This window comes from Hevea brasiliensis, chromosome 3 (assembly GCF_030052815.1).
Source record: "Hevea brasiliensis isolate MT/VB/25A 57/8 chromosome 3, ASM3005281v1, whole genome shotgun sequence".
In the NCBI taxonomy this organism is placed as follows: domain Eukaryota; kingdom Viridiplantae; phylum Streptophyta; class Magnoliopsida; order Malpighiales; family Euphorbiaceae; genus Hevea; species Hevea brasiliensis.
Genome location: NC_079495.1, coordinates 15,227,201 through 15,299,289, shown reverse-complemented (window position 1 = coordinate 15,299,289; position 72,089 = coordinate 15,227,201). Strand labels below are relative to the sequence as shown.

Sequence of the window (72,089 nt, the reverse complement as noted above, 5' to 3'; positions counted from 1 at the left end):
AAAATTTTCCCTATTGTCTTAAGTTTATTCTCCTTTTTGAATCACTCCAATTGGAGTTTTGTAGCTCAAGTTATAGCCAAAATCTGATTCTTGTTCATCTTTGTAGAATTTATTTCTGGCAGATTTATTGATCCAACTTCGTTCAGCAATTTGATCAAGTTAAGTCCATAATTTGGTCTAATTTTCTTCATATGAAATGTTCTACTATGTCTTAGGTTTCCATCGGTTCAAGAATCACCTAAATCGGAGTTTTTTAGAGAGAGTTATAGCCATTAAAACTTTACTGTTCATGTGGTAAATCTGCAGTTTTGCAGATTCAGTGAGTCAACTCTTCTCACTAATTTGATTGGGTTAATGGCATAATTTGAGTTGGTGTTCTCATGAAAGTCTTAGGTCTATATCTCATCTAACCACTGGTAAAGTTTCAGGTTATTTTGACCTGCCTAGCTCGAGTTATGACCCAAACATGATTACTATTCATGTGTACTATTCATACTGCAGATTTTCAAGTTTGGTCAGTTTGTTCACTAGGTTTTGGTCACTTTTTGGGCATGCTTCCTAAATGAAAATTGTGTCATTTAGTGCCTATTTTCAGTCCCAATTGGTCCCATAACAATTGGACTTGTAAAATTTCATTTTTGATCCCTCAAAGTTGACTTTTGGTCATGGTGCATACCCAATTCGAATTTGGCTTTTAATTTAACACTCCTAACACACTTCTTTAGGTCACAATTGACCATTTCTTTCCTTAAACTATGTCAAAGACATCATTTAGCACTTCTTCACATTTTTTTGTCTCTAAACCCTAATGTTCAAAACCCTAATTCATGTCATTTGTTGCATTTAGCTAATTAAACACTTATAAACATGCTCCCTTAACTCAATTAAGCTTCCTAACATGTTTAGTTCAAACAAATTTATACTTTGTCCAACCAAACCCCAGCTGTCCAAAATTCTATATAATCCCTCAACAAATTTTCTTTCCATTTTAAGTTTATTTACAAGCTCAATAAGTTAGAAATGTAAGAATCAAACTCAAATTATCAAATTTGATTACTAACCTTTTATGTAGAATTTCTTTTTCTTCAAAACTTCTTCCTTTCTTTTTCTTTTTGTTGTCAAGCTCCTTCCCAAGTGACTAGAACAAGTTTTTGTGAAGCAAGTATGGGAGAAGTTAAGGTTTAATGTGGGTTTCAAAGCTTGAAGACAACTTTAATGGAGGAATTTCCATGGAGATGAGAGGGAGAGGGAAAGTGACGTTTTGAAGAAGACCTTTATCTCTTTTTTTTTTTCTTTCTTTTCTTTTTGTTTTTATGTCTTATGAAAGACCACAATTCATTTTAATTAATTTATAAATTATGGGATTTATGGCATCATGCATGATGTCATTCATGATGTCATATCCCTACACCTTTTTAACTTTTTCATTTTCTCTTTTTTTTTTATTAGTTTTTTAATTTAATTCTCGATCCTGAAGTTTTTTTTTCTCAGATTTTATTTAACAGTTAGGTCAGGATTCAGCTCTCTGGGTTAATTGACCAAATTGCCCCTTGGCGGTTCATCCCGGTTTGCAATTAATTTCATATTTCTTCTAGCTCCCTGACCTAATTATTTGACTGGCTTAACAGTTTTTTTTCATGATTTTCTCTTTTCCACTGTGTTCATAAGGGTCCTAAGGACTGCAACGTCACATTTTACGGTTCAAAATTTGAGTTTAAAATGACTTCGCAGTCCTTCCCGAGACGGTCACCCATCGCTGTGACTCTCGGCTCGTTTAACCTCTTATGTTATGTTTTTCTTATTTATACTTAACTAATTGAACATTACTAATTATTTGTGTTTATGGCTTCTCTAGTCGTCTTAAGTGTGGTTCTAATCCCTTTAATTATCCGAACCGACACCAGTTATCGGAACAGTGAAATATACTAGGCTATACAAATAGGGGTATTACAATTCTCCCCCCCTTAAAATAAATTTCGTCTCAAAATTTTACCTGGTATTAATCTCTGAACAGCTGTGGGTGCTGTCTTAAGTAGCCTCCTGGCCCGAATAATGGTTCCACAGCACTTTTACTAACGGTATCTGCTTGTTCTGTAGCTGTTTCACCTCATAAGCCAGAATCTCTATTTGTTCTTCTTCATAGGTGAGGTCTGGATTCACTTCAATTTCCTCTACTGGTAGTACATGAGATGGGTCTGATCGATACCTCCTCAACATAGATACATGGAAGACATTATGTATCTTCTCCAACTCTGGAGGTAGTGCCAACCGATATACCAAAGGACCCACTCTTTCTAGAACCTCATATGGCCCAATGAAACAATGACTCAGTTTCCCCTTTCTGCCGAATCTCATAATTCTCTTCCAAGGAGAAACTTTGAGGAATACTTTTTTACCTACTGCATACTCAATATCCCTTCTTTTCAAATCGATGTAGAACTTCTGACGGTCTGATGCAGTCTTAAGTCGATCTCTGATCACCCTGATTTTCTCTTCAGTTTGCTGAACAATTTCGAGTGTAATCATCTTTCTCTCATCCACGTCATCCCAACACAACGGGGTTCTACATTTTCTGCCATACAAAGCTTCATATGGAGGCATCCCAATGCTTGATTGATAGCTGTTGTTGTAAGCAAACTCAATTAAAGGCAAGTGTGTGTCCCAACTGCCCTCAAACTTAATCACACAAGCCCGTAGCATATCCTCCAAGATCTGAATTACCCTCTCAGACTGGCCACTTGTCTGTGGGCGGAATGCAGTACTGAAGTTCAATCTAGTTCCTAGGGCTCTCTGAAGACTACCCCAGAATCTAGAAGTGAACCTAGGATCTCTGTCTGATATGATGAATACTGGCACTCCATGCAGTCTCACAATCTCATCAATGTACAACTTGGCCAATCTTTCTAAACTGTAGTCCATCCGAACTGGCAGAAAATGAGCAGATTTAGTCAGTCTATCAACAATGACTCAAACTGCATCATGACTCTTCTGTGTCCTCGGAAGTCCCATCACAAAATCCATCGTTATTCTCTCCCATTTCCACTCTGGTACTGGTAGTGGATGTAACAACCCAGCAGGTACTTGATGCTCTGCCTTTACTTGCTGACAAGTTAGGCATTTAGAAATAAACTCTGTCACATCTCTTTTCATACCCATCCATCAGTAATGCTCCTTTAGCCCCCTATACATTTTTGTGCCACCAGGGTGCATGGCAAAAGGAGACTCATGTGCTTCCTTCAAAATGATCTTCCTCAATTCAACATCATTAGGAACACACGTTCTACCCTGGTGTAGCAATAGACCATCATCTTTGATTGAGAATTCTGGTTTCTTGCCCTGTCGGACTTCTTCCATCAGCTTCTGATACTTCTGATCATTCTGAGTAGCTATTCTAATCTGATCAATCAACACTGGCTGTACATGCCTTGCAACTGTTGTCTGTCCATCATCATTAATCTCTAAACTGGCATGTAATGATCTTAACTCATGTACCAAAGACAAAGGAGTAACTCGTAGACTTGCCATAGTCTTGCGACTTAAGGCATCAGCCACAACATTAGCTTTCCCTGGCTGATAGTCTATCATACAATCACAGTCTTTTATCAACTCTAACCATCTCCTCTGTCTCAAATTCAACTCCTTCTGGGTGCTCAAATAATTTAAACTCTTATGATCTGTGTAGATGTAACATTTTTCTCCATACAAATAGTGTCTCCAGATCTTAAGAGCAAACACTATAGCTGCAAGCTCCAAGTCATGTGTCGGATAATTCCTCTCATGCGGTTTTAGCTAGCGTGATGCATAGGCAATGATATTTTGATCTTGCATCAATACACAGCCTAACCCATTGTGAGAAGCATCACTATAAACTGTATATTCTTTACCCGGTGTAGGTAAAGTCAGGACTGGAGCTTCAGTCAAACATCTTTTCAATTCATCAAAACTCTGTTGGCATTTATCCGTCCACTGAAATTTCACATCTTTTCTAAGCAGTTTGGTCAATGGAGATGCCAACATGGAGAATCCCTTCACAAATCTATGGTAGTATCCAACTAAATCCAGAAAACTACGAATTTCTGTGACATTTCTGGGTAGCCTCCAATTAAGGACAGCTTCAATCTTGCTAGGATCTACCTTGATGCCCTCTTCTGATACTACATGCCCCAAAAAAGATATTTCTTTTAGCCAAAATTCACACTTCTACAATTTAGCATATAGTTGTTTCTCCCTCAAAGTTTGCAGTACAATCCGCAGATGTCTATCATGCTCTTCTGCACTCCTCGAATGGACCAATATATCATCAATGAATACCACAACAAACTGGTCGAGGTATGGTCTGAAGATAGTGTTCATCAGATCCATAAAAGTAGTCGGAGCATTAGTTAACCTGAATGGCATGACCAAGAACTCATAATGGCCATAGCGGGTTCTGAAGGCAGTTTTAGGAATACTCTGCTCTTGTACTTTCAGCTGATAATAACCTGATCTCAGGTCAATTTTGGAGAACACAGCTGCACCCCTCAACTGATCAAACAAGTCATCAATGCGGGGCAATGGATATCTATTCTTTATTGTCACCTTATTCAACTGTCGATAATCAATACACAAGCGGAGAGTGCCATCCTTCTTCTTAACAAACAACACTGGCGCTCCCCAAGGTGACACACTAGGGCGGATAAAGCCCTTGTCAAGCAATTCTTGCAATTGCACTTTCAACTCTTTCAATTCTGCTAGTGCCATTCTATATGGTGTTATGGAGATTAGGTCCACACCAGGCATAACATCAATTTCAAACTGCACCTCTCTTTCTGGAGGTAATCCTGGCAACTCATCAGGAAATACATCCGGAAAGTCACATACAATAGGGATGTCCTTCAGTGCTGGACTCCCCACTTGGGTGTCTATTACATGTGCCAAGTATGCTTCACACCCCTTTCTGATCATTCTTCTGGCTAGTGCAGCCGAAATGATGTAATGCCTCTCCCCATGTATTACCACATCACCGTATAAAGGGAGACCAAAAGTGGTATCTTGATCTCTGATCCAATCATGGCGTGATGCCTGGCTAACCAATCCATGCCCAAGATGATATCATACTCTCTGAAGGGCATTTCAATCAAATCTGACAGGAAAACATGTCCTTGGATCACCAAAGGACAGTCTCTATAAATTCTGTTGACCCGGACCTCTTGTCCTAACGGACTAGTTACTAGCACTTCAAAACCCATTTGCACACATGGAATAGCAAGTGAACTGACTATGCTAGCACTAACATATGAATGGGTTAAACCCGGATCAAATAATACAAATACTTCTTGATCAGAGATAGAGAATGTACCAGCTACCACATCGGAAGTCTCAGCCTCTTCTCGCTATCTCATTGTGTAGACTCTAGCTGAAGCACTTCCTTGTGCTGATTGACCAACTGTGCCCTGACTGCCTGAAGCAGTGCCTCTACCTCTGCCTCTTCCTCACATCGATCGTGAACCTCTGGGAGCAGTACTCTGAATAGATCCCTCGGCAGTAGTAGGAGCTGGACCATATCTCAAAGACGGAGCACTAGTGCAATCTCTTGCTAAATGACCCTTGCCTCCATAGTTAAAGCTGGCTCCAGTGGCCCAATAGCATTCCCCCTCATGAATCTTGCCACAAGTCTCACAGGGGCGGGCAGAATGTGAACCCCTGCTCGACTGCTGACCAGACCTAGGGGGTCTCTGTCCAGAAAATCTACCCCTACCAAATCTTCCACCTCGACCCCTGCTGGGTCCACTAAACTTCTTTTTCTTTCCAGAGGTACCACCAGAACTCGGCTCTACTGACTTTTCCCCTTTGTCTTTCTCTGATTTCTTAGCTTTCTCTGATTTTTCTTTCACTGGGGTCGCTTCTGATTCTATTCTCTCCAACTCAAGTGCTTGAGACATGAGCTTTGAGAAATTGCTGTATCGAAATCTCATAACTTGCATCCTTATGTTGGGCTTCAAACCCGTCTCAAATCTCTTGCATCTTGCCTTACTGGTAGTAAGGAGACTCCCCGCATAGTGACTCAGGGGGAAGAACTCCCTCTCATACTCTGCCACTGATCGATTTCCTTGTTTCAAACTAAAAAATTCTTGCAACTTCTGATCAACATATGCATCCGAATGTATTTACATGCGAACTCTCGATGAAGTCATCCTGTGTCAAGATCGTGGTTCGACCAAGCCGTGGGGATAGTCTTCCACCAATCATACGCATCCTTGCGATGGCGACACAGAATACTCAAACTTTAGTTCATCTTGGCAATGCAGCTTCTTAAATACTCTGTCCATTCTTTCGAGCCATTGCTCTGCCTCTAAAGGGTCCACTGTACCCTTAAATTCTGCAGCCCCATACTTCAATAATTTATCATACTGTCTGGCTGGAGGCAGTGGTTGTGCCACAGGTGGTTGGGGTGGAGCTTGAACAGGCATACCCCCAGCCATTTGTTGAAACATTGCCGCCATCTACTGTGTCAACTGTGCAAGAAACTACGGCATTTGTGGGGCTGGTGCGACTGACCCACTGACATTTGGTAAAGCTGGGGCTTCCCCTTGTGCCTCAGCTTCAACAGACTGCTCAACTGAGCGATCCCCTTCTTCCATTTCAGTTTGAAGTTAGGGTATCTCCTGAACAAGTAACACAAGGAGATTTCCATCTGTTAGTTCATATTCATGACATAATGCACTGTATGTAACAATTATGGACATTAAGCAGTTGTACTTAATAAGGAAAAGATACAAATTCTCAAGTTAAAACGTACTTCAAAAATTTTGCTCTGATACCACTAAAACATGTCACACCTTACCCCTCTGTAAGGCACAACATGATCCCGTATAATACCTAATGAACTACCGAACTTCACCTACCGATAACTCATTAAGTACCCTACAAGGAATTTTAAAACAATTTTCTTACTTTTAACAAGTGGTGAGCATTTACTAATAAGTATTTAAAACATTTAATTGAAACTAAAAACTAGTTAAAACTGTTGGCCACTTTTATTTTTATGCAAATTTTATAAAAATTTTGACAGAGTTCCGTTTATATTTTGAGAAAACAGTTCTTCAAATACCTGTAAAAAAGTACTTCCAAAAATTTTCTCAACAACTACTTCAATTTCATAATCAAACTCAATCAATTTCAACAACTCCACAATCATTTCAATCAATTTCTCAAGTTTAAAATTCAATAATCCTCAAGGTACTGTCAATCAATTTCATACATTCGTATTTCTTTAAAGATAAACAATTTATATATACATCATACAAAAATTTACATTAAGAAAATCCAAACTAAAATTTATTACGATTTTTATATAGATTTTGTACAAGCTGCTCAAGACCCATTTTCACATGTCCATACATTTCTGTGCATTACATACATCAAAATAAATATTAACAATCAGGGTATAAATTATACCCGATAGCTTCAAAGCAGGAAGATCCTCAATCCTTAGTAGCTCAGTCTGCTGCTCCTCTAGTCTCTATATCTGAGACAGCAATAAAAGCTATCGCTGAGTACTAGGACTCAGTGGTGCACAACATACTAAAATAATCTTTATGCAGAACTTAAATCACATTTATTCGAAAATTTGACTGAACATGAGAATTAAATACAAATCATGCATTATGAGATTTTAATCCCAAACAATTTCATTTTGAAGTATCAAATCACATTTCATAAAACTCACAGTTAGATCATGCCATTCGAAACAAATAGAATCTCAATAGCCAGAGACTAAAGAGAAATCACATCACAAGGCTAGCTAGCTCAAATATATGGATATCCATTCACATCCTCTTCTACTGGCACACCTCAACACTTCTCCAGAGAAGGAATCAAAATTCGAAACTAATTACCCCCACTAGTCATGCTAGTGAGGTGTTCAAATATATGGTCATGACACTGTGATTTCAAAACTTATCTTAACAATTTGCTAAATATTGTCATTTCAAATATATACAATAACTTTCATAATTTAAATCAAAACATCATAAATAAGGTCACAATAAACTTTCAACAATTCAAAGCAAAAGTAAAATGCATGTTTCATTCACTTTATCAATGAATTTTAAAACACAGTGATGTTGTGCACAAACCTCAAGCGAGTCCCTTCTTGGCCTTGATTCTGTTCCTCGGGTTCTTTTCCGGTATTCTTTTCAATTGAAACACATAATTTTACAGTGTTTCAGTACTATAACTTAACATAAATCCAAAAATAAATTTAACTTCACTTTTACCTAGCTCTAACGTGCTAAATTCGACGTTCTTAAAATTTTGTGTTTTGGGTTACTATTCACTATACTATTCAAGTCAAATTGTTGACTTTCTAAGGCTTAATAGGTATGGGAACTCCAACTTCACCCACATACCACATTTTGGTCACTAAATTTGTTGATTTTGGTCATTTTCTCAAAACTTAGGTCTTTTAGGCAAAATTACCAATTTTCAGTTTTGGAGTCCTAAGTTGCACTGTTTCATTGGTCCTTTTACTGTTGGAATTTGGCAAAACTTTCTTCATAGAAAATGTTCCCTATTGTCTTAAGTTTATACTTCTTTTTGAATCACTCCAATTGGAGTTTTGTAACTCAAATTATAGCCAAAATAGAGTTATTGTTCATGCTGCAGAATTTATTTCTGGCAGATTTATTGATCCAACTTCGTTCAACAATTTGATCAAGTTAAGTCCATAATTTGGTCTAATTTTCTTCATATGAAATGTTTTAATATGTCTTAGGTTTCCATCAGTTCAAGAATCACCTAAATCGGAGTTTTTTAGAGAGAGTTATAGCCATTGAAACTTTACTGTTCATGTGGTAAATCTGCAGTTTTGCAGATTCAGTGAGTCAAATTTGCTCACTAATTTGATTGGGTTAATGGCATAATTTGAGGTGGTGTTCTTCATGAAAGTTTTAGGTCTATATCTCATATAACTACTGGTAAAATTTCAGGTCATGTTGACCTGCCTAGCTCTAGTTATGACCCAAACATGATTACTGTTCATGTGTACTGTTCATACTGTAGATTTTCAAGTTTGGTCAGTTTGTTCACTAGGTTTTGGTCACTTTTTGGGCATGCTTCCTAAATGAAAATTTTTTCATTTAGTGCCTATTTTCAGTCCCAATTGGTCCCATAACAATTGGACTTGTAAAATTTTATTTTTGGTCCCTCAAAGTTGACTTTTGGTCATGGTGCATACCCAATCCGAATTTGGCTTTTAATTTAACACTCCTAACACACCTCTTTAGGTCACAATTGACCATTTCTTTTCTTAAACTATGTCAAAGACATCATTTAGCACTTCCTCACATTTTTGGTCTCTAAACCCTAATGTTCAAAATCATAATTCATGTCATTTGTTGCATTTAGCTAATTAAACACTTATAAACATGCTCCCTTAACTCAATTAAGCTTCCTAACATGTTTAGTTCAAACAAATTTATACTTTGTCCAACCAAACCCCAGCTGTCCAAAATTCTATATAATCCCTCAACAAATTTTCTTTCCATTTTAAGTTTATTTACAAGCTCAATAAGTTAGAAATGTAAGAATCAAACTCAAATTATCAAATTTGATTACTAACTTTTTATGTAGAATTTCTTTTTCTTCAAAACTTCTTCCTTTCTTTTTCTTCTTATTATCAAGCTCCTTCCCAAGTGACTAGAACAAGTTTTTGTGAAGCAAGTATGGGAGAAGTTGAGGTTTAGTGAGGGTTTCAAAGCTTGAAGACAACTTTAATGGAGGAATTTCCATGGAGATGAGAGGGAGAGGGAAAGTGACGTTTTGAAGAAGACCTTTATCTCTTTTTTTTTTCTTTCTTTTCTTTTTGTTTTTATGTCTTATGAAAGACCACAATTCATTTTAATTAATTTATAAATTATGGGATTTATGGCATCATGCATGATGTCATGTATGATGTCATATCCCTACACCTTTTTAACTTTTTCATTTTCTCTTTTTTATTTTTTTTATTTTTTTAGTAGTTCTTTAATTTAATTCTAGATCCCGAAGTTTTCTTTTCTCCGATTTTATTTGACAGTTAGGTCAGGAGTCAGCTCTCGGGGTCAATTGACCAAATTACCCCTCGACGGTTCATCCCGGTTTGCAATTAATTCCATATTTCTTTCGACTCCCTGACCTAATTATTTGACTGGCTTAACAGTCCTTTTTCGTGATTTTCTCTTTTCCACTGTGTTCATAAGGGTCCTAAGGACTGCAGTGTCACATTTTACGGTTCGAAATTTGAGTTTAAAATGACTTCGCAGTCCTTCCCGAGACGGTCACCCATCACTGTGACTCTCCGCTCGTTTAACCCCTTATGTTCTGTTTTTCTTATTTATACTTAACTAATTGAACATTACTAATTATTTGTGTTTATAGCTTCTCTAGTCGTCTTAAGTGTGGTTCTAATCCCCTTAATTGTCCGGACCGACACCGGTCACAGGAACAGTGAAATATACCAGGCTATACAAATAGGGGTGTTACAGTGATGGCACTTCTATCTCTCCCAATCAATTTGGCTTCATGCCTGGTCATTCAACTATGGAAGCGATCTTTCTCATTAGAAGCTTAATGAAGAAATATAGAGATGTGAAGAAAGATCTACACATGATTTTTATCGATTTAGAGAAGGCTTATGATAGTGTTCCAAGAGATGTCATATGGAGAGTGTTAGAAGAAAATAGGATATCTATTAGGTACATACAAACGTTGAAAGATATGTATAAATGAGCAACTATTATTGTGCGCACAGTGGTAGGGGACACAAGAGATTTTCCTATCTCAGTTGGATTACACCAAGATTCAGCTATGAGCCCTTACCTTCTTATATTAGTTCTAGATGAATTGATGAAACATATACAAGAGAGTATCCCTTGGTGCACGATATTTGCGGATAATATAATTCTGATAAATGAGACGTGAGAAGGAATCAATAGAAAGCTAAAACTTTGGAGAAGTACTCTAGAGTCAAAGAGTTTTAAATTAAGTAGAACGTAAATAGAATACATGCATTACAAGTTCAGTGAAAGCCGAACTGGGTATAGGAAATGAGTTAGTTTGGATGGAGTAGTATTGCCCAAAAGTAATCACTTTAAATATTTCGGCTCAATCTTTCAAGTAGATTAGGAATGTGAGGAGGATGTTAGTCATAGGATTAAAGCTAAATTGTTGAATAATAACTAAAGTAATGTATATTAAAAATTATATTTTATATGTTTTATATATAATGTTTCAATTGACTAACGTAATATAACTTATTAATTTTATTTTTTTATAATTTTTTAAATCAACTTTAATTGAAAGTACAATACAATTATATTTATAAATAACTAAATTTAATTATTTATTGAAAATAATATATAATGATAATATTATATTATCAAAGAAATTAAAAGAAAATGATATAAAAAAGTTTTAGATCATGAGTTTATATAACGAGTAAATCAATGTTCAACATATGTTAAGATAAAAACTAGTATATAAAAACAGAAAGAGATGGAGGAATATTAGGATTTTCAAAATAACCAATTATAATTTATTATAGTGACAAGACTGCATTTAATTGGTTATTAAAAATTAATTTATTTTAAATTTTTATTATCTAAATTAATTTCAAAGTTCATATATATTTAAAATTTTTAGTATCATATAAATTTAAAATATTTAGTTATATTTATACATAAACTCTATTTTATTATAAATTTAAACAAAAATAAAAAAAAATATACTGGAAAAGTTTCTTTTTGAACAAAATGGAAATATTTAACTAGAACGGAAATCTTTTTTTTTTTAATTGATTCATTTTTATAAAAAAATTAACTAAAAAAAATTAAACTTCTACTTTTTTTTTTTAACTTGATGACCTTTATTCTATAAATTAATAAAATAAAATAATATATAATTCTATTTATTATTTATAAAATTAATAAATTAATTTTATTTCATTAATTAATTTGTAATATATATATATATATATATATATTAATTTAGATTTATAATAATGAATATATAGTTAAATTTAATTGGTTATTAAAAATTAATTTATTTTAAATAAAATAAGAATATTTTAAAATAAAAAATAAAAAACTTCAAATTAATATGTTGAAGAGGACTATATTTAAAAAAATATTTAAAACTTCAAAAAATTAAAAAACTCTCAAATTTATATTTGAAGTGGTTCAATATCCAGCGATTGAAATTAACTCAGATACCATGTTAACAAAATGAATAACACATAACTCCACCTCAAAAAGACACCTTGTGGGAGGAAGGCCGTCCGAGCCATGCATAAATCACTTGCGCCTAATAGCACGTGCGTGTCTTCATGTTGATAAAGTATTTAATTATGAAAAAAGATAAATATTACCTTTTACATTCAATTTATAATTTCATTATATTTATGAAAAAAGATAAATACTTCATGTTGATAAAGTATTTATAACAAAAATTAACAAAGCTTATCTTCAAAAAGATTTTTATGCTCCTCATAATCATGAGAAAAAACTTTGGTTTTTCCAAAACTTCATTGATCAAAGGTAGGAAATCCAAGAGAAATTTTATGCATTCCTTCATGGGAATCAAACGCATATTTTCTTCTTTGATTGGTTTGAAAATTATACTTCTGAAAATCATCTGAAATATCCTTTTGCTTCTAAAACCTTAAACTCACTTTCTGAAACAACTTCCTGGCAAACTTCAAAAGGTGAATGGATTCAATCTGTCCATCCACCTCTCTGAGAACTTCAAATCAAACACCTTAAAACTACCCTTACAACTTCCCCTTTCAAACTTAAGAGTAAGAAAAACACTGAGAGAGATTTGAAAATATCATCCAGCAGAGCAATTGGACCAATAGTCATCTTCATACTATTGGAAAACAGTTAAATGATCTTCAAAAGCAGATTTAGCACCCAACTACCATCATCTCCTTCACAGAAACAAAAATGAAAGCTCCAGCCTTTAAGCCTTTTGAAGTTTTAAAAAGCTCTCTCGCTAGCCTTCAACAAAAGAACAAAGAAGAATTTCTTCAAGCTATTCAGGATTGCCTGAACCAACTTCTATCAACTTCTTTAAAGTCCAATGTCGTCATTCCAGACACTCCTGAAGCCTCTGTCAATGTAATGGAACAACCCTCTGACGAAGAGAATGCCTTCTAAGAAGAAGCTCTTCTAAGAGTATATGAAGTTCATTGGCAGAATCCTTAACAGCTTTACTATCCACGAGCCACTGCTCCAGATATCAATCTGGAAGATAAGCCGAGTGCCCTCTCCTAAAACCGCTACAATGCTTCTTTTGTCTATGAATGGAACATAGATGGAATGTTAGAATGCAATGTTCTCAACATTTTTCAACAAATGACGGTGGCTGCAAATGCCTATTGAACCCAGATAAGCACCACTGATCAGGCTATTGCAGAACTTCTCATAGCAGGATTCTCAGGTCAACTGAAAGGATGGTGAGATTATTATCTCACTCCCCAGTAGAAGCTTGAGATTCTAAATTCTGTTGAACTTGATGAAGATCAAGATCCAATACTTGATGAAAATGGCAGACCAATTCAAAATGTTGTTGCCACCCTCATCTTAGCTTTGACACTTCACTTTGTCGGAAATACTTCGCATCTCAAAGACAAGAGTGCCGAGCTTCTTTCAAATCTTTGGTGCAAAAAGCTTAGTGACTTTAAGTGGTATAAGGATACTTTGCTTACCAGAGTTATGCTTCGGGAAGACTCTAATCTACCATTTTGGAAGGAGAAATTCCTTACTGGCCTCCCCCCTCTCTTTGGTGAAAAGGTTCGAAATAAGATCAAGGAACAGAACAATGAAAAATTTCCTTATGATCAGCTCACTTATGGAGAACTCGTCAGCTTCAGCTAGAGAGAAGGCTTGAAGATTTGCCAAGATTTTAAGCTACAGAAACAACTCAAATGGGAGCTCCATAAAACCAAAAAGGAACTTGGAACCTTCTACCAACAATTCGATATTTCTTAACAAAAGCCATCTTCCTCTTCAACTTTCAAACCATGCACAGACTGTCAAACTAGAAGACACCATAAGTACAAAAAACACTTCTGCAAACATAAAACCACTTACTACCAAAACAGACCTTCCAAAGGAAAGTCTTACAATAGAAAGTACCAAAAACCTTCTCAAAAGCCCTATGATCCCAACTCTACTTCCAGAAAAGATGTTACTTGCTATAGATGTGGCAAGAAAGGTCACATTGTAAAATATTGCAAGCTCAACAGGAGAATCCAAGAGCTCCAACTTGAAGAAGAAACTTTGAATAAACTTAAAGCCCTTTTGCTTGAGTCCTCTGATTCTGAAGAAACTGCTTCAATTTCTTTAAAAGATAATCAGGCCCTCCAGCTTGATGAAGTCCTCTCCATCTCTTCTACTTCTCATGAATCCAAAAAGCAATTGAATATGCTTGCAAGAGATCAAAGGTTTATGCTTGATATTATTCAACACATCCAAGACCCTTAACTTCAGAAAGAATATCTCACTAAGCTTCAACACTCTTTTGAAGCATCATCTTCTGAAACCCCTTCTACCCTTGTGCCATCTAAAGCTAATAACCCATATGACCTCACAACCATCTTACAAAAGGCCAAACTTCCAAAACAAAAATCTCTACTTCCACCATTCAAGAACTTCAGACTGAAATCAAAACCATCAAGTCTGAACTCAAGCAACTCCAAACCAAACAGAAGGAAAACTCTATTGTCATTCAACTTCTTCTTAAGAAATTTCCTGAAGAAGAAGAAGACGATCTAGAACCTAAAACTGAAACACCATAACTAGCCAATCTACAAGATGTTCCAGATAATTTTCTTTCAATTTTAAAATAAGTCACTTCCCAAAAATATTTGGTCAAAATAACTTTAAAAATTTCTGATGATTTTCTATTAGATACTGTTGCTCTCTTTGATACAGGTGCTGACCTTAATTGTATCAAGGAAGAAATAATTCCAAAAGGATTTCGAGAAACAACTACTGAAGAGCTCAAGGCCGCCGACAACTCTTATCTCAAAATTGATTCAAAAACTGATGCATACGTTTTGAACAACGGTTTGAAAATTAAAACTTTATTTTTGCTTGTGCATAATATTCATCATACGGTCATACCTGGCACTCTATTCATAAATCTTATTACTCCTTATGCTGTTAATTATGATCATATTTCTGCTAAACTTAAAGAAAAAAAGATTGTTTTCCCTTTTATTGAAAAACCCCAAACTCGTAACTTCCATATTATTAAAGCATGCTCTGTTTATGAAAATCAACTCAATTGTCTGATTTTGTCAAAAGAAATAGATCTTCAAAACCAAAGAAAAACTGTTTCAATCCAAAGGATTCAAAATTAACTTCAACATCCTGTTTTAAAGAAAAGGATTTCTCTTTTTCAACGACAAATAGAAAATATTGTTTGTTCTGATTTTTCGAATGCTTTTTGGGAAAGAAACAACATGTTGTTGATCTCCCCTACGAAAATGATTTTCAAGAATCTCAAATTCCTACTAAAGCTCGATCAATTCAAATGAATAAAGAACTTGAAGACCACTGTAGAAACGAAATTAAAGATTTGCTTTCTAAAAAGTTAATTTATGCTTCTAGGTCCCCCTGGAGTTGTGCTGCTTTCTATGTTAACAAATCTTCCGAATTTGAAAGAGGAGTCCCTCGACTTGCTATTAACTATAAGCCTATTAACAAAGCTTTGAAATGGATTCGTTACCCGATTCCAAATAAAAAAGATTTTCTTCAAAAACTTTTTGCTGCAAAAATCTTTTCAAAGTTTGATATTAAATCTAGCTTTTGGCAAACACAGATAGCTCCCAAAGATCATTACAAAATTGCTTTTACCATCCCGTTCGGCTATGAATGGAATGTAATGCCATTTGGTTTGAAAAATGCCCCATCTGAATTTCAACGCATCATGAATGACATTTTTAATCCATACTCTGCATTTTTCATTGTTTACATTGATGATGTCTTAATCTTTTCATCTTCTATTGAGCAACATTTCAAGCATCTAAGAACTTTTATCCTTGTTGCCAAAAGAAATGGATTAGTAGTTTCTAAGTCCAAAATTAGTCTTTTCCAGACTAGGATTAGGTTATTAGGACACTACATTTCCAATGGTACAATCTCACCAATAGAAAGGTCACTTGCTTTCACTGATAAATTTCCTGACAAGATTATTGAGAAAACTCAATTTCAAAGATTTCTAGGATGTTTAAACTATGTCTTAGGTTTCTTTCCAAACTTAAATAAACTGCTTTAACCACTTCTTGAAAGACTCAAAAAGAATCCTAAGCCTTGGACACAGGAATACACTTTCCTTGTTCAGAAAATTAAAACCCAAATAAAGCAAATTCCTTGCTTACATCTTGCTGATCCATTTGCTTTTAAAATTATTCAAACTGATGCCTCTGGTCTTGGATATGGAGGAATTCTAAAGCAACTTAAAAATAACAAAGAAGTTATAGTTCAATATGTTTCTGGACATTGGGATGAAACCCAGAAAAATTATTTCACTATTAAAAAAGAAATTTTGTCTATAGTCATCTGTATTCAAAAATTTCAAAGTGATTTGCGTAATCAAAAATTTTTGCTTCGAATTGACTACAAATCTGCAAAAGAGGTTTTGAAAAAGGATGTTCAAAACATTGCTTCAAACAAATCTTTGCTCGTTGGAAAGCTATTTTAAGTATTTTTGACTTTGATATCGAATATATTAGAGGAGATATGAATTCTATCCCTGACTTCCTAACTCGTGAATTCTTACAGACTCCTCACAATGATCCCAAGAAAGAAGACTGAAGAATCAACAAAAGAAAAAGCTTCAGCTTCTACCTCAAAGAAAACTTCACCCAAACCCTAAGCTTCTTCTCAATAACTTACGCTAAGCCAACCTAAGATGACTTCCCAAAGCCCTATTGTCTCATGGAATGCTTTATTCCAGAAAGAAATAGATCAACTTGACCAACCTTCAACTTTCCAAACTCCTCTAGAACAACTTTCTCCAAATGACTTGCAAGTTTGTCTTGCAGGCCTCATTAATCACCCACAACTTTGCCAGTCCCTCAATGATTCGCTCCCAGAAGGACAACCCAAAAAACTTTTAACTCAAGCATGCTCTCAAGAAGCTGAGAGAGAGAGATTATTGTTCAAAATAAAAAAAAAACTCTCTCTCAAAAACAACTTTCACAAACTGTTTCTACTCCTAAACTTGTTCCTTCAACAGATTTGACTTTAAAATCAAACGAACCGTGGTTTTACAAAACTTTTCTCAAAACTTTAATTCAACATTTAACTGGATTTTAAAATATTCTTATCAAAATATTTTAACTATTAAGGATGGATTTTATGATTCTAACCCTCGTTTACGTGCAGCTAAGTTCTTTGGTTCTTGGCATTACAAGCCGTGGGATAAGCCTAAAGATCCAGCTTACTACAAAAGTATCTTGATTGAAACTGGGTCGGTCAAAATTAAACACTTCCCAGAAAACTCCCCTGTCCCAAATTATTCCACCTGCACTATACTCAAAGTTATCCACCCTGCCAATTGGAGATAAGACTTATCTGCCTCAAAGAAATTTCAAGCTAGATTTGGCCAAAGCCTCCCTTCTGCTACAACTTTCACATACTGGGATTACCACCAAGCATGGATAAATGCTTTCCTAATCCAAAACCCCAGCAACTATCACACTTGGCTATTTTTCTTCCGGACTGTCTTCAAATTTCACTTTCCTAGATGGTTCACCCAATGGTGGAGCTGGATGGGAGCCATCCTTGAAATATTGCCCTCTGAAATCAATCAAGGTTATACAACTTTCAAGGCTCGCTATAAGCCTACAACTGAAGAAGACATATTTCATCCCCTCATACTATTTGCTTCAAAGTTCTTTGTGCCATGGGTTCTTTCATGGGACTATGGTTACAAAACTGATCAACTTCTCCAAGTGCCAGTTCTAATTCGCAAGTTCAAAATTAGATGGTGGTCCAAATTTCAAAAACATCAAAAGGCCTCCTTAGAAGCTGTGGAACAATGGCTACTCAAACAGCCTAAGGAACAATGACAACTTCCTTCAACTTCTGCCCAAAACCCTATGACTTTTTTGGCCCAAAAATTAAATGCTCAAGCCTTCTTGGCCCAGGCCAAGTCTGAAGAAGAATATTTTATTATCATGCAACAACTGCTGAGTAACAGGCTCTCCACTTCATCTTTTAAGTTTTTCCTTTCAAGTTTTTCTTTTGGATACCTCTCCCTTTCCCCTATTCTATCTCCTTGTAAGTGTCCGGTATCAAAGCTTCAATAAAACTATCTTCTTACAATCTTTATTTGTTTTATTTTTTACATCTATATCTGTGGCTGGTTCTACCGCCCATATTTTTATGCTTTTATAACTTGTTGTTTTATTCTCTATATTTATATCTGTGGCTGGTTCTACTGCCCATATTTTTATACTATTATAACTTGTTGATTTATTACATCTTCATTTTCATTTTACTACATCTTCTTATTATTTATCACTTTTTCTTCTTCTTCTTCTTCTTCTTCTTCTTTATATTAATTCTATCTTTGTTGGATATCCCTTCGATTCTGCGTCGCATTTGATATATATATATATATATATATATATATATATATATATATATATATATATATATATATATATATATATATATATATATTTATAGTAATTTAGATTTATAATAATGAATATATAGTTAAATTTAATTGGTTATTAAAAATTAATTTATTTTAAATAAAATAAGAATATTTTAAAATAAAAAATAAAAAACTTCAAATTAATATGTTGAAGAGGACTATATTTAAAAAAATATTTAAAACTTCAAAAAATTAAAAAATTCTCAAAGTTATATTTGAAGTGGTTCAATATCGAGTGATTGAAATTAACTCATATACCATGTTAACAAAATGAATAACACATAACTCCACCTCAAAAAGACACCTTGTGGGAGGAAGGCCGTCCGAGCCATGCATAAATCACTTGCGCCCAATAGCACGTGTCTTCATGTTGATAAAGTATTTAATTATGAAAAAAGATAAAAATTGTCTTTTACATTCAATTTATGATTTCATTATATTTTGCTTGAATTATATGAAAATATTTAAATAAATTATATTTTTTATGCAAATATTGAATATGTTTAATTATATAAAAAATAAAAAAGCAAAAGAAAATAAAAAAAAGAAGTAAAAGAAGGATAAATAAAAAAAGAAAAAAAAGGCCAAAGAGTTAAAGGAAAAAAGTGCAAGAGAAAATGTGCAAAATTCTATAAAGCAAGCTCATATGAAAATTAATTTAAATTATCTTCCTTCTAATCCCAGGTTAAAAAAAAAATTATCATCCTAATTATTGGGATAAAATTAGAAGATTTTACTTGCAAAAAGGTCTATATCAACCTTATGAATGATTTTCCACAGAGAAGAATTGTACATATTAAATTTGCTTTTGACGCACATTCAAATCATGCTCATAAAGATTACTGAACTTATCTAATCACAACAATTGATTGTATTTGATTTCTTCTACATAAATGCTTAGCTTTTGTGGCAATAATGAATCTAAGAATTCAAACAACTAAGGTAATTTTCTTATGCTTTTATGGTTTCTTGTTGATCATAACATATAAAGCAATTAACAAGGTTGTTTTAGAAAAATGCTTGTGACAATCTTAAGCCTATTGCTCATGATATCTAAATGGGCATTATCCATGTTGCTTCTATTGAAACCATCAAGTTTATCATTGATGATTGTTTAGATGAGTTGTTTGCTATTCTAATTCATGAGTCATGAGATATATCAATCAAAAAGCAAATGGTTGTTATTTTTATGATATGTGGATGTGAAAGAGTGTTTAATTGAACACTTTTTTGGTATTATTTTTATGTTAATGACACCTCTGCTTTGTCACTTACACTACAATTGAAGCATTTTTCTTAAAGTATGGATTAAGTTTATCATGTCTACGATGACATGATAGGATTATGATGAATTCATTTGCATATTATATATATTACTTTGCTCACTAATTATAAGTAGCACTTTGTCACAACTCAAATTTCATAGATCGGACTCACATAGGACTAGGATTGGCACAAGGCCTCTAAAACTCTTAATAAGTCTTATTATTCATAAGGTTTCTAACTAAGGCCAAATTCAAGACTCAAACTCATAATACAAAATAAAATAAAATATTATGGGAAGTCCAACTCAACCTAAATACACTTTATATCAATTTGAAAGCTCAGCTCAATCTTAATATTCACTAAATATGATATAAATAAATGTTACATTGGAGTTCTAAAGATAAAATTAGATAGAAATACAACTTATAACTAAACAATACAGTACATTGCAGATAAAAATGCAGGTTATACTTAAATTGAAAGTATTTATCTTATTACTTGGGGAAAAATATTTGAACAAGAATGAATATTCGACTTAATGAATACAACTATTGAATGAAATTATAATTTCTATAACTACTTAAGTCTAATTTGATCTTAGCATTATAATGCAATATCAACAAACAAGTCATAGCAATTCTATGTGCAAAAAGATAATTTGGAGTCATGCACACCTCATCACACACATATATACATATAAAATACATTCACTTACATTATGCATACACCCATATAGAAGAGCCTAACTCAACCCTAAAGTTCACATGATCAAATAAAACATAAAAAGTGGGGAGCCAAGCCTATTCCATTAACTGAATCCATAATTATATACTTAGCTGACGGAGAGCTCCCCTTAACCAGATAAATATGATATACTTAACTAGAGCAAGCTACGGCATCCAAGTATATATATTTATTGATGAGTTCTGCTAAGCTTTGGCCATTCTATTCTACGCGAGGGAGCCCAACTTAATTCCAGTAGCATAGCATATGTAGGGGAGCCTAGTTCCACCTTGCCATAAACATACAAGCAAGGCCAGCTCCAATTTTTCATACAGAGGTCCTGTTTGGCATTTGTTGTTGGAACTATCAGTTGAAAAAATTACGTTTTCTTTTTTAATATGTTAATTAGTTAGTATTAAAAAATAATATAAAATTAAATTTGATAAATTTTAATTATAAGAATATTAATATAATTTTTTTTAATTATTTTTTTTAATAAATGATATTTTTTTTAAGAGAGTTTTTTCAGCTTAATGCCAAACACCAAACAGGTGCACAGTGGTTTTTAAGAGCATGAGACACAAAACGCAGCGTTTTAGGATAATTAAGGCAACGTGGATCTGTCAAAACGCTGCGTGTAATATCTCTGAGCGAGGCCGCGCTGCGAAGGCACCATCCTTCTCCATTGTTGTCCAACTTTCGTCTGGAAACTACAAGCTCGAATTTTTCCAATTTCCTCTCCCAATTTTTCATTTTGTAAAACTGAAAGTTGATCAAGGGGTTAACTTTTAGCAAAAATGGAGCCACAAGAAACGTTAATATGGAAAGCAGAGTCGCCAGAATCACCGGAATCCATGGTTTCGGTGAGTATAGGGAAAGCCATAACCACTCTACTGGGCGCTCGCTCCAGGAAGCTCCACGATGCCATTTCTCGCCTTTCTCCTGATTCTAACAAAAGGCCTTCTCTCGGTACTTCTCTATAGATGCACATACATGTGAGGACTTGTTTGTTTTTGCTGAATTGTAACAATTGATTTTTGAATGGGGTTTTTGAAGGGTCCTTGGAGGATTCCCTATGGTTTCTGCACAAGTTCGTTAAAGACGGTGCTGAGAGAGACCAGAAATTGGATGATATTCTCATTCCCATCATTCAACATGTACTACTCACATCAATTCCTTTTCCCTTTGATTATTTGATGCAAAAAGCTTAATTGGTCTCTTGCAAATGTTTCATTTCTTCTGTTTTAATGTAATTAATTTTTTTTTTTTAATATACTAGTCTTTGAGGAGCAAAGACTCAAAGCATGGTGGGCAAGCTTTGATACTTATAAACTGGCTCTTTCAAGATGAATTTCTTTTCCAAGCTGTTGCTAGGAGTCTTGCTGACATTTTAGCGAGAAAAGATGATCGTTATATAGCTCTTGGTTGGTGTATTCTTATTCGCAGTCTTGTAGAGTATGAGAATTTTATGGATAAGCATCCAGTAAACGGTAAAGAGTTAGAGATAGTTTCTCCTTATTCTCTTCCTGCATTTACCTTTTGTTGCTGCCATTCATTTCTGTTTCCATGAAGATTGATGTTATTGTGTATGTGTGTTTTCCCTCCCTTATGGCAGGAATAAGAGACAATTACAATGCTTTATTGAAGATACTTTGCTCGTATATCCCTTTTTTGTCACATATAGTATCCAAGGGAAGGTAGATAAGTCTTTTTATGTTGATTAATTGTGTTGATTTCTACTGGTCTTTTGATGAGTTTGGTGCAAATTTGTGGATAATTGTGTACTGATTGCATTAATTGGCGCAATGTGAATTTGTTCATTACTATTAATAATGTTTAGGCTGCTATTTTTATGCTAGTTTTCTTTGGTTGAGTTGGCTGTGAGCAATGTTGTCCATGTATATGGTTGCAGCTCAAACTGAGTAGTTGTAGGATATGCGTATGACTGGATATCATAGATTCATTTGGTTTATTGTTATAAGAATTTTTGCATCAACTTGTTAATGCTTAGAACCTTTTATAATGCAAATCTATATTATGTTTGTTTAAATGCTGAATTCACTAGCCTAGTGGCATTAAGAGTTTTGGAGTTGATTTGTTTTGGAGAAATAACTAGTAATGACTATGATTAAACTATTCTCTTCATTTTTCTTTGCTAGTTGAAAAAAGGATGCACTAAATATTTAGACTTTAGAGAACGATATTTCTCAAAATTTTTCAATGCTAGGCGGGAAACATTCTTACAGCTAATCTTTTGAGTTGTTTGCATATACATGATGGTAATGCTTCTGCTAATGTGATTGCTTTTGAACTGAAGTGTGTATTTTTAGGTTGAATTTGGCTTGGTACTGAATGATTGGCAATAGCTATAAACTTATAATGCCATTTTTTTTAGTCATCTAACTTCCTGACTTTTCAGGATGTGTTGCAAGTTGTTCACCTGAATGTATATGTCATGTTGAAATTCAATATCCAGATAGTTTTCTTCCCCCCTTTCTCCTCTCATCTTTGATCATTGTGCTTTGTAGCACTTTGCAGGATGGATTTGAGTTACCGTCTCGCCTTTCAATGTCTGCTGCTGATTGTATTTTATCTATTAGTGAAGCATTAACAAAGAAGAATAAGGTTTTGAGCAAAAATCAAAAGCTGTTGAATTCAAATGCATCTAACCAGCCTATTAGTCTTGTATCAGCTGCTATTGGAGAGAAGAAAGAAAAACCATCTCGTGAACTTTCAGAAGACTCAAACTTTGACATGGCATACTTGCTTTGGAAGAGGATACAAGAACTTGCTACTCTATTACAGAGACTTCTTGCTGTATGTTCTATACTTAGTTATTTTGTTTGAGTTCCTAGCTGATTCTTGTTTATATATTGTTCAGTATGAACCTTTAATTGGTGTGCTGAACTTCTGTTACATTTTTTTTTTCTTTATGACTGCTCTCTTGTCATGGTGGTTGTTTATGCAATTATATGATGCTAAATTTTTTCAAGTCTGCTAGAATAATTTGCTGTGTTTTTGGCTCTTTCATCTGAAAATTTTACTGTGATATGATGTTTAGTTCATCGCTACTTTTGCATTTATTAAGTTAAACCTCCAACCTTTTGATGGAACATATTAGACCATTGAAATTTAGAGTTATTTTTCTTGAACTGAATTGAGTAAGGTTACTTTATGATATTAGATTAGCCTTTTACATTGTATGCCTATCCTTTTTTTCTATAGGCATGCTTTTCTTTTGCCATAATAATTCATAATTAAATCTTAGTACATTTTAAATGACTTTTTCTTTTTTAATTTACTAATAGCAATTACTTATTTGATGCTTTTGGCATGTAAAGTGGAGCAGAAAGAGTCGGCCTTTACATGCTAAAGGGGTGGAGCAAGTGCTTAAATGGTTGCAGGAAATAAAAGGGCACTATGGTTACTTTCAGGATGAGGCAGGTCCTAAACCAGCTGTGTGCTTTTTATGATTTCATGCACCTAGTTACATTATTTAAGTCTAATTTTTTATGCATTATGATGTATTTGTCTGTAATATTAAAGACAGATGCAAACTTTCCCAAAACTGGAGCCTTGCTACTTTCTTCTTGTTGGAAGCACTACAGCATTTTATTGCATTTGGAAGATCATAAATTTTCTCAGCATTGCAATGAATTGTTGGACCAGTACATATCTGGCATTCAGGTTATTTTTACTAAATCTTTGTTTTGGCAATTTTATGAGTTCGCTCGAGAAAGACTTTATGTTTAGATGACATGAGGAAGGCTATGAGGATACATTTTCCACCATAACAAGAGGATATGTTATATATAGTTGATGATGGCAGATTGATGCATTGCACATAAGTACACATGTTTCCTTGTAATTATTTTGCTGGCATAGTCGATTGATCAATTGTGTGTACATCACATAGATGTTATAAGTAGACTATAGATTGCTCTTTTAGAAGAGGTTTTTAACTACTTGAATGCATATATTGTAACTTCAAAATCAATTTTAGCATTCCAAATAATTTGGATTAATTGAGAATGGTATTGCGTTTGTAGGATAGCGTCTCTTATGCTATATTATTTCTCACTCTCCTTCAATCATCTTTGGCATCATTTTGTTAACTAATTAAATTTTTTAGGACTATCAAATTCTCATTTGACCAGAAGAATTCAATTGAATTTTGTGAATAAAAAAGAGATGGAATCCATTTATATCCTGCCTTGCATGTATGGATCTTGATGGTCTTGTACTCTGATGAACTTTTGGTCTGCATTTGGTATGGGATGAGAAGAACAATAAATTATGCTATTGACATGGGGGGTAGTGGTAGTGAAAAAGGCATACTGTTAATTTGGAATTGTCTAGGACTATTGCTGAGAACGCCATTAATATGTGTTGTTGCTAGAATGCTTGAAAAATAAGTGTCTTGTCATCATTCTTTTGGCTCCAGTATAGAAATAAACTCTTGAGATATCGCTGGCATTTCCCTGTCTTTTTCTTGGGTCTGTTTTCTGTGCATGTGTGTGTACCAGTGCGCCCTTCTCTATTGTCCGTCCAAATACTCTCTTCTGTTTTCAATTGCTTGTCTTTTTTTTCCTCCTAGTGACAGGGCCATTAAATTGCTGATGAAAATGAAAAAAAAAAAAAAAAATAATGTGCATGCAGTATTATACAGACAACCATCCTGAGGGTCATACAGAGAACAAGGATGCTGGTATGGAGACTAGAAAATTTTTCCTCAACTGTCTATGCCTTCTTTTGGGACGTTTGGACAGAAAGAAATTTGAAAGCACAATGTCAGAATATGGAATGCAGATATCACGTATTCTTTTATCTCAGGTATATATCCTTGAGTTCACAAACAAACATTTGATAATCATATTGTTACATAGGAGCACTGGGCAATTGTATGGTTTATGCAAGTAATTATGTCGTACTTCTGCTGGATGTTCTGTCCAATACAAAATTGTTGGGCTAAATAGCATTTTTCCTTCTTGTTATTTACAGAATTCTTTTCATTTCTTTTCTTTTCTTTTTTTTTTTTCTCCCATTTAATAATCTTGTATTTATACTTATTGTTTCTTTTCTTCCTTTTTTCATTGTTCACTTTTTGGAGTGAAGCTGCACTATGCTGATGAAGATGTGATAGCTGGAGCTGTTTGCATATTTAAGGAAGCCATATTTAAACCAAATTATTATTCTGGAGATGGCCTCACTGAAAGTAGACAGATGGATATGGTGTTACCTTTGTTGCTTAACCTTCTAGATGAGCGTGATGGCATTGCTAAAGCAGTTGTTGTTCTTATAGCAGAATATTGCTCCATGTACTCTTCTATTATATTCACTTTCGTCACTGGTAGTATGAATGTATTTCTATATTCTATATTATGGGGCTCATATTTGACTTGAATAGTAAATGGTTCACCAGGACCTCAAACAGTAATTGTCTGAAACAAGTTCTGGAGCGCCTTGCTTCTGGAAATGCTTTGCAGAGAAGGAATGCTATTGATGTTGTATCACAAGTGTTGTGCATGTCATTGGACTCCACAGGCAAACTTTCCCATTTGGCATGGTATAATAATACTGTTTAAATGCTATATCATTAAGTAATTTTCTTTACTTTCACATTTTTTGCTTTTTTTAACAATTTTTTAATATTACTATTGCAGGCAAGATATAGCAAACAACTTGCTAGAGCGCTTTAGCGATGAAGATATTACAATTCGTCAACAAGCATCTAAATTGATTTCAATGATAGGTTGGTGCAAACAGTATAAACTTTCTCATTTTCTGCTTCTTCAAATTAGAGTTCTTTAAGTAGTATCCATGGACACAGATAGTTTAGAGGAGAAAGTTGAGCTATTTGGGTTTTGGAGGATTGACAGAGTGAACTGCTAGTTTTTTGATATGATAGTCACTATGGGCAGGTTGCCTTACTGGTTCCTCTAAAGGTTTCAATGTAATGATTCATGCAAAGATTAGTTATTGGGGGCCTTTAGAAAGCTATTTTATGAAATCTTGTTTGGGTTGAAACAAGTACCAATGCCAATTCTTTATTTTTCACCAACTAGAGATGAATACCTTATTGTGGGAGCAGGAATTCTTTAGTGCTGCATTGAGGTATCTAGAAACAGTTTGTTCAGCTGAATATCATTATGAATTCCTGACTCATATGTAATTTCTGGTGATTGTTAATTTAATATGTAATAATTACCTAGGATAGTTTGTTTTGGATATTTATTTATGAATTTATAGAAATTAACAAAAACATAAATAAATATGTAACTTCTTTGAAATTATCTTCTCCTTTTGCATACTCCCTCTGTCCCAAAAAAGGTTGTTATATTTTATTTTTGACAGTTTAAGAAAACATAATTAGTATCATGCCAACTCATATTTTTCATTCCACTCTTCCTTTTCTACCCCTCATTATTTTCTACAAAAATTGGCATCTTTCCCTTCATATAGAGTTGTTTGCCTTGAAAATATATAAAGTTACAATTAATATTATGTTTTACCATGAAGTTAATGGGAAATTTAATAAAAAATATGCTTATTTATTTGTTTTTTCTGTGAGAGTGGGCATTTATTTTGGGACATTGTAGAAAGGAATAGTGGACAATTTTTTTTCGGGATGGAGGGATTATGCGATAGTAATTTGGGAGCAAATTACTCTTACTTAAGCAAGCATTTAATATCTGTCTGTCTGGAAACTATCGGGAACATCTGTTGGAGAAATTCAGTAACTTGATTAGCCGTTGAGTTAGAATTTTTTCCCTTTAAAGCTTGCTTTGAGAACAATATTACAAGTTGAAAAGCTACTTTGGGTTTGGGTTGGGCTAGCTTTTATATCATCCTTTTCGCTTATTTATTCTTTTTGAATGGTTGGTGATTTGTGTGTATGGTTTATGGATGCTGATGAGACTTTGGTGCTCTTTTGATAAGTTTCTTTATATACTTTTGGTTAGATGATTTTTCATACTGATATGGTTCAGAATTGAGTTTGTAAAACTCAAACAGGCAGAAGGAAAAACAATTCATATATGCCGTTGCTGCCAAACCGTATGCTAGGTTAACATATTTGGTTTCGCTTTGCTATCAACGCCATATAAAAAAAAGTTCAGTTCTCTGTGATTTTATAAAGGACTTTTTTTACTTTGATTAAATCTCTTTTTAAGTTTGGGATTAAGACTTAGTTGTTGTTGTTATATTGTAAATCTCTTTTTAACTGTAGGAAAGGTAGTGGAAAATAATTTACATTAAATTTGATAGTTTGTGATATTTAAGGTGCTCTATATTTTGTTGCTGCTATTGAGTTTACTTCTAGGATGTATTTGTAGTCTAATAATTTTTATTATCATTTTGTATCTCTGTTCTTTTTCCGTTACGATCATAATTGATAACTGTCTTAGTAAAGGTACCTTTTAACCTTGTGATTCTGAGGTTTTCAAAGTCAAAAGTCCATTTGATACTCACAGAAGGCAGAAGCTTCAACCAGCAGTCTCAACATCGTTTTTCCTGTTGTGCTGTTACACAGATTATAATGTCAACCATATTTTTATTTCAGATAGCAGTTAAATAATTTGTGCTAGTATGCCTTTCTCACAGTATTTGCCTCTTGTTTATATTTTTTGAACTTTTTTTTTTTGAAATCTTTTGCATGATCTGTAATGTCATCATAAGATGCTTATCTTGAAGGTTATCTTTTGATTTTGGCTTAAGGTCAACATGATTAGAGATAACCTTTTTGGTCTATTAATTGTTCTTTTCTATTCGTTTCATTCTTATTTTATTTGGGGGAAGATGCTTCCTCCCAAAACTATCTCCCCTTTGTTAATTATTCTTTTCTGCTTTAAGAGAGAGGGAGGAATTCATCTCCGATTGATTTTCATAATAGTTGGTATCTATGATCTATTGGCAATTTAGGCATTTTAGATACAACATGGAGGGTGGGGATAAGCACCTGGCTAGTTCCATCATTCTTTATATTCTGACATTTTCTTGATTTATGAAGAATTGAACAAATTTCCGTGTAAAGTCTGTGTCACGGGTCAAAACTTCTTTTTGTTACTTTTGTTAGTGAAGATTCTTGTTTTGATCAATGTGTTCACATTACTGAATCCTCTCTCCTTTTCTTTTTGGCAGATCCAGCATTAGTTTTTCCTGCCTTAGTACACCTTATTTATTCATCAGATGAAGGGGTGCAATCATGTGCTAGTACTTCATTAACTACAATGCTCAAATGTCATAGCCAGAAACCTGAAGTTATATGTATGCTGCTTGACTGCCTTAGGTACTCATTTCTCCCTTGTCCTTATTAGTTACCAGTGTAACTTCTTGAGAACTAAAACAAAATGGTCTATTCCTTTTTCCTGAGTTTTCTAAATGAGTTCTGATTCTGAATAATGTTAATCTATAGTTTTACCTATTTAACTATATTTTATCCTCTAATTTTCTTGCAGCAATCTCAACCAAGGTCTAGATCTTTCACTAACTACTGGATATCAAAGAGAAGGTGCATCTCTCCCTGTCTTAGTGTTAAAATTTGGCAGATTAAATTGTGATTATCATCTACTTTTGCGTCATCTCCGCTTAAGAATCTCTTCCCTTGTAATGCAATGCATGGCTAGATTTGCTACATTTTATATTTAATTAAGGCTTTAATTTACTTTGTCAATGATACTTTGATATGATTATGACCCTTTGACACGTCATATGTTACGGGCAAAGTTTGGAAAATAGGTAAGTTCAACTCCTAGATATGTTCATTTATTTGATATGCATATCCAAATGATGCAGCTTCTAGAGTACAATGTTTCAATAGTGTTACCTGAGCTTGAAGAAACTATTGCTCCTTTTTTTTTTTTTTTTTTTTTTTTAATTTTTAGCTCTTCTTCCTCCTTGTCCTCTCTCTCTTCATCTCTCCCCAACATTTTTATTAACCCAAACCCAACCCTCTTTCTACCAGTAAGTTGATCCAGGGTGAAGAGGTAATTGGATTTATTCTTCTATTAGAATGTTGACTAATTTTGAATATTTGGCATATTTAAGTTTCATTCTTAATATTTGTTGGTTTATTTTCTTTAAGGCAAATTCATATATTTGTGGTACTTTTTATTTTGGTTTTTGAATAAACTGAAATGTTTGATGTCTTCTTCTTCTTCTTCTTCTTCCCACTTATTCCTTTTAGCAATAACTAGTACCGAGCTTTTTGCTTTCATTCATTTTATTCATCACTAATACAATCCCTTTGGTAGAATATTTACTTTCCATGTGAGCTCATCTTCTCATAACAAAATTGCAGGACCAAAGGTGGATATTGATCGAGTACTTAAGCTGATGTCAGAGTGGTCAAAAAGTGTAAGATTAAGTCTATTTAAGTTGGATATGAATTTTGTAAAATTAGTTGTATTTGATTACTTCCCTATTCCACAATGCAGTCTCTACCATAGGGCTAGCCACGCGCCAGTTTTGGTTCATGCCTTTGTGTTTTTTTTTTTTTTTTTTTGTGGGGGGGGGGGGGTGACTTGAACCTGACTGTAGGGTCCTAGTTCTGATGGTTTTGGTTCCTGTTGATTCCGATCTGAGTTGTTGGCGGTTAAAGATTTGATTTTGGTTTGGTTTGATTTCAGTTGTGGGTCTGGCCATATAGCAAGTTAGGGCTGGTTTTGAATTGTAAGTTAAGAAGATAGAAAAAATTAAGTTGTATTGCTTTTAAATAAAATTAATTTTAATTTCATTAATAAAGCTATGCTTATAATTTTTCCTTTTTTAATACAAAGATAGCAGGGGAAAAAAATGAATGATAAATATAATAATTTGTTGTGTAATTATAAAAGTGAGAAAAAAAATGACATGTCTTTGCAAATGAAAGGAAAAAAATATAATAACACTTCAATTATTGAGATTCTTTTGTGGAAATTGACATAGAAAATTGGAAAAAAAATAATTGTGTTTGATCTTAATTATTTGATAATTAAGATGCTTACGTATCCTCTGAGAGAGGAATTAAAGTCCACATAATTCTCTTACCCTTGTAATAGTCCCTAACTTACCTTAATCCTTACTTTGTCCTTGATGGTTGTGGAAAAATGAAAATTGGATGTAATATTACATAAAAATAACATTAATTTAGGTATTTATAGAGTATACAATAATGAGAGTTGAGAATAATTTGAAGAATAGGAGATGATTGAGAGCTTGAGAGTTGGGATATTAGAAAAATGAGAAGTAAAGAAATGTTGGTGTTATTAGGAAATTTGAGTTTGGTGGGTATTTATAGGAAATTTTCAATTTTTTAACTTCTCAACAGACTGTAAAAGCTAGATGTTATATAGCTATTGCAAAGGGTAAAATTTTTATTTCCATTTTAAATTTTTAGAAAAAGAAAAATGGCTAAAAGGCAATTTGGTAAATATTTCTGACTTTTTGAAAGCATAGTCACATGACCGTTGCCCTGTAGGGAACCTTTTTTTTTTTTAAATTGGCGGGTTGAATCAGACTGAACTGCTAGATTTGATCTGATTCAAGGTTCAGAGGGGGTTGGACCGAGATCAGCCTCCTTTAAAGATAATTATGGTTCAGGTGGGGCCTATGAATCATTGACCTATTCTAGTCCTAGGCTTGTCTAGGTCCAATTCTGAGTCCAAACTGGACCATGGCGAGGCCTACTTTACTGCACTGTGTATCCCCTTCACTCTTCCCCCCCACTTGACCTTATATTAATGTGTCTGCCATAGTTATTAAAGGTGCAAAGGGGTGTTGGGACTAGTTGCAAGGTGGAGACGGGCACCTAAATGAGGTGAGGCTCAAAAACAAACTCTAGATTTTTTATATTCACAAACCCACCCAAATAGCACTATTAGTGTTGTTAGAAAAAAGGGAGGAAAAGCAATTTTAGATAATCTAGAAATGGAAGACCTAAATAAGATGTTAGTGTTTCATTTATTTTAGAAACAGAGTGCAAATAATTAAGAAATATATTACCTAAATAGCATGTTAGTTAGTATCTTTTTTGAAAAAGAAAAAAACAATGAAGCAAGCTAAAAAAAATCTTGAAATAAAGAAGCTACATAGTGTTGTTAGTGGTGTTAAAACATGAGTGTTGAAAAAGGAAAAATGTGCGCTTTGCGATCTTGGGTATGGTGATTTGATGAGATTCTGATGACTTTTACACTGGCAATCCTAATTTTGATGGCCTTCTAGTGCGCCAAACGCCAGATTCTAGTATATTAGCAGATTTCAGTTTAGTGGTAGTGTCTTTGGTGGATGGAAGTGTTCGCTGGAAGTGGAAATAAATGAGGCTCCTTTCTAGAGCCTTGTGCCTGGAACAAGGCATCTGCCTAAGTGCATAAAATGAGTGCCTATTAAAGGTTGCCTGCCTTTCTCCTGGTGTTAAGATTGGAGCTTTGTGAGCCTTGAGCTTAATACTAGTGTCTGCTTGTGCATAAGTGTTTGTGTGCATCTCTTGGGTTCTGTTATGTTTCAGATTGATAATATTTTTCTTATTTTGTAACAAATGACACTAACTTTATTTATTTGGTTTTGTAACTGATTTTTCTTTTGCAATGTTTACTTTTTAACTGCACTTTACATAGAATTAGTAGACAATTTATATGTATATAACATATATCTATTTTTAACTTTTCTGTTGTAAAGAGAAAAAATGACATTCTCATGAGAATGAAGTGATGTGTGGAGTTTTACAATTTTAGGATCCATGTCTCCCTCTCCTTCCCAGTGTAATCTTGTCCTGTTCTTTCCAACACCCTTGCTCTCCATAACCACACCTCGTGCCCTAATCCCCCCCCCCCAAAAAAAATGGTTTTGGTATCACATTTCTTTTTCCAAATATTGTTTGGTTCCTAGAAGCCTTGAATATATGCATTTTATTCTTTTTTAAATAGTGTAGTTCACTAGCTGCCAGTGTATATTATCTCTTTGGTGCTAGTACCTTATTGTAGCTGGTTAACACTTTCTTTCTATTATTAGGAAAAAACCATCATTTCTTTATGATTTATGTATCCAAGTGTTAAGGGCCCTCGCGTAGAATTGAGTCAATGGACGATGAACAGGGTAATCCTCCTCAGATCGAGAAGACGTTCCCTTGCTGATGTTCCTGCCTTTCCTTGAAGAACCTATTGTGATTGTAGGGAGAGCTCGTTTGAGGGAGCTCTAAACCTCTAGATAATTTGTAAATAATTCTGCCTGCCTTTATTCATGAAATTGTTCTCTTTAAATAGAGATTACACAACAGCATTTTCCAAGATAGGAACCTATAATTAAGGAGCCTATAATCAAGGATTTTTTATTTGAAATAAAAGACTTCTAAAAATAAACATCTTAATCAGGAAACCATTGAAAAATTATTTGCTGCCGTCTTTGATGTTTTCCTTATTCAGTGCCTCGCGTCTCTTATATGCCTTTCCAATGAAAGCATCTGTAACATTACTCTCCTCCTGGAGAAAGAGCATGTCCTCAAGCTCAAAGTGTGGATAAGCTTCTTTAAAATGTGTTACTGTCTCCCAAGTGGCATCAGTTGAAGGTAGACCACACCACTGAACTAATATTTCCCATGTGCCACAATTCAGTCGTGAACGGATAATATGGCAAGGAATAAGGATGACACGACCATCTTCTAAAGGTGGTAAGGATGGAGGAGTACTTGGTAGCTCCCCTTTAAATGCTTTTAGAAGTGACACATGGAAAATATTATGAAGTTTACAATCAGATGGCAACTCTAATTGATAAGCAACTTGGCTAACCTTACGCAACACCTTAAAGGGTCCATAGAACTTTGGCCCAAGCTTGTGGCGCAACTTACCAGCCAGTGATTTCTGGCGATATGGATGTAAACGTAACCAGACTAGGGACTTAGGTGCAAACTCCAAATCATGGTGCCCCTTTTCATCTTATGTTTTCATGCGATGCTGAGCTTGTTGCAATCGATGATGAATATCTTGTAAGACCATGTCTTTGTCCATCAAGGCCTGATCTACTGTTTCAACACGAGAGGAACCAACATCATAGGACAATAAACGGGGAGGGTCACGCCCGTATACCACCTTAAAAGGAGAGGTCAAAAGAGAGGTGTGGAAGGAGGTGTTGTAACAGTACTCAGCCCATGGAATCCATTCTACCAATTTCTTTGGTTTATCACCCACAAAACAACGCAAGTATATTTCAATGGTTCGATTAACCACCTATGTTTGACTGTCAGCTTGTGGATGGTAAGCGAAAGAGAAGGCAAGCTTGGTACCACATAACCGAAAGAGCTCCTTCCAAAAAATACTGGTGAAAATAGTGTCCCTATCACATACTATAGATTCTGGTAGGCCATGCAATTGAACCACCTGCTCAAAAAAAATGTGAGCCACACTAATAGCTGTATAAGGTCGAGCCATTGGAATGAAATGAGCATATTTGGAGAACCGATCAACAATAACAAATAACACAGATTTTCCCATTGACTTTGGCAAGCCATCAATGAAATCCATAGAGATGTCAGCCCAAATCTGTGTAGGAATGTTGAGAGGTTGGAGTAAACCGGCGGGACTTAAATGCTCGGTTTTATTACGCTGACATATAGGGCATGCTGCAACATAATCCCTTATCGTTGATTTCATACCCTTCCAATAAAAATCATGGCATAGTCGCTGCAATGTCTTATTGACTCCTTCATGGGTGGTATCATGAAAATTAGAAAATGGCGGTGCAATTAATGGAGAAGATGATAAAAGATAAACGCTGTTTTTATAGAGGATTAAGCCATCTCGCAAGGTCCACAAAGTGCCCAATTCTCCTGCTGCCACCTTGGTTCGCAAATCCTGAAGCGATTCTGATTCAGCAATTTCCTTTCGGATCTCATAAAAAAATAGAACCTGTGGTTAAGAAATGGCACACAACAACCCTTCTTCCTCAGTTCAGTGGGATAGTGCATCTGCGGCTCTATTTAAGTGACCTGCTTTATATTCGACTCTGAAATCAAAACCCATTAGTTTGCTCACCCAATGCTGTTGGGGCGAGGTGGAGAGCCTTTGGTCGAGCAAATATTTTAGACAGTAGTGATCTGTGCGGATAAGGAATGATCTCCCCCATAAATATGGACGCCAATGTTGGACTGCCTTGGCTAACCCGATTAATTCTCTTTCCTAGGCTGGTAGTTTAAAATGCCTTGCTGCCAATTTTCTACTAAAAAATGCAATGAGATGGCCATGTTGTTGAAGAACTGCCTCAATTCCTCCACCGGAGGCATCACATTCCACAATGAATTCATCGGCAAAATTTGGTAGCTGTAAAACTGGTGCAGCGGCAAGGGCGTGCTTAAGGTTGGTAAAGGAAGCCAAAGCTGATTCAGTCCAGTGGAAGGAGTTGCGTTTCAGCATACTAGTCAAGGGAGCTGCAATCTGGCCATAATTGTGAATGAATTTCCGGTAATACCCAGCCAACCCAAGAAAACCACGAAGTGCAGTCGTGGATTGTGGTTGTGGCCATTCGATGACGGCCTGAATTTTGCTAGAATCGACAGATACACCTGTACTAGAAATAACATGTCCGAGGTATGCTACTTGCGTCTCTCCAAAGGAGCATTTGGACCTTTTAAGAAATAAATGGTGAGCTCACAATAATTCAAGAACCATCCAAATGTGAATCAAGTGTTCATCCCATGTTTTACTGTAAATTAAGATATCGTCGAAGAAGACTAGAACAAAGTGACGAAGGTGCTTACGGAATACCTCATTCACGAGAGCTTGAAAAGTTGAGGGGGCGTTAGTTAGCCCGAAGGGCATTACCATGAACTCAAAGTGCCCATGATGAGTGCGAAAAGCTGTTTTCTCAATGTCAACAGGATCCATTCGAATTTGGTGGTAGCCGGATCGAAGATCTAATTTAGTGAAATATTGCGCCCCATGAAGCTCATCAAGAAATTCTTCCACTACCGGAATGGGAAATTTGTCCTTGACTGTCCGAGCATTGAGCTCTCTGTAATCCACACAAAAGCGTCATGCCCATCTTGCTTGCGAACCAACAGTACAGGTGAAGAGAATGGAGATCTACTGGGACGGATGATGCCTTGTTGAAGCATTTGGTCACATTGTTTCTCGATTTCATATTTTTGCAGGTGGGGATAGCGATAAGGCCGCACCACCACAGGACCTGATCCGGGCTGTAAACAGATGCGATGGTCACAAGCTCAAAGTGGCGGAAGCCCTATTGGTTCAAGAAACAAATCACTAATGTGTTCCAGTAACTGGTCCAGCCTGTTATTGAGGTTCTTTTCCCCCTGTAACAAGTGCACTTGATGCCCCATTTTATTCTGTTGACCTTGGAGAGTGATGGATTTCCCTTGAAGCTCAAAACTCATAGTGAGAGAAGTGAAATTCCAGAGAATTGGTCCCAAAGTTTGGAGCCATTTGACACCTAAGACAATATCAAATCTATCCAAAGGAATAACAAAGAAGTCAGCCATAAAATGATCATTAGCAACATAAAATGATACCGATTGACAAATGCCTTTGCTGGGCACTTTTTCTCCATTAGCAACTAAGACACAGTAGACACTTAAGTCTGTTCGAGGATGGATAGTTAGGTTGAGGTGTTTGGCTGCTGTGCAACTAATGAAATTATGGGTGCTACCCGAGTCTACCAGACCCAGTAGGGAATGACCCTTCATTACGGCTTGTAGTTGCATGGTTCGCGTGTTTTGTATTCTTATAATTGCATGCAAGGAAATTTCTGGCTCTCCTATCTCAACTTGATGGTGATCTAGTGCATCCTTGTTAGGGTCGGCTACTTCCAACCAAAATAATTTTTTGCATTGATGCTCGAATGTATATTGTTCATCACAATTATAGCATAGGCCTTTGGCTCACCTCTCTGTCATTTCTGCTCTGCTTAGCTTTTTAACAAAAGGGGTTGTAACACTTCCAACACTGCTGGTTCCTGACGGTGCGGGTTGTGATGTGTTTTTGGAGGTGCAACCCAATGACAAAGGTGGTAATGATTGCTGGTTTGTGATTATGGTAGTCCTCGCTTGTTGGTTCCGAACCGATCAAGTTGTTGTCGCCTCTCACATGCCCTTGCTAAATTCATTGCAGTTACCAAGTTGGGTGGTTGTTGTAGTTCTACATCCATTCTAATGGTCTCAAGTAATCCAGCCGTGAAGAGGTCTACCTGTTGATCTGATCGAACAGTGGATGCTCTGGCTAATAAAGACTGGAACTGATGTTGATACTCTTCAACGGTACCTGTTTGTTTCAAATTCACAAGCTCACCTAGTGGGTTGCCTTGCAGAGGTGGTCCAAAGCGCAGGTTGCAGTAATCCTTAAAGGTGTTCCATGTTAATCCTGGCTCCTCCTGCTCTAGTTTATAGAACCATAATTGAGCTTCTCCTATCATGTGAAATGCTGCTAGTCCCACCTTGTCTGCCTCCAAAGTTCGTTGATTATAAAAAAATTGTTCTCATCGATGGAGCCACACCAAGGGATCATCGGACCCATTGAAGGAAGGAAAATCTAGTTTGGCATATCGGGGTACTATCAACCCTACTTGTCGTACTTCTGATCTTTCCCCTCTTTGCTATGGGAAGGGAACATGGCTGTTACTATCAGACGTACCATCTTCTTCCTGTGTTGTTTTCTTGCTTGAAGATTTGAAGAATTCCAATAGCTGCCGTGACAACTCATCAACGCGGGATTCTACTCGAGCGTGGGATTCCTGCATTTTCTGAACACAAGTATTGGTTTCCTGCATAAATGTTTCAACTTTATAATGCCAGTTAGGATCACCCATTTCGTTCTGCTCTGATACCAAGTTGTTAAGGGCCCTCGCATAGGATCGAGTCAATGGTCGATGAACAGGGTAATCCTCCTTAGATCGAGAAGACGTTCCCTTGCTGATGTTCCTGCCTTTCCTTGAAGAACCTATTGTGATTGTAGGGAGAGCTCGTTTGAGGGAGCTCTAAACCTCTAGATAATTTGTAAATAATTCTGCCTGCCTTTATTCATGAAATTGTTCTCTTTAAATAGAGATTACATAACAGCATTTTCCAAGATAGGAACCTATAATTAAGGAGCCTATAATCAAGGATTTTTTATTTGAAATAAAAGACTTCTAAAAATGAACATCTTAATCAGGAAACCATTGAAAAATTATTTGCTGCCATCTTTGATGTTTTCCTTATTCAGTGCCTCGCGTCTCTTATATGCCTTTCCAATGAAAGCATCTGTAACACCAAGCAATTGTTGAATATTTAATAATGCCCTTTTTTTTCAACATTCACTTTGGTTGTTAGAGCCGTTTCTTGTGCGATATTAAGCTTCGATTTTGTATTCATAGGTCCAAAACTGGAACTCCTTGATTGGACCATTGATTGACAAGATGTTTGCAGAGCCAGCAAATGCAACTATTGTGCGGTTTTTAAGTTGTATAAGTGAATACCTAGCAGAAGCTGCGGATGTAGTACTTTCTCGTGTCCTGTTGCAGATTAAGCCACAGGAAGGGTAAGTACTTGATAATGTTATGATCTGTATTTTTAATTTTGAAATGCATTGCCTGTTGCTTTTGGTTTCATTGTAATTGCTTTGATTTCTAATTTTTGTTTGTTAGAATTTCTAATTTCATCAAGTGTGTTATTTGTGTTCTGTTTGATTTAACCTAATTCATGGGTGGTAAGAACATGTTTACTATTGAGCTTATCTGATGCATGTAGGGCAGATGCATATTCAACTCTCCCTTTGGAAAATGTTCTGCACACATCAACATAGATAAATTTTTCAAGTAGTGATCCATTTAGTCAACAACTAACAATTTCATCTGCTAATTTATATTTATTTTAGAAGGGCATTAACTATGTATTGAATATTCAACTAGGAAGGGTCATAAACAACAATTTACATGTTCTTGACGTAGTTAATACTTTGATCTGCAGCACAATTATTTTTTTGGTTTGGTTTATTTGGTTATTTCAGCTTTGATATCTTAAACCAGTATTTAGTAATTTGCAAGGGAGAGAATTTCATTGGCTACGGTTAACAAAGAAAAGATGTTAAACGGAGGGAGAAAAGAAGGGAATTTTTTGTTTTATTTAGAGGATTCTAAATGATTCTAACACCCCTCAATTTTTTTTTTTACTTTTTGGGGAAAAAGGGCATTGTTTGGCTTCATGTTACTCTGTTTTCCAGGAATTCTTTCCCTTTTCTTTTTGGGTGGGGGCGAGATTAAGAAAAAAAAAAAAAAAAAACTGAGGGCTTATTTTGCATTGTTGTTGTATTTTGCTGCTGCTGTTTTGAAAACTGCCGATTACAAAACTGCTGTTTTGAAAAGCAGTTCCCCTATTTGGTAATAAAATAAAAAACTGTTGTTAAGTCATGTTATGTGTTTAGTTAAAATTGTAGTTTAAAATATTGTTATAGGCAAAATGACCAAAACGGACGTATAGCCATTAATAATTTTTTTTGTTCATATTAAATTTTTATAATTATATCCACTTTATATAATGAAATGGATTTGATTTTGACATTTTTAAATTGATGAAATATTAATAAAAATCAATAATACTTGTCAAATATATTTTCTTTTTATAACAATGGGTTAGTAACAAAATGTTTCTTCTTCATTTTCAATTCTCTACATCTGGGGAGGTGGCAATTGATATAAAGGAGTCTGCATTTAATTGTAGGCTTCTTGCATGTTTCTGTGTAATTGACCTAGATTTACATATTTGCTTATACTTTTTTGGACTGTTGATACAAGTTTATTTTGCAAAAGTTTCTCAAAACTTAAAAAACAAAGATAATGAAAAACAATGGCTTGTGTATAATATTAAAACAGAGACATTTAAAAATGCCAAAGAAAACATCAAGAAACAGATAAATGATCAACAAGCAGAATATGGTCTGAATGCAAGTAGGGAAGCCAAGCATATATAGGAGAGTTATTAAATGGCTATTTGGCTTGATTTTTGGCCTCCCAAAATGCAAATCTAAAATCTCTAGAGATATATCTTATAGGGGTTTATAGAATGCTTGGGTCCTGGTACTGCTTCTGTGTCAGTAATGCAAATATAAGAGTTACTATATTTTCCTGATTAATAGAAACAAAGTACTAGACTTCAGGAAATATTAATCAGATCTTTATAAATTTTATAATATCTTGGACTGATATTATGTGATGCTTCAATGTAGCTAAGCCTTTGATGCATTGGAGATTGTGGATTTGCACCATTTGATGGAGGAATGCCAATGAGACCACAAATTCACCATGAAAACTGAAATTAAGAATTTGCTTGATATTTAGTGAAGAAATTAAGAATCACAGTGATGAAAACAAAGTTGAAATTCAAAATTTTAAACCTTTTTTCTCAAAATTATGAGCACCAAGGAAAATCATCTTAAAAAATTATGACCTCCTGCCAAATAAAGCTTATTAATTGTCATATTCATAAACACTCACAAATTAATATTCTAAGCATTCTCTTCTTGAAGTTGATAGCATGTGACTTCTGAAAGGTTTTGAACTTCCAAAAAGTCTTCAAAAACTGGTGTGTTGATTTCAACTTCCGTGTTATGGACCTAGAACAAGAACAAACTATCTCAATTTAATCCCTTCCACAGTCCTTTTAGAACATTAAGAAAAAAGATCATTTGAACTGACATTAATCGTAAGTATTGGCAGGTAAGGAGAGCTTTTAATCAAACAGAGAACACAGAAACCTCATCCACCTCCTCAAAACATATTGCAAGAAATATAAGAGTTTTTAGATGATTGAAAGAAGTAGGAAGCCTCTCTAGGATATATACTGCGGCCAAAATCTTTAAGAAAATGCCAAAAGGAGAAAAACATTAAGAAAGTACTCAAGGAAACATTATCAAATAAATAAAAATGGAATAGCCACTAATTAAGTAATATATTTTACCACCATAAAACATAGTTACCCAGAACGCAGAACATCTTGGATCGTGGTACTAGTACGGGTACGCGATTCGCCACTTAGCTAAATATAGGGTACGCAGGGAGTAGACTTAATTGGTACATTAATTCAGTACGCGATACGTGAATTATATCAATTCAATTTGTGATACATAAATTACAATTAATTAGTATAATCTTTATTCTGAAAACAACCAATAAAATAATTTCTTTTGGTTTCATAATTTTTAAATTTTTTATGTTGTATATATTTTACAAGATTAATATTAGTAAAAGAAATTTTCAAAAATCTAATTTTTTTATAATATACTATTAAATTTTTTTATCAATTAAATTTTAAAAAATAATAGTATTTTGAATAGAATGGGCTTTTAATTGATATTTAGTGGGCTTTATAATTTAAGAGCTCAATGGTATGTATAACACATTATAATTACTTAATAGGCCTTATTAGACTTAATAGCATGTGAAACCAGCAATCCATATTCACTATCACCTAAGCCAACAAAGATTAAAACAGTAATGTAGAGAGAGAATGAGAGATATGAGACTTCTTTTAGAAAGTTTCTCTTTCTTCCTCTTCTTAAGGCTTCATAGCTGTTGCTGCTTATTGTTTTTTGTTCTTACTTCTTCTCTTCCTCTTTTTTTCTTCTTTGCATACTAACATCCCAGGTACCCTTTTTTTATTAAAAAGAAAGAGAAGAAAAAATAAGAAGAAATGAATAGCGTCTTCTTCTTCTTCCCTTTGATTTTGTGTTGAATATAGTGAAATGAGATCGCTTGATTTGGAGACCCAAAATGCGTTCCCAAGCGATTTGCAACGCAAATGTCTCGCGTTTTGGAACGGCCGATCTAGGTTGCGGAACCCAAGGGGGTTAGGAGAATCTGGCAACTATAATTAAAAACCAACATGCAGGTGCTCTACACTGAGCAGACGATGAAAAACATCAAGCATTTTGTTAGTTTTAATTTCTCCAATAATGGGCATTTCAAGATCAAATTTTGTACAACATTGATGCCAAAATAGACATTGTCAAAGGTTGCGGGAAAACCCATTCCAACCCACCAGTAATTCAAAACTGGTTGTCTTCATTTCCAGCACAGAGTATAAGAACTCATTGACAACTGTATGAACAGCAACCTTAATTGTCTCCTCCCATGGTGATTGATTTTAGAAGTACAATGAAATTATGAAAAGCTAGGGTTTCAGATAACTATGGAGAGAGAAATTGAAAGACGAGGAAAAGGAGAAGAGAGCGTAAGGAGAAGACAACAATTCAACAAGAAAGAGATCCATGTGGCTGACGAAAACCAAATCTTATATAGTGGCATTTTCGTAGTTGTTTTAAACTAAAATATAAAAACTGCTGCTCAGTCATTGTGAAACTGCCGTTTTGGAAAAAGCATCAATTTTGATGCTTTTCCAAAACCTTGGTCTGGAATAGGCTAAACCATTGTTTCAATATTAAGCAAACATATTTTAAAACTACTTTTTAGTCAAAACCAGTTTTATATCATCTGAAATGCAACCCCAAATGAAGCCTAAATGAAATATGCTGATGCGGAGCATTTCGGAATATCAGCCCTTACACCCCAGGTTGCGTGACAAGCAGCTGTTAAAGAATGGGCACCAGCAGACCTTCACGCACCCATGGGCATGTGTCCCTCAAGCCAGCAGCATAATTCAGGTTTAACAGCTCCAAAACACATCAAACACATCTTCAAGTGGGTCCCAAGCTTGTATGGGCAGTCTTGCTTGGGGCAGAGGGAAAATACTGCTCAGGAGATTCCTTCTGGTTGTCTCTTAGAATTCCAATTAAGCTTGGTTGATGCTTATGTTGGTTTTGCTAGTAATCATACTGTAAGGGAAAGTTTAGTTGAAGTTATATTCCTTGTTTGGGATCATTTCAATCAAATATTAATTACTGAAAATTTTCCCAGTTATTTGGGGAAACTTTGGTTCCCAACTCTATCATGAATGCTACCAGTTAATACTCTTACTACCATGAATATCTGAAACCCCACAGTTCATATCTTGATAATTATATTGGGGATATATGGATTCTGTCAATTTTAACTTCCGTGCACATTCTCATTTTTTATATATTGCACTTGAGTGAAAAATTTAGGAGGAGAACCTTATTTGCATTGATTTGCTGATAATTTACATGGTTGCTTTTTTGATGTCCACATGCATATACTTAAGAGTTGTGGTTAACAAAGTATCTGGTGCATAGCCTCTGGGAAGTTTATTCTCCGATCACATTAAGTTTGTAAACATCATCTACTTGTATGGTAATTTTTATGTGGCTGAAGTCGTGCTGTTTGTATATTACTTGCCAATCAAACAAGAATTTAATTTCAGGTCCTCAACAGATTGCTTTTTAGTACATGCTTTTAGTAAAATCTCAGAGAATTTGCTCTGATGTTGATGGTACTATTTTTACCTGTGAATCATGTTGCATTTTTTCCAACAGGATCAGCAAGGGCTTCTTGTCCAGATGGGAGAGTAAATCCTGCACGAGTGAGGAGTTGATGAAAATGGAACAATCTTTATTTGAGCGCCTTTGTCCATTACTTATCATTCGGATGCTTCCATTGGGAGTTTTTGATGACCTGAATTCTCATACTATGTACGGTCAACTTCCCATCCAAGGCATTACTCATGGTGTGTTTTTGTAATTTAATATCTCTTCTTTTTACAATCAGAAGCTCCATGAGTTGATTATACAGTTGCTTCTTGTTGTGAAGTTCAATTTCAAGTGCATAACCCAGTGCTTAGCTCTTTATTCCCGTTTCAATTATATAATTTTTCATAGATCTGAGTGAAGTTTTTAACCATACACTTGGCTGCTCTTACCTGATTGAATTGCAAACCTGTTAGACGGTACATGATAGGCAAACCAGTTTTTATTTCTTTAAGGTTCTATTTCGTTCAACTTTTTGCTTTTGGCATTCTAAACAATTCTTTTAACAGATTTTGATTTTGTTGTAATGCAAAAGTAACAATAAGAAGGCATAATTGGAAAATATATGAATTTTCCTTTAAATGGTAGAGGCAAAAGGCAATTTTAGAAATAAAAAAAAATTTAAATTTTCTTATAAAGCAATTCTTTTGCTTTTCAAAATTTACTTTTAGCTATCTAATAAATCATTGCATAATACAAAGAAAAAGAAAAAGAAAAATAAAAAAGGGATGCAAGTTTAGCAATGCCTGTTATGGAAAGTCAATCACTATATTATTTCTCTGTATATTCTGTATTCCTATTTAGGATTTCTTCTTATTAGTAGAACACAATTAAATGAATCAATTGTATATATATACCTATGTACAGATTAATTGAAATTAAGGAGAATCATCTCTTTCTACATGGTATCAGAGCTGGTTCATTAAAGAATCTAAATCTGGAATTTCTTTCTTGTTTGTTTCTGGACTAAAACCCACTGTTATCTTAGGTCATCTATCTAGGGTGACTATTTGTTCTCACCACCCAGCTCCGGAGAGTCCTTGGTGGCCGACCGGCTGTCCCCTCTGATAAGGTCGCCGAAATCCAAGCGCATGAGGCTCGCGCCCAACTCAGGTTCTCGCTGTTTCTTCACTCGCTGGCGCGTGGAGGTGCGTCTGTCGGCCGTTTTGACTCCGATCAGCATCGCCGGCGTCGCCTCAACCCCCTCATTCCACCACTGTGTGCTGTTGCCTGGTCCAGTACACCATTAAAGGACTTCTGAGGTTTGCCTCTCAGATCCTCTTTCGGTATTTGCTTGACTTGTGATTTTGGGTTATTTTGCAGCTGTAAGTACTATGGATTAGCGTTTCGGTTAGTTTTCTTTGTCTCAACAAATGGCAGACAATAAGAATGTTATTTCTAATGTGATTCCGGTGATAACTAAGATCACGGAACACAAACTTAATGGTTCGAATTACCTGGAGTGGAGTAAGACTGTTAAGATCTATTTGCGTAGCATTGATAAGGTGATCACCTTACTAAAGACCTACCTACTGATGATACACGGCAAACTTGGCTAAGGGAGGATGCTCGGTTGTTTTTGCAACTTCGGAACTCGATTCACGATGAGGTAATTAGTTTAATTAATCACTGTGAATTTGTTAATAAATTGATGGATTACTTAGCTTTTTTGTATTCTGGTAAAGGGAATATCTCCCGTATTTATGATGTTTGTAAGGCATTCTACCGTGCTGAGAAAGATGATAAGTCTCTCATGGCTTATTTTATGGATTTTAAACGGGTATATGAGGAACTTAATGTATTGTTGCCTTTTAATCCTGATGTTAAAGTTCAGCAGGCTCAATGAGAGCAACTGGCTGTTATAAGTTTTCTTGCAGGCCTTCCTTCAGAGTATGAGGCTGCTAAATCTCATATTTTCTCAAGTTCTGAGATTTCCTCTTTGCATGATACGTTCACACGGGTCCTTCGTACAGAGAGTACTCAATCTTCACAACCTGACAGTAGTGCTCTTATTAGCCGTAATCCAAATGGACAACAGGGTAATAGAAGAGGAAGTAGAGGAGGAATTACAGGCAACAGAGGTAATCAGCGTAATGGGGAGGCTAGTTCTAATTAGGACTCAAGAGGAGTCATTTGTTATTATTGCTATGAGCCTGGCCATACAAAATATAATTGTCCGCAATTTCAGAGGAAAAATCAGCGATCGCAGATGGCAAATATGGCAGCAGAGGATTCTACAATATCTTCCTCTGAGAAAATCGTTTTGGTATCTGCAGAGAAATTTGCACAGTTTTCTCAGTATCAGGCATTTCTAAAGCCTACCAGTTCCCCTGTCACTGCTATCGCTGAGTCAGGTAAATCCACTACATGCCTTGTGTCTTCCTCATCCAAATGGGTTATTGATTCTGGTGCGACAGATCACATGACAGGTAATTCTAGTCTTCTATCTGCTTTTCAGTCTAATCTCACTTCCTCTACTGTTACTTTAGTTGATGGTTCTACTTCTTGTGTCATGGGTTCTGGAACTGCGAACCCGACTTCGTCAATTTCTTTATCATCTGTTTTGTGTCTATCAAAATTCTCTTTTAATTTACTTTCTGTTAGTAAACTTACTCGTACCTTAAATTGTTCTATTTCCTTTTTTTCTGACCAGTGTTTGTTTCAGGATCTTACGACGAAGCAGATTATTGGTAGAGGACGTGAGTCAGGTGGTCTCTACATTCTGGAAAATCATGTACCGGGGTCGCTTGTTTGCTCCGGTACCTTAACACCTCTTGAAGCTCATTGTAGATTGGGCCATCATTCTTTGTCTACCATGAAGAAGCTGTGTCCTCAGTTTCAGTCTTTATCAGTACTAGAATGTGAGTCGTGTCAGTTTGCAAAACATCATCGTTTGCCTTCTGTGTCTAGAGTCAATAAACGGGCTTCATCCCATTTTGAGTTAATTCATTCTAATGTTTGGGGTCCTTGTTCTGTTACTTCTAAAACTGGATTTCGTTATTTTGTTACTTTTGTTGATGATTATTCTCGTGTTACATGGTTATATTTAATGAAGAATCGTTCTGAGTTATTTTCTATCTTTTGTGCCTTTTGTAATGAAGTCAAAACTCAATTTAATATTTCTGTGCGCATATTAAGAAGTGACAATGCCAAAGAATATTTTTCAGCACAATTTTAGTCTTATATGACACAAAATGGCATTCTTCATCAGTTTTCCTGTATTGATACCCCATCCCAAAATGGCGTGGCTGAAATAAAAAATCAGTATCTTCTTGAGGTAACTCGTGCTATTCTTTTTCATATGAAAGTTCCTGGATGCAGTTTCTACGGCATATTTTTGATCAATCGTATGTCGTCTTCTGTCCTTAATGGGGATATTTCTTATACTGCTTTGTTTCCTACAAAATCTTTGTTCCCTGTTGAACCCCGTATTTTTTTTTGCACCTGTTTTGTGCGTGATGTTCGCCCACAGGTTACTAAATTATATCCGAAGTCTCTCAAATGTGTCCTCCTTGGATACTCCTGGCTCTAAAAAGAGTACTGTTGTTTCTTTCCTACTCTTAATCGTTATCTTGTTTCTGCAGATATCACATTTTTTGAGTCCACTCCATTCTTTCCTCAATCATCTGTGTATGAGAGTCAGGGGGAGGAGGATGATCTCTTAATATAAACTGTCCAACCAATGTCTAGTCCTCTCCCACAGCTTGTTCCTTCTGTCTCTAGACCTAATCGACCTCCCATTGTTCATGTTTTTTCCTGGAGATTGGAGATTCCTGACTCAGATCCTCCACCAGCTATTTCGTTGGGAGATCCTGTACCTCATATTGATCATGATTCTGACACAGACTTACCCATTACTCTTCGTAAAGGTAAGCGTTCATGCACTTACCCTATCTCTACTTTTGTTTCTTATAATCAATTGTCTTCTTGTTCACGGTGTTTTGTTACTTCTTTAGACTCTGTTCCTATCCCTAATACTGTTGGTGAGGCACTGTCTCATCCTGGTTGGTGTGCTACTATGAAAAAGGAAATGGAGGCTTTAGATGCTAATGGTACATGGAAACTGTTGTCTTTGCCCACTGGTAAGAAAGCTATTGGTTGCAAATGGGTATTTACAGTAAAGGTGAATCCTGATGGTTCTGTGGCTAGGTTAAAAGCACGCCTTGTGGCAAAAGGATATGCTCAGGCATATGGGGTTGATTACTCCGACACTTTTTCTCCTGTAGCTAAACTTACTTCTGTTCGCTTGTTTATCTCTTTAGCAGCTACATATGATTGGCCTCTGCACCAATTGGATATCAAGAATGCTTTCCTTCATGGTGATCTTCAGGAGGAGGTGTATATGGAGCAACCACCTGGGTTTGTTGCTCAGGGGGAGTTGGGTAAAGTTTGTAGGCTTCGGAAGTCTCTTTATGGCTTGAAACAAAGTCTTAGGACCTGGTTTGGGAGATTCAATGAAGCAATACAGGAATTTGGTATGCAAAAGAGTAAGTGTGATCACTCAGTATTTTATAGGCAATCTGAGGTTGGCCTAATTCTCCTGGTAGTCTATGTGGATGACATTGTCATCACTGGGAGTGACTCTGCAGGTATTTCATCTCTTAAAACCTTCCTCCAAACCCAGTTTCAGACCAAAGACTTGGGCTTGTTGAAGTATTTCTTGGGTATTGAAGTTATGAGAAGTAAGAAGGGTATTTTCTTGTTTCAAAGAAAATATGTCCTCGATCTATTGACAGAGACAGGAAAATTAGGTGCTAAGCCTTGCAGTACACCAATGACTCCAAATTTATAACTTTTAGCAGGGGATAGTGAGTTGTTTGAAGATCCAGAGAGATACAGGAGATTGGTAGGAAAATTGAACTACCTTACAGTCACTCGTCTTGACATTGCTTATGCCGTTAGTGTGGTAAGTCAGTTTATGTCTTCCCCAACTGTTGCTCATTGGGAAGCCTTGGGACAAATCTTGTGTTATCTGAAGGGCGCTCTAGGAAGAGGTTTGTTATATGGTAATCATGGGCATTTGAATGTTGAATGTTTTTCAGATGCCGACTGGGCTGGATCTAAGGTTGACAGGAGGTCAACTACTGGATATTGCGTTTTTGTTGGAGGAAATTTGGTGTCTTGGAGAAGCAAGAAACAGAGTGTAGTTTCTCGATCTAGTGCTGAATCGGAATACAGAGCCATGGCACAATCAGTATGTGAGGTAATGTGGATACTTAAATTACTAGATGAGACAGGTTTCAAGACCTCCTTGCCTGCGAAATTGTGGTGTGATAATCAAGCTGCTCTCCATATTGCTCCTAATCCAGTGTTTCATGAGCGGACCAAACATATTGATATTGATTGTCACTTTGTTCGTGAAAAGATTCAACAACAGATCATCTCAACAGGATACATCAAAACTGGAGAGCAGTTAGGAGATATTTTCACAAAAACTCTGAATGGAGCTAGGATTAACTACATTTGTAACAAGTTGGGTATGATTAACATCTATGCTCCAACTTGAGGGGGAGTGTTATGGAAAGTCAATCACTATATTATTTCTCTGTATATTCTGTATTCCTATTTAGGATTTCTTCCTATTAGTAGAACACAATTAAAGGAATCAATTGTATATATATACCCATGTACAGATTAATTGAAATTAAGGAGAATCATCTCTTTCTACAATGCCAAAGTACCATGTCTTTGTTTCCCAATACCCTTCTAGTATTGTCCAGACTGGACCCAAAACAATCCAACAATTCTATGCATGACTATGATCATGAGATACGAAGAATTTCTGAAATGCCTATGTTGTGGATGAAATGTTAACGGATGACTCCAGCACTCCAGTAAAAGTATGTGATGTAGTATAATTATATGTGTAAGGATAAGCCGATGAAGCACTTAGGTTTTAATGGCTTCATTACTTGGTGCACAATGAAAATTGTAGTTATAGCATGTATCTTTGCCAATTTACAAGCTTTGTTGAGGATGGAATCTCTCCAAATTAGTTATTGAGTTGTTGATAGCTAAAATAAAAACATTATTATCACCTCCTCATAAGTTCATACTGCGTTTGTTATTATTATTATTATTATTATTATTATTATTATTATTATTATTATAGGATGGGAAGTTGTCAGGGCTTGAACCTCTGACTTTTTGCACAAAGAGGTAGGCACTTGATCACTAAGCAACTAGCCTAATGTCAACTTATACTGGGTATTGAAAAATATCTATCAAAGTCAAGTGCGCCTAAATATACTTTTTTTACAGTACATGAAAAATAAAAGATATAGGTAAAAAGAATTTTGCAGTAGGGGATAAATTTAATGTTTGCCAGACAGTATTTCATTCTTGTTGTCTATTTTGAAATAACGTGTACCATGAAGGGCAAATATTCCTAGTGAGTAGTGAAATTTGTTAAAGGAATCCTCATTTGCTTAGCTTGAAACAACTCAGCCATGGACTTTGGTAAACTGATGTACTAGAGATCCTCTTTATTCCATTTATGCAACAATGCTCTAGTTATCTTATTAATTATATGCTTAATCCAATCCATTCATGATATCAGTGAATCCCAGCTATGAAGTGGCTGCTTCATTTTCATAATTCATCATTCTACTTAGTTTACTGGCAGTTTGTTGACGTCACTAACTTCCGGTTTTTGTCTGATGCAATTTCAGAATGGGAAGATATCAATGTTGTTGATGAGTGTGTTGCTGCATTCCTTCTACAGAGGTTAAATCCATGAGCATAAATATCTTCAAGCTTCAGTTACATGAAAAATAATCTGATGTTTTTTATTTATTTCTGTTATTGTAGGGCGTTTAATAAGTACGAATTTGAAGATGTAAGAAAACTTGCTGCTGAGCTCTGTGGCCGCATTCATCCTCAGGTACCTCGGAAGGGACACATTACCTTAGCTTATTTTCTGCTAATGCATCTTCCTCGGGAGAACTGTTAGTAGCTGCAATTTTGGCATTTACTATAATATGGTTTATGCTTGTTTATATATGCTAAGGTACATATTTCTGATTCTCAAAATCCATTTAAGATTTTTACTTCCTATACACGACTCACAGTTAATGTAGCTTCTATATTTTGTTTGAAACATTATTTGACTGCAAGATTTACCCAGAATAGGAAGAAATCTTCTCTTTGCCATTTTTATTGTCCTTTCTCATTGATTAGATCATCCAGCATATTACAACAATTATACCATGTGATACATATAAGAGTCCATTTTAATCTTCTTCTTCCCTTTTCTGGAAAGAATTTCATAGTGTTCTTGCAGAATTAGAATTAAATTTGATCAAAGCTGTTCTTTATTTTGTAGGTGCTCCTTACGATTGTTTCCTCCTTATTAGAACATGCTGCAATTTCTCACGATATACTAAGGATAAAAGCTTGTCTATTTGCCATTTGCTCTTCTCTTATGGTAAGTGACTTCTGTCAATATCATATAGTGTCATCTCAAGCAGCGAAAGCTGTTTGTCTTCACATTTGTTTTAATTCTAAGTGTCTCATGCAATTATGTTCCAGCTAATCGTATTTCTTATCATGTTTTATAGGTTAGAGGGAGTGATTCAGTTTCTCATCCTGCAATTCTTCAAATCAGGAAAACTATAGAGACAGTTGTGTTGTGGCCGTCTTTAGATGGGGATGAAGGTAGATATTCCCATTCTTTTGCTGATCCAATTATCATAGTTTGAAATTGATGCCTATGAATTTCTTCCATTTCAGTTTCCAAAGCACAACATGGATGCATTGACTGCTTGGCACTGATGATATGTGCTGAACTGCAAGCTCTCAAATCATTTAAGGACTCCTCAGAGAAGTATAGCACTATTGGGAAGACGAGAAATTCTGGTTGGGATCGCATCCTTACTTCCTAGAATGAGCTTTCATGTTACTAATTAGGCATATTTGACCTCTTTCGTTCAAAATGCAGGGAATGATGCCTCAGATAACTCTGCTCTGGCCTATGTAATCCATCAACTGACAAATGATAAAAAAGAAGTTTCTATCTCCACAATAAGGAGTGAAAAAAATGAATTTGATGCACCAGTTCCACATTCTTTTCGTCTTTGTATGGCTAACACTCTCATAAGTGCTTGCCAGAAGATATCAGATTCTGGCAAGAAATCTTTTGCTCGAAGAACTCTTCCAAATCTTATTCATTCTGTTGAGGTAGTTTGGTTATTTGTTTGACTATTTTTACCACACACACAAACGCACCCCAAAAAAAAAAAAGAGAGAGATTCTTTTTTTTAAAAAAAAACTCATTTTCTATCCTTTGTGCAGATGATAATGCATGCAGAGATCAGAGCTGCTTGTGTTCAGGTTCTGTTTTCAGCTGTGTACCATCTAAAGTCTGCAATCCTTCCATATTCAGTTGATCTTCTTAAACTCTCCGTGAAAGTTCTTAGGGAAGGTTCTGAGAAGGTATTAAACCCTAGTTTGTACAATTTTACGTGGCGTTCAGAACTATGTCGGTCTTTATTAATTATTCATATTATTCCGAAAACATTGTTTTCCCATATTCTTCCTCACCTTGTGCCTTTATTTTTAGAACTTGCTTTGCATTATCACTCAATTGGTGCCTTTTCATTGTCCATTAGGAAAAGATGGCAGGTGCAAAGCTAGTGGCATCACTCATGGGCAGTGAAGATGCCATTTTGGAAAGCATATCAGAGGGATTGCTAGAAGCCAGACAAGTGCTCTTAAGCATATCTTCTTCGGATCCTTCACATGACTTGCGAGTAGTATGCAAGAAGTTGCTTGCATGCATAACTTCTCCTTCAGTTCCAACGAAGTACTTAGCCTAACTTGCACAGAAGACTTACATTTTCCTCAATAAATTCTGAATATGATAGTTGTACTTCATGTAATATAGTTTTCAAATGAAAAAGTCTTCTAATAACAGACTAATTTTGCATAAAGTTTCCTAATAACACTATTTTCTTCGGACCCTTCAAATGATTTAGTCTATGTTTAGATAGAGTATATGGAGTTTTTTAAAGTAAGGTAATATAATGCGAGGCAAGATATCAAAACTTTTTCTATTGGGTAATTTGGTGGGTTGAAAAAGTGAGAGTTTTGTTGTCCTACATTGATTTCGGACAAATACCTTGATCTAAATATAAAATTTAGGTAAATCTTCTCTTTTTGAGCTAACTTTTGTGATGGTGTTAGGTTTGATCCATTTTCTTTAGAGTTAATTCTGTTTCAATATTGAGCCACTTGTATATGTGTTTGCTTGCCAACTTAACGTTATAAATGTTCTTGCCTCTTTGAGAGGGTATGTGGTCTCACATTAATTTGGGATACGAACTTTGTGCTAAATATAGGATTTAGATAAATTTTCTCTCATTGAACTAGCTTTTTGGAATAAAGTTCAATTTATTTTCTTTACAAGAATCACTTAAATTAGGTATCCTTATCATCATATTGCAGAGTAAGTTACAAGTCTCTATTAAACTTTTGTGACGAGGATAGGTATCAACCAGTGGGGATAGGTCTCCATTTAGGTACATTTGAAGGATTTATAAAATTTATTGCTGTTGTGGTTTTCCCTTAGCCAAAGATTGTCGGTGGTCCTTTCATGTATTATGCTTGAGTTGTTCTTATTGAATGTAAAAAATTAAAGTCCATTCGATTTTATATGATAATTTAATGATACATTATCCATGGCAAAGCAACATGAGTTTGCTTGTTGCTCTATAATTCCTTGATTTCGATAGTGATGTAGGTCTCAACTAATCCATCCTTTCTTTCTTGCTTGCTTTAGATTTGGGGTCAAAACGGGCTCCTCCGGGGCAGGTTTTAGCTCCTTCGCCCAAGGTATTTCTAAACCTAAATTTTTTGCACTTTCTCTCAGTGCGAGGGTTAACACTTTTTTTTTAAAGGGAAATTTACTATTTAATTTTTATATTTTAATGGAATTAATATTAAATTTTTTATTTTAAAAAATATATTATTTAATTTTTATATTTTTTTTATTAAACCATTTAGTTCATCTATCAAAATTTTCGTTATTTATATTGTTTAAATTATTATTTACTTATTTTATTTTAAAAAAATTAATTAATTAATTTTTATATTTTAAAAAATGCTACTATTTAGTTTATCTCAACTCAACTTAACTAAGCCTTTATCCCAAAAATTTAGGGTCGGCTATATGGATTCGCTTTTTCCACTATTTAGTTTATCTATTTTAATAAAATTAATTAGTTGACTTATATATTTTGAAAAATATAATATTTTAAAAAATATAATATTTGATAAAAATAAAAATTTTGCTATATGAAAATTAAATTTAAATTTACATTTCTTTTTAATTTCTAATTCATTGGATATTATTTTTTTATTCTCTCTATGAAATAATTTTCTTTGAGAAGTTTAAAGAAATTGATTCACTTTTTTGTGTAGATAGTTTATATCATTCTTATCAACAGATGAAAAAAAAGAGAAAATGAGGGGGAGAAGGGTGTGAATATAGAGGAAAACAAACATGGAAAGAAAAAAATAAGAAAGGATAAGAGACAAATAATGAGAAGAGAATTAGAATAGTTTAGATATAAAAAATAATTATGAGACAAATAGTTAACAGAGTTAAATAATAAAAATTAATTAATGTGTTTTTTCAAAATACAAAAATTAAATAGTAGTTTGATCACTATTGACTAACAGAAATATTAATGAAAAGACTAAATAATTCAACGAAAGTAAAATATAAAGACTAAATAATGTATTTTTTAAAATATAAAAATTAAATTATTAATTTCATTAAAATATGAGGACTAAATAATAATTCACCTCTTATTTAGTTAATAGTAAAATTACTCTTACCTACTACTAAAGATTTTCATGTCAACAAAACTAAGGTAGATAAAAAACGAACAAAAAAAGAAAATACATCTAAAAAATATTCTCTTCCTTATTCTCTCAAACATGATTACTCGCCCCTCTATATCTTATTTGTTCGTCTTACTCTCTCCCCATATTTCTCTCTCTTACACGCATTCTCTCCATGTCTTCGTGCTAGGAATGACAACAGGTAGAGTACCCGCGAAAATCACCTTACCCGAATCGAATCGGATTAATATTCTCAAAATCTGAACCCGTCTCAAACTCGATTAAAATTTATTCTCAACTATCCGAACCCATTCCAAATCCGATTGTTATTACCCGAAAAATACTCGAACCTGTTTAATTTTACATATTTAATTAATAATCTATATAAAAAATTATTTTTACTAATAATTTATATTTTAAAAATTTAATAATTTCATAAAATATTTCATTTTTATTTTATATAAAATAAAATATATAAAAATTTATAAATATTATTAATATATATATATATATATTTTATATTTAATTAAATATTTATATAAACGGTTTCGGGTAACGGATACTCAACATATAAAACCCGAACTCATCTCAAAACCGATTATATATTATCCAAACCCGTCTTATTAGGGTTCAATCAGATCGGGTACCCACAAAAACCCGTCTTAAGCTTCACCAATAGTATCGATGTGTGTAGTTTAGTTTTGTTGGCTAATTAACTAGGGTAAAAATAAAAGTTGGTAGCACCGACAGCGAGAGGAGAGAACCAAAAATGAGACTTAGAGAATGAGAGTCAGAGAGAGAAAGGAAACTAAAGTGGTGCACAAATCAAGACTAGACTTGAAAACCTGCGTTTTCCATATTTCATAAGAATTTCTAATTTTATTTGAATTTTTATTTTCCTTAATAAGTTTTATTTATATTTTTTAGTTTATTTAGAATTCTAAATTATTATTCTTATTTAATTTAGGTCTTTTAAATTATTTTCTTCTTAAATTTATTCCTACTTACATTAGGATTTAGAACTTTATAAATACCATTTCTATTCTTATTATGTACTTAGAATTATTCAATGAAGTTTTTTTTTTTTTCATAAAGTTATCTTTACTTTATTTTATTCTTAAATTCTAGATTTAATCTTGTTTATCTTAAGATTTTATATTAGGTTTTATTTATTTTTAAGGGTTAGATCGTGTGTAGTTCTTTTTTTGCATTACATGGTGAGTCAGAAATAGAGAGATGGAAAGAGCGAGGTGAGAAGGTGAGGAGAATCAAGGATTACAAACTAATTGTTATGGCTACTACGAATATCAGGCTAAAGAGAATGGTGGTTATGGATGAGACTTTGGAGTTGATTGCTAAGTCCTTCAAGAATTTCATGATTTTGGTGCTTTCTTTGTGTGAGGGTTTCTTTCCCTATCAATAGACTTGTTGCCATTGCTATCAATTACAGGTTTTCATTTTTACCCTTCTCCACTCTTGAAGCATCTTTTTCACTTAAATCCCGACCATTGGGTTGTGTATTGTGATGAATAAATCTAGGTTTAGGAGGGGAAGGGGAAATGTTTTATTTTTGTGTGTGTGTGTGTGTAAAATGGGAGAGGGTTGACAAGGTTACGAGAATTTTTTAGAAATTTAAAATATTTCTCTCTTTATACAAAGTTAAATCGTTGACTTAATAAAATATACAGACAAAGGAATCTTACGTTGGAAAGATTCAAAATCCATGAACAAAATCATTGACTTTTAAAAATTGAGAACATATATGTTAATTTTGAAATAAAAAAAAAAATTAAAAGGTAATTTACCCTTAAAAATATATAATTTACTCTATGCTTATGTCATTCTCCTATTAAATACACATACACACACATAAAAATAGGGAGGACGAGTCAAGTTTTTTCATGTACTCGATCTAATCAAACTCTATTAGGATGGGTTCAAGTTTTAGTGAATAATATATATATCATATTCGGGTTTTATATGTTAAGTATACATTATTCGTAGTATTTATATAAAAAATTAATTAATTATAATATATTGTTATGAATATATTTATGTGGGTGTCCATTAGCATTCTAAATTTCTAAACTCTTCATTTTCTCTCCATATATTCAATGCACTTCATTAAGTATTTTATTAATTATGAACCATTCATCTTCTCATGTATACCTATAAATAGAGGCATTGTATGTAATATTTCACTAACTTGGAAATCAATAAAAAATCTACTTTCTCTCAATCTTCTCTCTTCTATTATTCTCTTAGTTTTACCTTATTTTATAACTCGTTATCAGTACGAGTCCTTAGTCTCAACCATATACAGGTTTTATGTTTTCTTCTCTATGATTTCAAAAGCAATAAGGCTGAACAATTGGACAGTTGGTGATTTACGATAACTTAGCTAGAATGAAATATTTTTATCCAAATCAAGAAATTATTAAGAGTGCTCTAAGATAATCTTGTTATTGATCTTTTATCATAATAATTGTTTTCTTATTTCTAATCCATGTAATCTTTATGATAGTATGTCAAATTTGTCAAAACTTGAATTTGTGACCCTTGATATTATGAGCAAGAACTATTTGTCATGTATATTAGATTCTAAACTTCATCTAGATACAATAATATTTCTTTCATTATCATCTTTGTAAAAGTTTATATCTTATAATAAAATATCCACTTGAACTCTAGAAGAGTTTGCAAGAAAATATTGTCACCAAAAGTGACATAATATTATTGAAAAAGATATCATCACTAGAAGTGACATAATATTATTGCAAAATCATGAAACTCATCCATTTGGTTATGCTCCATTTCCTGAAGTGAATGCGACAATATTTAATAAAAATTGTGGATGTAGTCATGGTCGTGATTGTAGATATGATTGAAATGGACATATTTTCACAATTGTGGTGGTCATAATAGTTACTATTCTTACCATAATGTCACATCTCACCACCAAAAGCGGCAGAATAATGATAAAAAAAAGAAAAATATTAAAGTTGAACGTCATGCTAAAGGTCACATTCCAGTTGTACGCTCTTGTTAAGTTTTACCAAACATCTTTAAAAGGTAAGGGAAAAACTATTAAAACAAACCATGCCTATAATGATTTTGACTATGGCCAAATTAATACAACACATTTACATGTTGCTGATTTTCCCCTTAAAGGAGGAATTGAATATATGATTAATGATAGATTTCTCCCTGAAGGAGGTATTGATCACATGGTAAATGATGGAAGTATTTGAGATTAGATAATATTTCTTATTTTAGTTCACATGCTTCTTTATGATTTTAGAATTTTCTGTGTAATGTTTTCTTGAATTTGTTTCCTTATAATATATTTCTTGTGCTATTTATCATGTTTCATGAAGAAAATATGGTTTTTCATCTAATTGGATCCAAGATCAATAGTGAGGATATATATCTCATGGACAGTACAAACCTACACACCATATTTAATGATAAGATATATTTTTCTGATTCGATTATGAGACAAACATGTGTTAATACGATATCTAGTAGTATAAAATTAAGTGAGAGCTTCAGAAGAATTAAGATATCATTGCTAGACAAACAAAATTTACTATAAATGATGCATTATTCCTCAAGTCTCAAAGAAATTTATTAAGTTTTAAATATATTCGATTTAACGAATATCATATTAAGACAATGAACAAGGGAAATATAGAGTATCTTTGCACTACTGCTATTATTTCTAGGAAGAAATATTTATTAGAAAAATTACCCTCTTTGTACACTGGTTTGTACTACACAAAAATTTTTGTAACTGAAATACATGCTATAGTAAACCTTAAGTTTACTGATATAAATCCGAAGTTTACTAATCAAAGTAACTTTATTGTTTAGCATGATTGATTGGGCCATCCCGAATCAACTATGATACAAAAAATTAATGAGAATTCATGCGGCCATTTATTAAAACCCAAAAGTTCTTCAATTCAATGAAATCTCATGTGTTGTTTGTTCTTAAGGAAAATTAATTATTAAGCTGTCACTAGCTAAAATTAGATTTGAATCTCTTACATTTTTAGGAAGTATTCAATGTGGTATATGTGGCTCTATACATCAACTATGTGGACCATTCAAATATTTTATGATTTTAATTAATGCATAAATTAAATGGTCACATATGTGTTTACTCTTATCTCGCTATTTGGCATTTGCAAGATTGCTTACACAAATAATTCGCCTGTGAGCACAATTTCCTGATTATCAAATTAAGACACTTCATCTTGGTAATACTGGTGAATTCACATCACAGACTTTTAATGATTATTAGTTATTTTTGAAATGTGTGTTGCACATTTTTTGTACTCATTATATGTATCGTAATTATATTACATCAATAAAAATAAGAAATTATTTTGGTGAAATTTATTATGAAAAATTTATTATTGTAACATAATTTTATAATTATAAGTGTTTTATAAATATGTAAATTTAACTATTTGTTATTATATATATATATTCGTATTAAATTTTTTTCAATAATGAAAGTACGTGAGTTTATCAAGACTAAATAGTTTTTAGCATTATATAATTTTTTATAAAACATATATAATTAGTAGAAAAAATTTAAACTTTTTCCAACATCATTTAAGAATTTATATATATAATAGTAAAATAAATTTAATTTCGTATAATTTCATATAATATTGAATTTTTAGTTATTTTTTATTTGATTTTTTAATTTTGATAAAATTATCTATAGACACTCATATCAATAAGTCTCAATATTATTGATTTTTATTTGATATATAATATTTTTACATAGTTTTATATTTTCTTATGACATGGAAAAAGACTTTAAAAATAAGATTGATAAATATATTAATACTAATAAATTATTTATAATTAATAAATTAATAACTAAAATTTTCTTTTTATATAAAAAATAAAAAAATTAATGCTCATAGAATAAAAAAAATTAACATTAGTATATTATTATTTTTAATCAGAATGATTATATTAAAAAAAATGTATAGACAATTATTCGATTTACAATAAATCACTTTGTCAAACTAACTTGTAACATATTTTTAAATTAAATTGTTATAATTATTTTTTTAAAAGTAAATGTCAAATTTCAATAAAGAAAATTGTTGAATCCAAATAAATAAAAATTTTATTAAATGATGTAATACTTATATTCATACGATGATTAGACTATTTTTAAATTAAAATATTAATTTAAATTTATATTTAATTATAAATTTGTTTAATTGAAATAATAATTTTATAGTCAAAATATGATTTCTAATTCTTTTTGTATGTATTGACTATTTGGCATGTTAGAATAAGATTATAGTATTAAAAAAAATTAAAAAATCATTATATTTTTTTATATGTATACACATTAGCATTTTTAAAATTTTTAATAATGTACTATTTAAAAAATCAGTATTATAAATTTCAATCATTCTATTAATTTTATAATTAAACTAAAGTCTAATATTTTATGTTAATTATTAATTTTTTAAATAATATATTTATCTATTTAATTTTTTTCTCATATATATAATTTATTTTATATGCTTTATATGTAATTATAGATTATTTAAAAACTTTATATTCATATAATTTTATTATATATAACATACTAATTAAATATTTTTTATAAATCAATAAATATGAATTTTTTTATAATATTTTTTTTGTTGTTATATATATATATATATATATAAAGTTTATCAATAAATGTAGTAATTTTTACACAGGCTTTATAAATTCAATTTTAATTAAACTAACTTGTATATTAATGCAATAAGTAAGAATTTAAGAAATATATCTATAATTAAAAAAATATAAATTTAACTTATATGAATATTTTTGAAATGAATTTATAAGAAACTAAATCAAAAGAAGACTTGAAAACATTAATAAAAGAATTCATATGTTTGGTTGGCAAAAATTAATTTATTTTCTTGTTCATTTACCTAAATTCAAATGTAATTGTATTCAAATATTTTTACATAAATAATTATAAGATAGAGATAGAAATATATTATAATTCATTAAAAAAGTGATTTATATAAATAAAATATCTTTCTGTTTTTATAAATAATATAAATCATGAAGGTATTTTTATAAAATTTTATTTTAAATTATATTATAGTAAAAATTCAATTAAGTAGAATTTAAATATAAGTAGGACAAAAAATTTTAGTTTTATATAAACTCTAAAATTATATAAACAATTAAATTTTAAGTCATAAGAATTTTAAATTTATATAAATTGTAAAATTAAATTAAATAATAAAAAATATAATTGTGAATATTATAAATAATAAAGGGCAATTTAGGTGAAGCTAATGTTTCCCCCCTACCTTCACACACACACACACACACACATATTTATTGCATTGGAATAGTTGTCAAACATTTTGTAACTCATCTTTATACACAAAATGATCTGGTAGAATCATTTATTAAACGATTACAATTGATTACAAGGCCATTACTTATGAGAACAAAGCTTCCTATTTTTGTACGGGGACATGCTGTTTTGCATACAACAGCACTTATATGCATCAGCCAACATTTTATCATAAGTTCTCCCCTTCACAATTGGTTTTAGGTTAGAAACCAAATATTTCCCATCTAAGAATTTTTAGACATGCGATATATATTTCAATTGCTCCACCACAACGCACTAAGATGGATCCTCAAAGGAGGTTGGGAATACATACAAGGTATGAGTCTCCATCTATAATTAAATATCTTAAGCATTTGACAAAAGATTTATTTATGGCCAGATTTAACGATTATCACTTTGATCAATCAATTTTTCTGACATTAGGAAGAGAAAATAAGTAGCTGAATAAGCAAATTACTTTGCAAGAATTATCATTATTACATCTTGATACTTACACAAGACAATGTGAACTAAAAGTTCAAAAGATAATTCATTTGCAAAATATTACAAATAAATTGTTATATGCATTTACTGACCTAAAGAGAGTAACTAAATCTCATATATTAGCTGCAAATGTTGCTATTAGAAATGAAGTCCCTGAAGGACAAACTACACAAACTGTTTGTGCTAATGAGTCTATGGCACTCTTGAAGCGTGGTAGACCCATTGGTACCAAAGATAAAAATCCTTGAAGACAAAAAGGAGCAAAATTTCAAGATGGTCAAACTCAAGAAGAGCAAACTCCAGCAGAGAAAAATTTTAAAAGAGAACCTAGACATGACTAATAAATTTTTAGAAAAAATTCAAGTACTTGAAAGTAATGAAAATGAAGAGATCTCAATTAATTATGTTATGTCAGGACAAAGATGAAATCGATATGAAATAAACATCGATAATATTTTTGCATATAATGTAATGCTCAATATTGTGAAAGAAGATGAGAATCACAAACATAAGTCTATCGAAGATTGCAGACACAGAAATTATTGGCCAAAATGGAATGACGCAATCAAGGCAGAATTAAATTTACTTGAGAAATATAAAGTTTTTGGACTTGTAGTCCGAACACCAGAAGATGTCTGGCCAGTGGGATATAAATGGGTATTTGTGTGAAAATGAAATGAGAAAATGAAATCGTGAGATATAAAGCATGACTTATTATACTAGCATTGATTATGAGAATACATACGATCTTATGGTAAATGCAATTACGTTTTTTATATTTGCTTAGTCTAGTAATTAATGAAAACCTTGAAATGCGTTTAATAGATGCAGTGACTGCCTATTTATATGGCTCACTTAACAAATATATCTATATGAAAATCCTTGAAGGATTCAAGTTGCCTACGTTAGTAGTATGCCCTAGAGCATATCATTTTGTATGTATCTTGTACATATTTTATTAATAAAAGGCAATTTTACTTTTTCGTTTGCATAATATATTTATGTGTAATAGAAAAGGTCCATTGATATTTTGTTAGAAATTCTATTCTTAAGTTGTTAAGAATATGAGTGATAATATTTCTAGTACAAAGTATCATAAATTAGTTCACAATTGAGGATACTTCACAAAGGACATGACTTATCCAGAAAGATTGTAATCATGTTTGTTCCCAAGGTATTTATATGAGATATAAATAAGATGGAGTGATGAGTCTCATGCCACATAACAAACATGATAGACACTTATACATGATAAATAGGCCGAAGCAGTGACGCTTATGACAAGCACATGGAGTTTACTCTTGTAAATGCATTGTCATATATCATATCAGTGCATATAATCTTTAGACCTGAGATAACACAGTTATCTTGTATATAGGTGGTTTGAGTTTGATACTGCTTTCATACTTGTACTGTGTATAGGTATATGGGCATGTGTTGGCTCCTACTAGTTATATATGGAGATAGGTGTTGATCAAGATGGAATCCGTTACCCTAAGTAAATAGGGATAAAATCCTATGTTCATTTAATTGTTCTTAATGTTTCAAGTTCCTGGCCAGGACAGACAGATTTAGTCAGAAAAGAGTTTCTGACAAAAAAATCTAATTAATCAAGAACTGGAATTAAAAGAGAACATAATATTCATAGCAAATGAGGTTTGACATTAACCATGACTCCAGCTCGAATTGGGATTTTATAACGAAGAGATTCTAGTGTATGGTAACATATGATTAAAGGTTCATTTAAGGTATTCCTTATTACTGATTGGATGGCCATGGCATACTATGCTAGGTGTCAACCATGGTCTATGAAATGCTTAAAATGATTTAGAGAAATCATTTATGGTAAGAAACAGTTCTTATGATATTAAGAGTTAATATAATATCTCATTGCCAATTAGTGATGAGCCTAGTGAGTCACACACATACATAAGTTAATCACCAAGTAAAATGTGATTTAATTGATTAATTAAAGAGTTTAATTAATTAATTAATTAGGTTTGGTTTGCAATGACCAAGTCCCTAGCATGGCTTGAAAACAAATTTAGGTTATTGGATGTATAATAAAAGTTAAATTTATATTTAAAGTGTTTAAATATGAATTTAATTGTGAGAAATTAATTAATAGAGATTAATTAATTAATTTATATTTGATATAAATTGATTAGAAGAGGAGAAATAATGATTTTGGGTTGAGAACTCAAAATTAAAATATAAGGGTAATTTGGTCATTTCACATAGTGACATGTGGCACCATGAGATGGTGACACTTGGCACCGTATAAGCTTGTCACTTGTCTTCCTATCATGTAAGATGATCAAAGTTAAGATTAAGTCTAGCTTTGACACTTGGTTTAATGTGATTAAGTCAATTAAAAATAAGATGCAATGTGGTGGTGACATGTGGCAAAGGGTTTAAGTGATTATTTAACCTAAGTATATAAAGAGAAGTTATAAAGAAAAATCAGCCACCTCTCCTTTCTCTCTTATATGGGACGGCAACAAGAAGTTTCTATCTCCTCTCTTCTTTTCTCCCTTGGTTTCTTTGAATTAAAATTGCTAGGAATTGTTTCTAGTGTTCCTATACACACATATAACCTTTCTAAAAGCAAAAACCCAAATTATAATTGGTTGGCAAAGGCTTGAGAAGCAAAATTGGGGGCTGCCATTGGTGATCTTGGTGTGAACAAGCTAGAGAGACAACACTTGAAGTCCTAGGAGCTTCCTAAATGTGTCAATTATATCCATAGTGCATCAAAGAGGTTAGTGCCCAAATTCCTCTTTCAAATTAGGGTTTAATTAAATTAATTTGTTAATTCACAATCTTAAATCGCAAATGAAGATCCTAATACGTATTAAAAGTGTTTTAATATGCAATTGAGCATTGAAATAAATTAGGCACATAAAAGATGTGGCATGATGCGAAGAAAAATTTTTGAAATTCAATACTCCAATGAACCAATTACCATGCTTTCGCTTCTTCAATTGGTATCAGAGCCACTATATTTGCCATTAAGATTGTATATGATGTTTAATTGTGTGATTGGATCAAATTTGGATTGATTCAAAGCTGTTTGGGTAATCATTGATGGCGGCATGAAAGTGAAGAACACCCTAAGGGTGTGTTTGATGTATGCGCATGGTTTTGGGCTTCTTTATGCAATTATTGTATGCTTAAGGCTCATAATTAGGCTCATACCTAATTAAATTATTTAATTAGAAATTTTAATCACATAATTAATTATTGAAAAATGTTTTCAATGCATTAAATTTGGAAAGGGTTTCTAAATTTAAATTTGTTTGAATGAGATTCAAATCTGAATTTTTTGGTTGAATATGTGATATTCAATTTAATTTTTTAGTATGTATATTTTATTTAATTGTTAAATTTTAATATGCATGATGGATGATCATGGACAATAAAATACCAATGTGATTGGATTTATTTCTTTTAATTTTCTTTGGGTTGTAAAATAATTAATTTTATTTTAGTGGCATGTATTATAAATGTTGTAATAATTTGGGTTGTAATTTCATTTATTTGAGGACTTTAAAGTCTATATTCTTGTAAATTTACCTTGGTATGCCAAGGATTACAATGTAATTGGATTACAAGAAGATCAAAGAAGTCAAGAGCATTGGTGGGACCAGTGGGAGGAAATCAAGATCAAGTGTTGATTATGTACTCCTTCACCTAGGGGTGGCCACGGTCCGGTTTCGAACCGGAACCAAACAGGAATCGATTCGGTCAAAACCAGACCGAAACCGATCAAAATCGGAACCAGCTTCAAACCGGATCGAAACCGTCATTCTACGGTTTGGTTCAGGTTCATAATTTTTAGAAACCGTGAACTGGCGGTTCCGAACTGGATTGAACCGATGATTCCGAATCGGACCAAACCGGCGATTTAAATATAAAAAAATTCAATAAATACTTCACTATACTCCTAATTCATTTATATATATATATATATATATATATATATATATATATATATATATATATATATATATATATATATATCATTAATTCTCTACACAATTATTCTCTACACTCTCTTTAATTTTTAATACTCTTTCAATTTCTCTCAAATTTTCTAAATAATTATTTTCTACACTCCTTTTAATTCTCAATACTTTCACAATTCCCCTACTTTATTACTTTTATACTCACTGAAATTTTTAATACAATCTCAATTACTTTGTTATTATTTTATATCTTAAATAAAATTTTTAATACCCTCTATTTTGATTTTTTTTTTCTTTTATATTTTTTTAATTATCAATTATCATATAATTTTTTTAAAAAGGGCAAATAATACTCAATTCAACTAAGCTTTTATCCCAAAAATTTATTAGGGTTGGCTATATGGATTCTCTTTCTCCACTCTAAACGATTTTGGATTAAATCCTCGAAAATGTGTAATGCTTCTAGGTCATGTTGTACTATTCTCCTCCAAGTCAGTTTAGGTCTACCTATTATTTTCATTCTATCCTCAACCCAATATGCTCTACTTGTCTAATTGGAGCTTTCCTATGTCTATGCTTCACATAACCAAATCACCTCAATCTCCCTTTTCTCAACTTATAACTGAAAATTTTGATTCCTCTAAATCCCAAAGGGATACATAGGCAAAATTAAGTTCATGCACCTTTTTCTATTTTTTTAAAAAATTAATTTTATCTCTAGTTTTTTAATAAGTTCAAGTCTTTGCTTATTAAATTTTTCTTAAAAATAAGTTATTTTTATTCTTATTTTTCTTATTTTATTTTGATTGAAAGATTTCTAAGAAAAATTAAAATATTTTTACAAATATAACTTAAATTCTAAATTAATAAAATTTTCCTCTAATTTTTTCCTTTAAGTTGCTCTTAAACCGCTCCTAAACCGCTTTCAAACCGTCTTGAATTGTCATTTTTCGAACCGTCCTCTAAACCGTTTTAAATCGGGGCTCGAACCGGAACTGGTGGTTCAAGAACCATCTTTCAAACCGTCGCATGACGGTTTGGTTCAGGTTCATGATTTCATTGAACCTGAACCGGCGGTTCAGGAATTGTAATCGACGGTTCCTGAACCGTGGCCACCCCTACCTTCACCAACTCTTGTAAAATAACTGAATGAAATACACCTAGGAATGCCCTGATTCAATTCTTGGTGGCTCAGAATTGAATCCCTTAGAAAATCCATAATCATACCATATTATTTGTTTATCCATGTATGCATGAGATGTATGAGAATGTATGCAATTATATGATATATGCATGCTAATTGGATAATGTGAAAAGTGAGACCATAATAGTAATTAAGTCGACCACTAAATCTTCCAAACAAATGATTAAGTTGGAAATGGTATAATTGAAGTAATTATATCATGGCCCTCCATTGAGGTAATTATTTTAAGAAATTTTAAATACTTGCATGTGATGCATTTATTTAAGAGATTTTCTTAAGAATAATTGTTAAGCATGAGATGTTGTAAATATGTAAATAGTTGATGGCCAATAATGGATGTGCCTGAGGATATTAAAATTATTTGCATATTTACTGACTCAATGTGATCAACTTAACTAATGCAAGATAAATCAATAATGGATGTGCCTGAGATTTTGAGCATTAGGGGCTAAATAAATGATTGAACCTCACATGAGATGTGATGGGCAAGGAGTTGCTAACTTATAGTTTATTGTAATTCCAATAATGGATGTGCCTGAAAATGATCAATAAGACTATAAGAATTCAATCACCCACTAGAAATCCATCCAACTAGGATTTCCGTTTTCCTCCTTTGGAAGTGTATGATTCGCCAAGTTAGTGGGAGGACCAATTTGATTAAAAGACCATAATTGTAGGCCCTGTAAGCTAAAATGAGCTTGATTTTGATGATAACAAAACTTAATGAAATATACATTAACCTTTTGGGCATAAGTATTTGAAGTGATTTTATAGGTCATGATATGCAAAGACACTGATGGAAGGACTATTCTATTGACATGGCTGATATAAAAGGAGTTTATCATCTTGTATAACACAAGACGAATCAAAGTCCATGAAGAAATAGGATAGAAATTAAGCTCTTAGGTCCATTGTACAAGATTGGAGAATTTATGCCATTTGAGACCTAAAATCAATTTTGTTTTTGGATTCAAGGGTTTAGAAAGTGTTTTTATATCATTCCTAAGGTTTTTGAATGGTCAAAATAATTTTTACAACCTTTCTTCAAAAACTCAAAATTTCAATTTTTAAGTCAGGCAGTAGCGAAATTAGTTAACCCGTTGCAAAAATTAGTTAACTAGTTTTGATGTCTAAAATTCTCTATCTTACAAAACTAGTTAACCGATGAAAATTTTAGTTAACTATTTTTATGACCTGACCTGACTCAACTCTGCTGCACGACTTTCTAAGCAATAACGGCTAGTTTTTTGAAAATTAAAGAGCCGTTAGACACACTCTCCAGCAGACGTTTTTGGCAATGAAAAGCACCTATAAAAGGCATCATTTACTACAATTCTAACTAATGAAAGTGTTCTTATTCATAGTGAATTTATTGTGGTTTTTAAAGCTTTCATTCAATTACTCTTGAGCTTGAGTGGCAAATCTTCTCTCTCAATCTTCTAGCATTAAATTATGTATTTGAGAGTTATTGAGAGTGATTTCTTCTACATCAAAACCTATTTAAGGTTGTGTAAGTGTGAGGACACACTTGTGGAAGGTTTTCAAGCACCTTGTGAAGCTTGTGGGAGGTTTTCAAGCACCTTGTGAAGCTTGTGGTCTTTTGTGGGAAGCAAAGACGTTGTAAAGGTCCTCCAAAGACCTAGGAAGCTTGTTGATATTGTAAAGGCTTTGAATCTTGCCTGTTGAAAAGATCAAATAGTGGAGTGACTCTCAAAGTGGGACTTTGGGAAGAGTGGATGTAGGCTAAGAGAGCCGAACCACTATAAACATTGTGTTTGATTCTCTTCTTCCCTTAACTCTTTAATTTTCAGCACTTTGATTTTCTGATTATATATATTGAATGTGTTGAGAATTTGTTTATTGAGCTAATATTGCAAACTCTGAATTTTATGTGAGAAAATACACTTGATATCAAGTAATTATTTTGTGTATGAACTAGTATTTGTGCATAACTTGATTGATTACTTAAATTACACCCTAGGAACAGAGTTATACACATACATAGAAGTGCAAAGCCTCAATTTTTCATTAAGTCTAGAGCAAGGGCTGAAAAATTGTCTAAAGTGTCCAATTCACCCCCCTCTTGGTCACTTTCTTTGGGACAACAAATTGGTATCAGAGCTTGTCTCTCTTGCTTGGGGTTTAAACACCTTAGAGAGATCCTACAATGGCTGGCACATCTAACACAGCTGGTATCCCTGCACCTTTAGCTGAAGGACACTCTATCACTAGACCACCTTTGTTTAATGGTTCTAATTATTCTTTTTGGAAAGTGAGGATGAGAAATTTTATTCAATCTGTTGATATTGAAGCATGGCAAAGAATTGTTAAAGGTCCTGAAATTCCATTAGAATTGCATGCTGATGGTTATAGAGAAAAACTAGAAGATGAATATAATGAACTTGATTGGAAGAAAGTTTCTTTAAATGCTAAAGCTTTAAACATTCTTCATTGTGCACTTGATGCAACTGAGTATAATCGTATTTCAGGTTGTGCATCTGCAAAAGAAGTGTGGGATAAACTTGAAGTCACATATGAAGGGACTAATCAAGTGAAGGAATCAAAAGCAAATAGGCTTGTTTTGGAATATGAACTATTTGAGATGAAAACTGGAGAAACCATTTCAGAAATGAGCACAAGATTTCTTGATCTGGTGAATGTTCTCAAAGCTCTTGAAAAAGAATTTATCAAGAAGAGTTAGTCAAGAAAGTCTTGAGGTCACTACCTAAATCATGGGAAACAAAAGTTACGGTGATCTTTGACACCAAAGATTTCTCCAAATTCACTTATGATGAGCTGATTGGGTCTCTTATTGCTCATGAAATGCTTTATGACAAGAGCAAGAGCAATGTAGATGATGAAAAGAAAAAGAGAGGAATTGCCTTAAAGTCAAGCCAATAGTATTAATTAATGAAAAATATAGATTTTAAGGTCGCCTCAAGTGACACTCAATTGTTCAAGTGATGAAGATGATCTTGCCATGATTACAAGAAGATTCAAGAAAGCATTCAAAAAGGGAGGTTCAAAATATAAGAAATTCCTGAAGAAATATTCTCCCAAAGGTGAAACAAGCAAAGATCAAAGTGAGATTAAATGCTTTGAATGCAACAAACCTGGTCACATCAAGCCAAATTGTCCTAAACTGAAAAAAAAAGAATTCAAAGGACAAGAGCAAGAAAGCCTTGGTTGCTGGTTGGATGGATAGTGATGATTCCTCAAGTGATAACTCTAGTGACAAGGAGGTTGCACACATTTGTCTCATGGCTCTAGGAGAGGATAAACCAGAAAGTTCCCAACAAAGAGAAATCAACACTGAGGTAAATAATTCTGACTCTCTTAGTATTGAAGATTATGAAGAAGCATTTGCCAAATTATATGAAGAATACAAAGTTTATAAGAAAAAATGTTCTGCTTTAAATAAAGAAATTGCTTCCTTAAGAGCTGAAAATGATTCTATGAGCATTGTTGTACAAGAAAATAAATTTTATAAAAATCAAATGCTCTTGTATGATGAGCTGAATAAGGAGTTAGAAGATTCAAAAATTGCTTGTGAAAAACTCATTGAGAAAAATAGGATTTTAGAAACTAAGGTGGAATCTTTGACCAATGATTTAGCTAAATTCACAAATGGCACACAAATTCTTGATACGTTACTTGGTTCTCAAAGATTATCAAATCAAAAATCTGGTCTTGGTTATGATGGATTCATGCACTATGGAAAATACAAAAATTTCTTTGTAAAAGCTTCATCTCATTCATTATCAAATGTCATTTGCTTTTACTGCAACCAAAATGGTCATATGGTTAGTCATTGTCCCATAAGGAAAGGTTCCTCAAAAGTAAAAAGGATATGGGTGCCTAAAGGAACAATTCCTAATGTCTCTAACTCTCAAGGACCCAAACTTGCTTGGGTACCTAAGAAATAGTCAATAAATTTCAGGTATGTCTTAGAAGCAAGCAAGAGTGTGAACAATGGTATGTTGATAGTGCTTGTTCAAGACACATGACTGGAGACAAAGAAAAATTTTCAAACCTCACCTTGAAAAGTGGTGGGTTTTTAGGAACAAAATGGATGATAAAGGACATGTCATTAGAAATAAGGCTAGATTAGTTGCTCAAGGATATAATCAAGAGGAAGGTGTTGATTTTGATGAGACTTTTGCTCCAGTTGCTAGAATTGAAGCCATTAGAATGTTATGTGCATTTGCATGTTATAAAAAATTTTATGCTCTATCAAATGGATGTTAAGAGTGCATTCTTAAATGGTTATATTGAGGAAGAAGTTTATGTTGAACAACCACCAGGCTTTGAAAACTATGAATTTCCTAATCATGTTTATAAACTCACTAAGGCTTTATATGGATTGAAGCAAGCCCCTAGAGCTTGGTATGAGAGGCTTAGTAAGTTTCTGTTAGATAATGGTTTTCAAAGAGGAAAAGTAGACAACACACTCTTCACAAAAGCACATAAACATGATATGCTTATCGTTCAAATTTATGTTGATGACATTATTTTTGGTGCTACTAATGCTTCTCTATGTAAAAGCTTCTCTAAGATGATGCAAAATGAATTTGAGATGAGCATGATGGGTGAACTTACCTTTTTCCTTGGACTACAAATTAAGCAACTCAATGGTGGCATCTTCATTAATCAATCCAAGTACATCAAAGATATGCTAAAAAAATTCAAGATGGATGATTTGAAGAGTATTGGAACTCCTATGAGCTCCACCATCAAGTTGGAAAAGGATGAAAAAGGTAAAGATGTTGATCAAAAGCTATTTAGAGGCATGATTGGCTCACTTTTATATTTAACTGCATCTAGACCCAACATTTATTTTAATGTGTGTTTGTGTGCTCGATTTCAATCATGTCCTAAGGAATCTCATCTAATTATTGTTAAAAGGATTTTCAAATACCTCATTGGCACACACTCAATTGGTTTATGGTATCCTAAATGCGACACATTTGATCTAGTTGGATATAGTGATTCTGACTTTGCTGGAAGTAGATTGGATAGAAAGAGTACTTCGGGTACTTGTCAATTCCTAGGTCATGCCTTAGTGTCTTGGCATAGTAAGAAACAAACTTCTGTAGCTCTTTCTCATCAAGCGTAATACATTCTTTGCAGGAAGTTGTGTTGCTCAAATTCTATGGATGAAGCAACAATTAGAAGATTTTGGTATAAAGGTTGATCATGTTCCTATAAGGTGTGATAATACTAGTGCCATCAACCTAACTAAAAATCCAGTCCAACACTCTAGATCAAAGCACATAGAAATTAGACATCACTTTATTAGAGATCATGTTCAAAACGGTGACATTAAGTTAGAGTTTGTTCCTACAGAACAACAACTTGCAGATATTTTTACAAAACCACTAAATGAGGAAAACTTTTGTAGGATTAGAAGAGAACTTGGCATGAGTGAAGCTATTGAATGATATTTATTGCATTTGATATGAATTTGGTGCATAAATTGGTTAAATATGTTGTTAGTACTATATTCTGCGTACATGTGTTTTTAGTTAACTACTTTCTCACTGCAGTTGTCTAGTTTTATACCTGTATAATATTTAGCCAACTGGGTTTCAAAATTAGTTAACTAATTTTGCCTCTGTGTGCATGTGACAAAACGCGCCTGATTTAAAATTACTTTATTTCTAACGGGTATTTTCGCTCTCTTTGTAATCTATTTTGACAAATATACCCCTGACCACAGTTATGCTCTTTTTATGTCTTCAAAGGGTAAAATTGGGTTTTGGCAAAAAAAAAGGATTCCCGGTTCTCCATGAAAAATTGTACACAATTTCAAAATTTGAAAATTTTTTTTTTGTAACTGCTACATAACACTTCAATCAATCTAAAACTCCCTCATTTCTCTGCTACAAGTTGATTCTCCACTCTCTTAGAAACCCCAAATTACTCTCAAAACCAGAAATCCCCAATTTTCTTTCTCAAAATCCCTAAACGGTAAAATCCCGTTCTTCCTTAAGCCACTACTTCTCACTGAAATTTTTCAAGGATCGATGGCAAGGGTAAAACAAGTGACTACCAAACCTCGAAAATTCATGGGTGATGCCATGAAAGCTGCTGCCGGTTCCGAAAAGGAGAGA

The 72,089-nt window shown here is 33.5% G+C and overlaps 2 protein-coding genes across 3 annotated transcripts in view; both read left to right on the top strand.

Moving 5' to 3' along the window:
• The first annotated feature begins 21,300 nt into the window (after positions 1–21,300).
• Positions 21,301–52,040, top strand: LOC110663402 (uncharacterized). 2 transcript variants are annotated; one of them, XM_021822690.2, is made up of 24 exons: positions 21,301–21,651; positions 21,739–21,839; positions 21,962–22,172; positions 22,298–22,379; positions 23,211–23,499; positions 24,024–24,126; positions 24,233–24,369; positions 25,342–25,515; positions 25,798–26,000; positions 26,105–26,248; positions 26,346–26,434; positions 28,822–28,969; positions 29,139–29,191; positions 29,981–30,036; positions 38,014–38,177; positions 43,083–43,273; positions 49,745–49,799; positions 49,884–49,956; positions 50,398–50,499; positions 50,633–50,729; positions 50,805–50,930; positions 51,013–51,251; positions 51,366–51,506; positions 51,683–52,040. In XM_021822690.2, the coding sequence occupies exons 1-24, from the start codon at positions 21,480–21,482 to the stop codon at positions 51,887–51,889; spliced, it is 3,357 nt and encodes a 1,118-aa protein (XP_021678382.2). In that variant the 5' UTR covers positions 21,301–21,479; the 3' UTR covers positions 51,890–52,040. The 2 variants fall into 2 exon arrangements, with proteins under 2 accessions (XP_021678382.2, XP_057999878.1); XM_058143895.1 differs by lacking the exons at positions 21,301–21,651; positions 21,739–21,839; positions 21,962–22,172 and having other exon boundaries at positions 22,303–22,379; positions 23,221–23,499.
• Positions 52,041–72,002: 19,962 nt separating this feature from the next.
• LOC131178328 (uncharacterized) overlaps positions 72,003–72,089 on the top strand; it is a 1,776-nt gene continuing 1,689 nt past the window's right edge. Inside the window, exon 1 of the mRNA XM_058143286.1 lies at positions 72,003–72,089. This exon is cut by the window's right edge and continues 1,689 nt beyond it. Within this exon, the coding sequence (XP_057999269.1) occupies positions 72,003–72,089 (87 nt within the window).

Coding starts and splice junctions, on each gene's coding strand:
- LOC110663402 (XM_021822690.2), top strand. CDS start 21,480: ATGGAGCCACAAGAAACGTTAATATGGAAAGCAGAGTCGCCAGAATCA. Junction 23,500..24,023: donor TATTACAGAGACTTCTTGCT/GTATGTTCTATA, acceptor TGGCATGTAAAG/TGGAGCAGAAAGAGTCGGCC. Junction 43,274..49,744: donor CATCCAAGGCATTACTCATG/GTGTGTTTTTGT, acceptor ATGCAATTTCAG/AATGGGAAGATATCAATGTT.